This window comes from Daucus carota, chromosome 4, assembly GCF_001625215.2.
Source record: "Daucus carota subsp. sativus chromosome 4, DH1 v3.0, whole genome shotgun sequence".
NCBI classification, from domain to species: domain Eukaryota; kingdom Viridiplantae; phylum Streptophyta; class Magnoliopsida; order Apiales; family Apiaceae; genus Daucus; species Daucus carota.
This window is the reverse complement of record NC_030384.2, coordinates 13,869,135-13,941,223: the sequence shown is the minus strand read 5'-3', so window position 1 is coordinate 13,941,223 and position 72,089 is coordinate 13,869,135. Positions and strand designations below refer to the sequence as shown.

At 37.4% G+C, this 72,089-nt stretch overlaps 1 protein-coding gene across 1 annotated transcript; it reads right to left on the bottom strand.

The window, feature by feature from the left end:
* Positions 1-43,486: 43,486 nt before the first annotated feature.
* Positions 43,487-44,476, bottom strand: LOC135152201 (uncharacterized). The gene has a single exon (XM_064092038.1). It carries the CDS (start codon positions 44,474-44,476, stop codon positions 43,487-43,489), a length of 990 nt encoding a protein of 329 aa, XP_063948108.1.
* Between the last annotated feature and the right edge of the window lie 27,613 nt (positions 44,477-72,089).

Sequence of the window (72,089 nt, the reverse complement as noted above, 5' to 3'; positions counted from 1 at the left end):
TGACTATCACATCGATAATCTATTCGGAAACCTTCGTGCTTACGAGGAAGATAATGTTCCGGATATTGTTGTTCCCAAAGTGGAAGACAAGAAGAAAAATATGGCATTAAAATCCATATTAATCGATGAAGATGAAAATGACGAAGATTTAAACGAGGAAATTCAAAATCTCGATGAAAGCGAAATTGCTTTACTAACGAGACAACTTCGTCGAGTGCTTCAAAGCAAAGCTCAAAGGTACGGAAAAGGCTTCCTTAAATCGAATAATCAACAAAGAGTTTTTAACTCTAATGGAAGGCCTAATTACTCTCAAAATTATTCTCCTAACTATAAGAGTAATTTTCCTACCAACTCGGGCTATAAAGGCAAAAATAATCAAAGTCCGAATGGCTATAATAATGCCAACACGAGCAACAATAATATTTACACTCCTCCAAAACCAAAAGAACAAAATCCGGAGGAAACACAAGATGTGTGTTTTGAGTGTAAACAACCGGGTCACTATAAACGAGAATGTCCTAAACTCTCTAAAGGTCGAATTCTCGTGGCCGAAAACGGTTGGGATTTAAGTGAAGATGAGGAATCTCCCGAAGCAAGTGAAGAAGTGGTTAATCTATGTTTGATGGCGATCGAGGATGCTTCTACATCAACTAATATCTCCACTACTAACCAAGAGGAATGCCTTGTTGCTAAGAAAAACATGTGGTACCTCGATAGTGGTTGTTCAAGGCACATGACGGGAAATAAATCTCTTTTGAACGACATTAAAAAGGTAACCGCTGGAGTTGTCACTTTTGGAGATAGCAGCAAAGGTAATATTATTGGCATTGGGGATATTGGAAATGAACATTTTAAGATTGCCAATGTGCAACTAGTTACGGGACTCAAGTATAACCTACTTTCGATAAGTCAATTGTGCGATAATGGTTATAAGGTAATTTTCTATCCAACTCATTGTTCAATTCTTAATAAGGATGGAAAATTAGTCCTTACTTGTCCTCGTAGTAAAAATGTGTATACTTGTGATATAAGCAAGCACAATAATGTATGTCTAATCACTACTCAAGATGACCCATGGCTATGGCATCGAAGATTAGGACATGCTAATATGAAGTTGATTAAGAATATATCAACAAATGATCATGTTTGAGGTATACCAAAGTTGAATTATCAAAAAGATCATACTTGTGAGGCTTGTGAAATTGGCAAGCAAATAAGGTCATCTCACAAATCTAAATTCATGGTATCTACCTCTAGACCTCTCGAGCTATTACATATGGACTTAGTTGGTCCGGTACCCGTACAAAGTCTCGGAGGATGTTCTTATACTTTGGTTATTGTTGATGATTTTTCACGATATACGTGGACAGAATTTCTCAAAGCCAAAAGTGATGCTTTCGAGTCTTTCTCGTCCTTGTGCAAAAAGATTCAAAATCAGCAAAACAGTACCATAGTCTATATAAGAACTGATCATGGTAAAGAATTTGAAAATTCTAGCTTCACTGAATTCTGTGAAGAAAATGGAATTACTCATAATTTTTCCGCTCCATATACTCCTCAATCAAATGGAGTTGTTGAAAGGAAAAATAGAACATTACAAGAAATGGCAAGTACTATGCTTAATGAATATCGTCGTCCTAAATATTTTTGGGCCGAAGCTATGTCTACTGCTTGTCATATACTAAATAGAGTTTTGTTACGCCCTATAACTCAAAAGACTCCATATGAGCTTTATTTTGGCAAAACTCCTAAACTTAGTTATTTTAGAGTTTTTGGATGTAAATGCTTTATTCTAAACTCTAAAGATTACCTTACAAAGTTTGATCCTAAATCAAGCGAAGGTATATTTCTCGGTTATTCAACTAACAGTAAAGCATACCGAGTATTCAATCTCAAAACTCTTGTGGTGGAAGAATCTATGAATGTTGCTTTCGATGAAGCAAAACCACCCTCGAAGTATATTGATCTTGTTGATAAAGAAGATGCACAACAAGATGGGATTGAAGATGTTATTCGACAATTCAAAAATTTGGATGTTGGGATTTCCCCTCCTAATAATCCATTAGAATTGTTAAATCAAGATGAAGAACTCCCTAAAGAAATTCCTATAATAAGGAGTCATCCATTAGATAACGCATTGGGTGATTTAAGCAAAGGAGTTCAAACGCGTTCACAAGTCCAAAACGTTGTGAATCATCTTAGTTTTCTATCTCAAATAGAACCTAAGACTGCTAAAGAGGCTTTACTTGACGAGGATTGGATTTCTGCAATGCAAGATGAATTAAACCAATTTACTCGAAGTAAAGTGTGGGAACTCGTTCCAAAACCCGAAGATACTTCCATAATTGGAACGAAATGGGTATTTAGAAATAAACTTGATGAAAATGGAACGGTAGTTCGTAATAAAGCGAGATTAGTCGCTCAAGGATATACTCAAATGGAAGGTATAGACTTCGATGAAACCTATGCCCCAGTGGCACGAATAGAATCAATTCGAATGCTTTTAGCATTTGCGTGTCATAAAGGGTTCAAAGTATATCAAATGGATGTTAAATCCGCCTTCTTAAACGGGATTCTTGAAGAAGAAGTTTATGTAAAACAACCTCCCGGTTTTGAAGATTCTGTTAATCCAGAGTATGTATATAAATTATACAAGGCTCTATATGGATTAAAACAAGCTCCAAGAGCTTGGTATGAAAGGTTAAGCAAATTCCTATTAGAAAATAATTTTAAGATGGGAACTGCCGATAAAACCTTATTTACGAGACAAGAAAAAGATGATATATTACTTGTTCAAATATACGTAGACGATATCATTTTTGGATCAACAAATGATAATCTCTGCAAGGAATTCTCTGAAAATATGAGTAAGGAATTCGAAATGAGTATGATGGGAGAATTAAATTTCTTTTTGGGTTTGCAAATTAAGCAATCCAATGAGGGCATTCATATTTCACAATCAAAGTATTGTAAAGAAATGCTCAAGAAATTTGAAATGGAAAATGCTAAACCCATTTCTACTCCTATGTCTTTATCGGATAAATTAACGGAAGATCCTAAAGGAATACCCGTTGACACTAAGAAATATCGTGGAATGATCGGAAGTTTACTATATATAACTGCTAGCCGACCCGATATTCAATATAGTGTTTGTAAATGTGCAAGATTCCAAGTTGCCCCTAAGGAATCTCATCTATCCGCCGTAAAAAGAATTTTGCGATATTTAAAAGGTACTGTTGACCTTGGCCTTTGGTATCCAAAAGGTGTACCATTTAACCTAGTATGTTTTTCTGATTTAGATTATGCCGGACATTTGGTAGACAGAAAAAGTACTAGTGGTACGTGTCAGTTCCTTGGTGGATGTTTAGTTTCGTGGTTTTCAAAGAAACAAAATTCCGTATCTATATCCACTACGGAAGCTGAATATATTGCTGCCGCAAAGTGTTGTGCTCAAATATTATGGATGAAACAAACTTTGGCAGATTATAATATTAAATTTGATGTTGTGTCAATTCTATGTGACAATACAAGTGCTATTGATTTAAGTAAAAATCCTGTACTACACTCAAGGTCAAAGCACATAGATATCCGACATCACTTTTTACGTGATCATGTCAATAAAGGCGACATAAAAATGACTCATGTTGAAACTGAGTTTAATATCGCTGACATTTTCACTAAGCCATTAAGTTCCGAAAGATTCGCTAAATTACGATTGGATTTAGGAATGTTGGAACCGGCTAAATAATATTTTGGCAAAATTTATTATAAAATGATAAATGAGTAATGCTCATTATTTCAGATATTTCATGTACTTTAAATATGGTTATTAATTCGGATCTTTCAAGTATACTCTAAAAGTTCAGATTTGTCAATAAAGAAATTTATTGATCGGATTTTTCTGAGTCAAAATTTGGGAGTTCATAATTATAATTATATTCATTGTACAAGCAAATAGTAATATTTGTGAGATATCTAAGTATGAGAATTATTCATGAAATATTATGCCAAAATTAATTGTATTTATAACATTAATATTTTGTCCATCAAAACTACTATAAATTTCATTTATGTGGACAAAATCTCTTTAAAAGAGAAAATATATTTCTGTGTGAATATGAATATACTTTTGTCCTCACACTCCAATAATATATTATCCACGGACAAACTTATATCTAAGTCAATAAATTTTATTCACATATATGATTTAGTGAAAATAAATCTAAATCAAATATTTGTTTATATATTGTCCAATTTATTCAAGTAATCAAATCTTGAGGACAATTTATGATTTATTAATATTCAAATATTTCGAGAATTTAATTTAAGAGAATTAATCTCAAATCTCGAATATTTGTGAATCTATCACTTGTCCATTTATTCTCACAACTTTTACACCTTGTAATGGACAAAATAATATTAAAATATTCAAAGAAATTTTTGAATTAATATTTTCATATTTAAGCTATTTCGAAAGTCTAACTGAAATAGTCTCAAAAATATGAAATATTGTCCAACTCACTAAAATATTCAATTTTGGGCAATATCTTTTATTTTTTAAATTCCTGTAAAATAATCCAGTTATTTTCTCAAATATTTTTATAAATGCTGGATAAATTATTTTCAGTTTTAAAATTGTTTTTGAAAATTATATAAAATTTTCGAAAAAGTTTTTAATTCAAAAATCTGTTTTAAATCGGGTTTAAACCGACCCAACTGCATCAGACCCGACCCAACCTCACAGCTTTTAATCTGAGCCATTCATCAGTTTTAGGGATTTAATCACAGCCATTGCTTTCATAAATATATAAACCGAAAAATCGGCTGCTTACCTCATTTTCTTCGACTCTCTCGCGCAGCTTCTCTCGAGACTCTCTCGCTCTCTCGATTCTTCTCGAAACCCTACCTTTTCTCCGACCAAATCGCCTGATTTCTTGATCGAAATCTCAGTTTTAAGCTCGGATACTATACTTTCATGGATCATCTCATCGATTTTGAGATCGATTCTCTCTGCATGTCGGGTTTGAGAAATCAATGTTCGATTTCGTATCCACACACTCGATATCGATTAAATGATATTGAGATTAAGGTCGAAATCTACATTTGTTGCCTAAATCGATTTAAAAACTCGTGATTTCGTGTTTGAAATTCTTGAAATCGCAAAAATATTTTAGTTCGATTTAAACCCTAGTTTGAAAATCTTTTGTTTTGGGTTCAAATCGACTTAAATCAGTGTTTTTGGGCATGATTCTTACAAATATCAAGCTATTCTTGAAAAACCCCAAATGTTTTGTGTTCGATTTTAAAACCCTAGTTTCGAATTAGTGTGGTTTTGTGATGAATCGACTCGGAAATGGCTTGATATGCTTTTGTTGATGATTCTGAGTTGATTTGTGTAAAAAGCCCCAATTTCGATTCGTGTTTTTGAAACCCTAGCTATAATCGATTATATTTTGAATTGCTCTTACTGGATTTCGAGTGTTTATTGCAGGAATGTGACAAATCGGAGTCGATCAAGTCACTTCGGAGGTATAATGAAAGCCGAAGCTCTCAAATGCATGGCTTTTATAAGTGTTTGTTCGAGGCTCTATTTGTATTTAAAGTAAGTCTCGAGTGTATTTCGACCTCGAGCTCTGGTATGATCTAAAACCCTAATCTTTTCTAATTTGTTTATTCGATTTTTCGCCCCACTGACACTTTTATTTAGACTCTCTGCAGGTGTGGTGTTGAAATTGGTTCAATTAAAGATAAAGATTGGTTTTTGGCTCTCGAAAATTCAAACTGAAATGGTTTGCTAGGCGCTTGAAATTTGTATTTTTGGTTGTGGATTTAGGTAAGTCCCAAGTACACTTCTAAGCCTTGGGCACAGGTATGATTTCAAGATCCCTTGTAGTTTTAAATTAAAATTGGCTGCTGGATGTTGAATTTGATATTGGATGTTTGTGGTGACTTTTGCCAGTTGGATTATATGGATATATGGATGATGTATGTGCATATATATGTACTTGTTTGAGTTGCTTATTTTAATTACTCGATATTTGTGTTGTCTGGTATGTGTGAATATTTGATACATCTTGGTGACGTGGCCTTTATGTGTACAATTCATATCCTTTAGTTGCCTTATATATGTATACATGTGTATCATCTGAAGCTTATCACTTAATATATAATTCATGCCTAAATAAGACACATACACACACTATGCCCTCATGCAAAGACCTGGCCCGGGAGTCCATTGAGCTCCTTGGTATCTGGCTCCCTGGCATGAAACGACCACATAGATTTTAGGATATAAAATGCTTATTTTGAGAAATTGGTGCTTGAATTAAATGGTGTTATTTGATTGATGTGGCTTGTGATGCTTAATTGAGTCCATTAGACTGTTTAGAACCCTTTCAATCAGTCATTTGTGTTGAATTTCAGCCCCTGTATGCAAAAGTTGTAATTTTATATTAGGAAAGTGACTTAAGTGTCTTGGAACTTGTATTCTTACTACTTTTGTGTGCTCCTTGTCCCCCCTGCATTTTTAGAAACTAGACCCCAGCTTTAGAACATTAAATGCTTCTTTTGGCTTTACTTGCACACACTCACACACTCACTTTTCAAAAATCTGTGCATATCTCATTTAATTTATACTCAAGGCATATTGTTACTTCTTTTTAAACCAAACAGCCCTTATTCCTATTACTATAAATAGCACACACATGCACTGCAGTCTTATAACTTCACTTTATTTTAAAACTCTTCTGCATACACCTTTCTGCATGGATTTTCAACAACTTCCAAACCCTAGTTTCAAACCCTTGCACACACTTCCACTCATCAACACTATAGACAGGAAATACTACAACAATGCTTTATCCTCTCCTGTCCATAGAAACCAGGTGCACAACAACAACAAGTTCTTCCACAAGAAACCAAAATTTGCACATCAAAATCAGCAATCTTTTCACAAGCAACCCATTGGCAGAAACCCTAACCCTAACCAAAACACTCAAAATGGTGGCCCTTATGCTACTCAGAGTGCTCCCATAGCCAAACCTTCTGTACAAACTCCTAAGAGTATTCTAGTAAACTCTGCCAACTTAGGAAAACTTGATAGGATGCAACACAACATCCAACCTGGGATGATGGTGTCCATTCCACAGAAAGGGGTAGTACATGGTATGCTTATTGCTGGGCAGTGGGATAATTTAATCTTTTATAGGGGTCAAAACTATCATGTTCATCTTATGGGTGAGTTCTATGCTAACATGATCATACAAAAGGGTTTTGATGATATGTATCTTTTTAATACTGTGGTTCATGGGAAAAATATGCTTGTTGATGTTAACACATTTGCTAGGGCACTTAAGCTAGGATTGCACACACCTTCTCAGCCCTGTGTTAACATTTATGAAAAGTTTTCTTTTCAAAAGAAAGAATATGAGTTGTTTGTTGGATTCTTTTGCAACTCTGATGTGCCTGCTGGTTTGTTTGAGGAAGAATGTGCTATAGATTTTAGGCATTTCACCCCCATTTATCAACAACTTGCCATAATCATAAGGTCCAATCTTTTGCCAAAACCTAAGCAAGCAAACTTCTTTGACTTTGTTGATCTTAAAGTGATGTTTCAACTAGTTACTAATCAAGTTGAGTTCAATATCTGCTATGTGATGCTTCTAAATATGGTTTATGCATTTCAAGAAGATTATATGCCTTATGGATTAATGCTAACTGCCATGTTTGAGCTCTATCACATCCCTACACCTAGGATATTAGCAAACAAAGTTGAACTTTGCAATGTTGCTGGCTTGGTTAGAAATCAGATTCCCTTAAGTGAATGCAATCCTATCCCTGCTGTTAAGATAGTTCTAGCTCCTGTTGTCTTGATTCAAGCCACTGAACCTCTGACTAATATGGATAATAGTCTAGAAATTAAGACTTTGCAATTTGAGGTTAAAGTGCTTAAAGAAAATCAAGAGAAAATGATTGCTAGACTCAATGAATTAGAGCACAAGGATAATGATTCTACTGTTGGGAAAAATGAAGGGATTAGTGATAAAATTAACTTGATGTTTGAGGATAATGTGGTTGAAAATATGATTGATGCTGGTATTAAAGATGATCCTCTTCCTAATCTCACTGATCTGTCTGATGAACTTGGTTTTGTGGCTGTTGATGGACCTGCTATGACTTGATCTGTGGTTGTTAGTTTGGTGATCATGTTGTGTTTATGCTTCAATCTGATTCTGGATTTTGGTACTGGTATTTGGTGAATTCAGTTGGTTTTGGTGGTTCTTGGAACTCCTTGTTGGAGTTGGCTGTTCTGTAGCTTAATACTGCTATGTATTTGGCTATTTTAATGTTTTGTACTCTGTTTTTTATTCATGTACTTCAGTTCTGTTTGTTTGGAACAGCTTGTGTAAAAGCTGTTAGTTGCTGGTGATGCTATTTCTGGTGTTTAGCATTTCAGTAGCAGGATTCAAGTTCTGGTGTAATCAGTATATAGTGAACTGATTGTATTGGAACTAATTTTGATATAATACAATGAATTCTGCTTTAACTTGTCGTCTCTTTTCTTATTTCTAATGTTTATTCTAACACACTTTAGACTTATTTTGCAGGATAAGAAGTCACTAACCATTTTGTTCTATTACTTTCTCAAGTTTTAAGTTCGAAATTAATTTTGTAATTGAAAAACTTGATTGTGAAAAACAATCACATTCGAACTATTCTGACTTAAAATTCTTGTCCACTGTTGACATTATCAAGTATATATTTTATGCAGAAAATAATCTTGATATTTACTTTGCAAATAAAATTTGCAGGACTTTCTGATTCGAATCAATCAGTTACTTAACTCATGTTCATTTGAGACATTATTCGACTTAAGATTATTTACAATACTGTAAATTATGCAGTCGATCATTTGCAAAATATTACAAGTCTAATTCAATAAAATTCGATCAGCAAATTCGAAAAGAAAACATGATTCTTTGACGAAATAATCTATATTCTTGAAAGTATATATCATATGAATAAGCCCAAAGAACAAAAGAGCTAATCGGCTAAATACAAACTCAAAAATACAAGCTCGATACCTAAGAATCGAGACAATGAAGATTCACAAACAAAAAGTCTTGTTAATATCATGACAAAGTTAGTCAAAAATGACTTTGAAGCAAAGATCATATCTTTGTAAATAGAATCTATTATACATTATTTTTTAAAAGAAACGAATCATAAATTCTCAACAAATATATCCCTCAGTTATAAAACGGGAATGCACTATTGGTATTAATGTATATATGTAAATTCTCAAGAAAAGAATATTATTGCAATACTAAGGGGAAGCCCTTTCTTTTTAAATTGTTTTTGGTTTTTATCAACCAAAAGGGGAAGAAGACGTGCAAAATGCAAGCAAGTAATGCAAGCAAGTACCAAATTAATTTTGCACGATCTAAAATTAAAATTTTCCCTTTATAATAATGAAAAGGAAAGAAATGTGCATATCAAAATTTTAAATGCACAATCAAATTCAAAAATAAGAGAAACATCAAAAATTTTAAATTCTACTAATCATTTTATTTCAGGGAATGATCAAAGGACTTCTCGATACGCTTATTGCGAGGATTACAAGTATACTTCCTAAACTCTTTATATGTTATGTGAAAATATTTTTTTAAATTCATGCATACATCAAGGGGAAGCACACACTTGAAATTTAAATTTTAGGTTTGTTTGGTAAAATACCAAAAAGGGGAAGATTGAAAGGATATCTTCGATATTGATTTATTTTGGTATTTATTAAATAAACGTAAAATTTAAATCACTTAGATCCTCCCAATAGGACATTTAATTTAAATGATCATTTCTAAGTGAAAGGTTAATTTTAGCAAGTGATTTGAAAAATGATTTCCGTATCAAAATGTTTTTCCAAAGATTTTCTGTGCAATATACATGCTGAGGAATATCGCCATTCTACGACTTTCTCTCTCTTACTATTGCAAGATCAAATTGACATGAAGATGGAAAAAGGATTTTCACATGTTGATATTCTTTAAAAGCTTCATGTAACATTATTTTCAAAATCTAGTATTTAAAGTGATTTATTCCCTATTTTATCAATTTCTTATTTTAAGGGATAAATTGACTTTAATTACTTAAAAATAAATCTTTCTTTTCAAAAATCATTTTCTATCCAAAAGAAAGATTTACTCTCTTATCTCATTAATATTTGGCCTTACAAATATTAATATCAGTTTTTATAACCTTGCGAAATATTTTCTCTTCGGTCTCTCAAATTACCCATTTTTCGGAGAAAAATATTTTAATACTTAGAATGCTTTCCAAAATTATCAAAATCATGATTTATCATGAATTTCAATATTCTAAGTAGTTTGGTTTCAAAAATTAGTCAAGCGTCTACTCGTTTTGACCAAATACTAATTTTTCCGGTTTTCATATATTTCCTTATTTATCGAAGGAAATTAATTTAAATACTCAAATATACTTCCCACCACTCCAAACTATTTTATCTTTGAGGGAATATATTTATAGTATTTATTCAAGTCAAAACTTTTGTCTAAATTCTTTTACAAATCGTCTAAAGAATTTTCGTATTTTATTGTATTCCGAAAAGCGGTTTTTATCGTTTTAAATCCGGATAAAATACTTCCACTTGCTAGAATGACTTGAAACTATGGGGATGTCATTTTTGTATGTATAGTCATGTTAGGTAAAAGTTTCGTAATTTTTCGAGAACTTTCATTTCGTAGCGTTTTTCTATCTGTCGTCTCGAACTTCGAGTGAGCGTTTGACCAAGTTAGAGTTGACCAAAAATCACCAAACTTCACATAATTTCATTTTCCAATATTTGGAGATTTATCATATTTTTGGTTGGATTTATTGAAGACTTTCGGAAATTCGTCATATTTATGATACGTGATACGCATTTATTCGCTAAAACCGAAGCGTTTCTTGTAACGCCTGTAATATTTGACTTATATATATTACAGTATTTCATTTTGGTGATATATAAAATTTCGTGTTTTAATTGCCAAACTATGTGAATTTGACTCGTTTATCGTTACATGACTTTCATATGTCGTTATAATGTACTTATATGACTTTTGACGAATAATTCTCGCTACGCGATTAAATAATATTACTAGTTGCGACGGTTTTGGCTTTACATTAATAAATGTGATCGTTGCCGTTACCCGATTAAATAATAGTTGAGATATATGCGATTTAGTGATATTTGATAAATTGCGAATGGCCGATAAACTTTAACTTGTAAAATAGCGTTTCATTGTATATATTCTTCTCGAGGTTTTACGTGTATTATATTCGTGTTTTATATTTATGTGAAATGTGACTATTAGAGCCCTACTTGTAATATTTCTTTTAAAATTCATTTCTTGTCCAAAATTTGTGAAAACTATTTTATTAAACTTCTAAAATCTCATATTATTTGTGATATTAATTTCATGATTTATCGATTTGTACTTTAATTATCAAAACTCATTCTTTTAATACTCTTTTAATCACACTTTTATTAATTATCAAAAGACTACATTACCCTTGCATGCAAATTCTCTAACACTTGAAGAGAGGACAAGCAAGTCATTCTACACTCCACTACCATTAGTTGGTCAAGTCAAAACACTAGAAAACAAATAATCACATGCTTCCACACCTCACATATTCATTTACACCAACAACAAGCAAACCCACTCCTCTCATCTCTCTCTTCTCTCTCCCTCACCCTCTCTCTCGGCTGAATCTCTAAACCCTCCCCTCTCTCCACCATTTTCTTCCATTCTTTTTCATTTCAAGCTTTTGGAGGCCAAGACTTTCACTCTCTAAGCTTGCATCTTCACTTGAGGTTAGAAACTTGTAATGCATGTTGATTTGGAGCCGAAATGGGGCTTTGATCCTTGTGGATTTAGAGTCACCATTTTGGAGGTTCCTATATGATGATCTTGTTGTGTTTTTGGTGAGGTTTTACATCTCATTTTAGCCAAAAAGCACTTGTTCATCACCCTCGGCAATGAACTTAAAGAGAGCCGAGGGAATGGTTTGGTTTTTGGAGTTTTTGATGGTTTTTGAGTTTGGTTTCTTGTATATTCGAAGGGTGTGATGCTTTGGTAAGAATTTGGTGTGATTTCAGCCCTTGCATGTTAGTATTTTGATGTTATAAGATGAGTTAAAGCTATGTATAAGAAACTCTAGTGATGCATGTTGCTTTAAGTGAAAACCGTATGCAATATCATGAAATTGAACTTTGTATGTGATTTTTGAGTAATGCATGCCATGATTCTTGTGAGATATGATTAGTTCTTAACATATATGATAGTTTAAAATAATGAATGATAGTTATTTGTGAGAATTACCATGTGTTATAGTCGAAATTATGCATATATATATGCCCCTGAAATTCTGCTCTGTTTTACCTCTATATATGCCTCGGTTTTGTGCTCTTGGATGGTTAAATTTTGTAATATCTTGCTTTGTGTGACTAGTCAGTAGGTGTATGAGTATTGTAGCATAAGATTTGAGGCTTGGTTTGTTGGTTTGTGGTGTTTGGAGGGTGTTAAGGTGGAAGGAGACACACACACACACCATGGCAGATTTTTACACCTTAGAAACCATGAGAAATAGATGTGTCATGCTTAGGCCCTCATAGGCCCAAGTCTCCTGGAGTTGGGAATTGATGTATACAAGTCTCCAGTAGCTTTAGAAGTCATAAAAACAATCATTACATAGATGCACACACACATCTTTGAGTATAGGGCAGAACAGGGCACTTTGGGATTTATTGTGTCCTTAAGTGGTTAACACCTTGTCAATGATGAGGCCCTCATGGGGACTTGATTTAGATGATCTTAGGAGAGTATTAGGAAGCTATTTGAGCCACTGGATTGGTGTAGTGAGTGAGTTTAGTGAGTCTCAAGTTGTTAAGTTCATGGCAGTCCCCACAGCAGGGCAGGGTGCTCTGTGCCAACTTTGTTTAGAGGCCCAAGGAGGCCTGAGCAAGGCCTTAGTGTCATTACAAGTGCACAACTTAGATTTAAGTCTTAAGTACCCATTAGAGTCACAATTTCACCAAGGCACATAGTGGAAACACTTGTTTTTGCCAAAACCCCCAAGAGGTGCCAAACTGCCAAGGCAGAATGGTCACTTTGGTACACTAGTTTTTAAGGACCTATATAGGCAAGGCCTTTGAGTCATACCACTTCATAATGTTAGTTTAAGATTGTGTCAACCTTTAGAAATTGGTTTGGAGTCAATACCCTAAGTGGAGATGCCTCATTTCCACTAAAGAACACAAGTGTCACACATGGAGTCACATTCTAGTACCAACTTAGGATGCATTGCATTTGAGTGTGTCATCAGTGAGGCCTTGACCTCATATTGAGTCCATGAGTTAGTTTTAAGTCATATTAGAGAGTGCAAGTTAGTTTAAGTCAATTCACTTAGTGTAGATGCATTCTTTTACCAAGGCACACAAGTGTCGCCAAGGTAAGCATACTAGTGAGTCACTTAGGTTGCACTTCACTTGTGAGTCTTGGGTAGTGGGGCACAAGAGTGCCTTACTATTAATTGGTTAAGTTGAGGTCAGTAGAGTATAATTAGGAGGTATTGGTCTTAGACCTTATGTGCTACTTGATTAAATGCTTAATTGACTTAGGAATATTTAGAGATTATTAAGTGATATAAGTTAAGTAACTAAGTGCCATGCTTTACTTGTTATGTGCATTACTTGATGATTATGTTACTTGTTTTAATTAATCTTAAGTGTATAATTTTATATATATGTATATATCTATTTATATATATATATATTTATACACGAAAGGGTAGTTAGTGACGAGGCTACTACTTATTATAGGTGCAAGTAGGAGGCCAGGCAAGGAACCCCATGATTATACTCCAATAGTCCCTTGATGAATAATGAGAACTTGATACCCCACATTAAACTGAATTATCTCATTTGGAACCCTGATCTTAATAACATCCTTTACTTTTGAAAGATCGCTTGTATTTTGAAAACACCCTTGCTTATAACTTGTCTTTGATCAAGACCCCTTTTTGAAAATGATTTGATTTGAAATGACCTTAAAAGGAATTGGTTAATATTTTACTTAAGACTGAGGCGCCAGTCAATTATTGCAGCATCAGTAGCGGGGAGCCTGATGTCTGTTTATGGCCAATGTGTGCCGAGGATCCTCCCTGGTTGAATCACTTTATGTGGTTCGGAGCTTGGTGTGGGCTGATCACCCCTCAATGCTCGTAGCGCTGTGTGTTTCCAATTCCAATAAATTGATATCCCACATTGCACCTTTACTTGTGTTTATACCTTGTGATAACTGTTGTTGTTTTTGCACTTGTTATATTACATATTGTGAACTGTCATATATACTGCTTTCACTTGCTGAGCTTTATGCTCATATATATATTACTGTTGTTATTACCCTTCAGTGAAACCCGAGAATGGCCCGATTCAAGCAGACCGCACGTAAATCCACCTCAGGGAATGAGATTGTTTACCGCCGTATGATGGAGCAGGTTGGGAACTCGTAGTTCCCTAGTTAATTTCTTCTAATCTTTTGGGATTTAAAAACTGTAGTATGACTTAGACTTGATTTGGATTTCTATTTGGGTTGTAATAACTTTAGATGTTGTTCATACTCATTCCTGGTGATCCGGGGATTGTGGATTTAGATTTTAGTTCTAATATTTCATAACTCTATAATTCTAGTTTATTTATCGTTTATGCATGCTTTAGTCGGTTAATTATGTTGGGTCCGTCACAGTTGGTATCAGAGTGACAGGTTTGAGTCACTGAACAACATAGGATAAATGAATATAAGATAGGATTTAGAGGTTAAGATGAACTTAGATCATGTGGGACTTGGGGCGTTAGAATCTTTTAAGTTTCTCACCCTTTTGACTATAACCGCGTATATATATATATAACTGTTGGCAGGCATCGTCATCTTCTAGTCCCGGATTTCCGACTACTGTTCCGTTCCTGCTTTACGAGCAGATGGTGAGGCTTACCGACCGACTCGAGGGCCAGAACACGATTCTCCAGCACCGGATTGACCAGCTGTACCGTGAGGACTTTGATGATGAAGGCAACCGTCCCCGTTTGATTGCTAGGGTCGAGGAGATCATTCTCATGGCCGAGGACCGTTTGGCAGCTATTCCACCCTACCGCGAGCGTGAGAGCCGTATCACTTTGACCGCCATTACTGACGAGCTCCGCCGTGTGATTAGCAGTCTCCGTGAGCCAGTTGCCAGTCCATCAGCTTCACCAGCATCATCACCATCCCCCTAGACTATTCCTTAGTCTATTTTATTTCCGTTATCATGATTATCCGTACTTTGACCTTCCATTTCGTACTTGTACCCCGGATTGTTTCGGGAAGACTTTTATTTGCACTTTATTTCCGTCCGTACTGTTCCGTACCTATCATTTGAACTAATGTTTAATCTCGCACTTTGACTATTTATCTCATTTTGTCATTACATGTGTACCATGCTTAGATAGAAATTGCCATGTTAAACCTTTAGAACTTGATCATTTTTAAACTTTTCCAATATACCATGATATGACTTTGACCGAATAATTGTACCTTTGCAATATGATACCTTAGACTCTAATAATACACACACATACCAAGATGCCATAATAATTACCATAGACCGTTACCATGTGAATAACTCTTGAATAATACCTTTGTACCCAATATTCCCTTTGATATAACTTGTATGCATATATTGAACTGTGAATAAGCTTTTCTTGTCTACATTCAGAATCATGCCTCCTCGAAGAGCCCGCAACACCACCAATGAAAATACCGAAGAACCACCACCAACCATGGCTCAACTTATGCAACTTCTTCACCAACAATCTTTTACCCTTGCTCAAAAACAACAACTACTCCAACAACAACAACAAGCACCACCACCACCTACTACTTTCAAATCTTTTCAAGCTGTGAAACCACCCGAGTTCCGAGGAACTCAAGACCCTGTTGAAGCTCAATCCTGGCTAAAGGAGATGGAGAAGGCTTTCACCATGGCTGTTGTAACTGATAATAAGAAAGTTGAATATGCCTCCTATTTTCTGAAAGATGAAGCAAACTATTGGTGGGAGTCAGCCCGTGCTTTAGAAGAAGGTGAGGTTATTGCTTGGGATAGATTCAAGAGGATATTTCTAGACAAGTACTTTCCAAGGTATATGCAAACTCAGATGGAGTTGAAGTTCTTTGAATTGAAGCAAGAGGGAATGACTGTTGGGGAATATGAGAAGAAATTTACAGAATTGGCAAGGTTCGTGGGAGATTATGTGGACACGGACGAGAAAAGAGCGAAGAGATTTCAACAAGGATTGAAGCCTTGGCTACGAAGCAGAGTGGCTGCTTTTGAATTGGCCACATATGCTGAAGTGGTCCAGAAGGCAATGGTAATTGAAGGAGAAAGTGATCAGAACCAGAAGGAGAAGGATAGTAAGAAGAGAAAGTTTGGGAATAATGGTGAAGGTTCGGCTCAAGGGAGCCAAAAAGGGAAGAATTTCAAGAAGTTTGGAGTTCAGAATCAAGGAGGTCCCCGAGGTTTCAAGAAGGGAGATAATAGGAATGTGAAGAAGATTCAAGGACCGAGTGGTCAAAGGAGTCAACAAGCAAATTCAGAATGCAAGTTCTGCAACAAGAAACACACGGGAAGTTGTAATAAGGCTGATATTGTCTGTTTCAAGTGCAACTCGAAAGGTCATTATGCAAACGAGTGCCAGAACCCGAAGCCTTCTGTTACATGTTTCAAGTGTGGAAAGACCGGTCACATGTCAAGAGATTGTAAAGCTCCTGGAACTAACAAGTTGATGCAATTGGCAGCTACCCCTTACAATCAAGGAATGACATCTTCAGCTCCGATTCTGCAACTACCTTCTACTCAAGTTTTTGAGTCCGCAACTCCTGTTTTCCATCCCTCTTATCCGGCTCAAGCAAGGACATTCAACATGAATATCAAGGATGCCGTTCAGAGTTCTGAGGTTGTGGCAGGTACGCTTTCTGTCAACAACAACCATGCTAAAGTGCTATTTGATTCTGGAGCTACTAAATTTTTCATATCTGAATCTTTTGTTGGCAAGTTGAATTGTGCAATTGAACCGTTAGTTGAACCCTTATCTATCATTGTTGCTAATCAAGAACAAGTATCTGTTAGAAGTATTTGCCCCCGATGTACTATAGAGATTTCTGGCTTTAGTTTTCCTGCTTCCCTTATACCTTTTCGATTAGGAGAGTTTGATGTTATATTAGGTATGGATTGGTTAGCAGAAAATGGTGCTCAAATAGATTGTAAGAAGAAGAAGATAATCCTTAAGTCTCCTCAAGGCAAGAAAGTAGAGTTTAAAGGGCAGAAACAAGCTAAGACATTCTTGACAATAATTGAAGCTAAGAAGTTGTTAAGGCAAGGTTGTGAAGGTTATTTGGCTCATGTGATTGATAGATCTAAAGAGACGCCGAATATAGAAAGCATTCCGATAGTTAATGAATTTCTCGATGTTTTTCCTGACGATCTTCCTGGATTGCCTCCCGACCGTCAAATTGAGTTTTCTATTGACTTAGCACCCGGCACGGAACCAGTTTCAAAGCAACCGTATCGAATGGCGCCGGCAGAAATGAAGGAGTTGGCCAAGCAATTGCAAGAATTGTTAGACAAAGGAGTTATAAGGCCGAGTGTATCCCCGTGGGGAGCTCCAGTTCTTTTTGTGAAGAAAAAGGACGGAAGTATGAGATTGTGCATCGACTATAGAGAATTGAACAAGTTGACAATCAAGAATAGGTATCCTTTGCCTCGAATCGACGACTTATTTGATCAACTCAAAGGAGCAACTCACTTTTCGAAGACTGACTTGCGTTCGGGATATCATCAATTGAAGATTAAACCGGAAGACATTCCAAAGACCGCTTTTAGAACTCGGTACGGGCATTACGAGTTTCTAGTTATGGCATTTGGATTGACAAACGCACCAGCCGCCTTCATGGATTTGATGAAACGTGTATTCAAGAAGTATTTAGACAAGTTCGTTATTGTATTCATCGACGATATTCTCATATACTCGAAATCTGAAGAAGAACGTGCTGAACATCTGAGGATAGCTTTGGAAACATTAAGAAAGGAGAAGTTGTATGCAAAGTTCTCAAAATGTGAATTTTGGCTACGAGAAGTGCAGTTCTTAGGGCATATTGTTGGAAGTGAAGGTATCTGAGTGGATCCAGCAAAGATAGAAGCTGTGATGAATTGGGAGAGGCCGAAGACCCCAACTGAAGTGAGAAGTTTCATGGGATTGGCCGGCTATTATCGAAGGTTTGTGAAGGATTTCTCGAAGATTGCAGTACCGTTGACAAGATTGACTCGGAAGAATGAGAAGTTTGAATGGACCGACAAATGTGAAAAGAGCTTTCAAGAGTTGAAACAGAAGTTAGTCACCGCTCCAGTTCTAGCTTTGCCAGATGATCAAGGAGATTTTGTTATCTACAGTGATGCGTCGTACAAAGGATTAGGTTGTGTCTTAATGCAACACGGGAAAGTAATAGCCTACGCGTCAAGACAACTCAAGCCACACGAACAAAGATATCCGACTCATGACTTGGAATTGGCAGCAATTGTGTTTGCTTTGAAGCTTTGGAGACACTATCTTTATGGCGAGAAGTGTGAAATATTCACGGATCACAAAAGCTTGAAGTACATTTTCACGCAAAAAGAGTTGAACATGAGGCAGCGAAGATGGTTGGAATTGATTAAAGACTACGACTGCACGATTAACTATCATCCCGGAAAGGCGAACGTAGTAGCAGATGCGTTAAGTCGCAAAGAAAGGTTGAATATGTTGACCATGGCTCAAGAACTATCACAGGAATTTGAGAAGATGGGAATTGAAATTCGAGCTCCTAGTGCACCTACAGAAATGATTCATACCATGACCTTTCAGCCTGAATTGATAGAGAAGATAAAGAAGTGCCAAGAAGAAGTGATGAATAAAAAGATGAATGAGTTGACCGGAGAAGAAATCTGCACACAGAAGGACAACCAAGGAATCTTGAGGTTTGCATCAAGAATTTGGATACCAAATGTGGAGGAATTGAAGAATGAAATCTTGAAGGATGCTCACAATTCAGAGTTTTCTATTCACCCCGGAAGCACAAAAATGTACCAAGATTTGAAGCAAAACTTTTGGTGGCCAGACATGAAGAAGGAAATTGCTCAGTGGATAGGTAAATGCTACACTTGTCAAAGGGTAAAAGCTGAACATCAGAAGCCAAGTGGATTGATACAGCCGTTAGAGATACCAGAATGGAAGTGGGAGCACATTGCAATGGACTTTATAGTTGGATTGCCAAGGACGAAATCTAACCATGATGCTATTTGGGTAATCATTGATCGATTGACCAAGTCGGCTCATTTTCTGCCAATTAACGAGAGATTTTCAATGGACAAGCTAATTCACATGTATTTGAAAGAGATTGTTACTCGTCATGGAGTTCCAGTATCTATTGTGTCAGATCGAGACCCTCGTTTTAACTCGAGATTTTGGAAGCAATTTCAAGAACATTTGGGAACCCGACTCAAGATGAGTACTGCCTATCATCCACAAACGGACGGACAAAGCGAGCGTACAATTCAAAGTATCGAAGACATGTTAAGGTCTTGTGCTTTGGACTACAAAGGAAATTGGGACGAGCATTTGCCTTTGGTTGAGTTTTCGTATAATAACAGTTATCATGCCAGCATTGGAATGCCCCCGTACGAAGCTCTTTATGGAAGGAAGTGTAGATCTCCGATATATTGGAATGAAGTTGGAGAAAGAAAAGTAATTGGTCCAGAATTGATCCAGCAAACAAAAGAAGCAGTAGATGTGATTCGAAGCAGATTGATTGCAGCTCAAGATAGACAATGAAAGTATGCTGACCCGCACAGAAAAGATGTTGAGTTTGAAATTGGAGAAGCCGTTCTGTTGAAAGTGTCACCATGGAAAGGAATAGCAAGATTCGGAAAGAAAGGGAAACTGAGTCCAAGATTCATTGGTCCTTTTGAGATTCTAAGAAGAATTGGGAAAGTGGCGTACGAACTAGCCTTACCGCCTCAAATGCAGCACGTTCACAATGTTTTCCATGTCTCGTTGCTTAAGAAGTTCAACCCCGACACCAAGTGCATCATAGAGAATGAACCAGTTGAGATAGAGCCCGATTTGTCTTATATCGAGCAACCGGTTAGCATTCTAGATAGAAAGGATAAGGTGTTAAGGAATAAGACAGTTCCTTTAGTTAGAGTTTTGTGGAGGAATCCCAAAGTTTAAGAATCAACGTGGGAATTAGAAAGTGATATGTTAGATAAGTATCCTCATTTGTTTACTTAGATTCTGGGGTCAGAATCCTTTTAAGGGGGGAAGGATGTAACGCCTGTAATATTTGACTTATATATATTACAGTATTTCATTTTGGTGATATATAAAATTTCGTGTTTTAATTGCCAAACTATGTGAATTTGACTCGTTTATCGTTACATGACTTTCGTATGTCGTTATAATGTACTTCTATGACTTTTGACGAATAATTCTCGCTACGCGATTAAATAATATTACTAGTTGCGACGGTTTTGGCTTTACATTAATAAATGTGATCGTTGCCGTTACCCGATTAAATAATAGTTGAGATATATGCGATTTAGTGATATTTGATAAATTGCGAGTAGCCGATAAACTTTAACTTGTAAAATAGCGTTTCATTGTATATATTCTTCTCGAGGTTTTACGTGTATTATATTCGTGTTTTATATTTATGTGAAATGTGACTATTAGAGCCCTACTTGTAATATTTCTTTTAAAATTCATTTCTTGTCCAAAATTTGTGAAAACTATTTTATTAAACTTCTAAAATCTCATATTATTTGTGATATTAATTTCATGATTTATCGATTTGTACTTTAATTATCAAAACTCATTCTTTTAATACTCTTTTAATCACACTTTTATTAATTATCAAAAGACTACATTACCCTTGCATGCAAATTCTCTAACACTTGAAGAGAGGACAAGCAAGTCATTCTACACTCCACTACCATTAGTTGGTCAAGTCAAAACACTAGAAAACAAATAATCACATGCTTCCACACCTCACATATTCATTTACACCAACAACAAGCAAACCCACTCCTCTCATCTCTCTCTTCTCTCTCCCTCACCCTCTCTCTCGGCTGAATCTCTAAACCCTCCCCTCTCTCCACCATTTTCTTCCATTCTTTTTCATTTCAAGCTTTTGGAGGCCAAGACTTTCACTCTCTAAGCTTGCATCTTCACTTGAGGTTAGAAACTTGTAATGCATGTTGATTTGGAGCCGAAATGGGGCTTTGATCCTTGTGGATTTAGAGTCACCATTTTGGAGGTTCCTATATGATGATCTTGTTGTGTTTTTGGTGAGGTTTTACATCTCATTTTAGCCAAAAAGCACTTGTTCATCACCCTCGGCAATGAACTTAAAGAGAGCCGAGGGAATGGTTTGGTTTTTGGAGTTTTTGATGGTTTTTGAGTTTGGTTTCTTGTATATTCGAAGGGTGTGATGCTTTGGTAAGAATTTGGTGTGATTTCAGCCCTTGCATGTTAGTATTTTGATGTTATAAGATGAGTTAAAGCTATGTATAAGAAACTCTAGTGATGCATGTTGCTTTAAGTGAAAACCGTATGCAATATCATGAAATTGAACTTTGTATGTGATTTTTGAGTAATGCATGCCATGATTCTTGTGAGATATGGTTAGTTCTTAACATATATGATAGTTTAAAATGATGAATGATAGTTATTTGTGAGAATTACCATGTGTTATAGTCGAAATTATGCATATATATATGCCCCTGAAATTCTGCTCTGTTTTACCTCTATATATGCCTCGGTTTTGTGCTCTTGGATGGTTAAATTTTGTAATATCTTGCTTTGTGTGACTAGTCAGTAGGTGTATGAGTATTGTAGCATAAGATTTGAGGCTTGGTTTGTTGGTTTGTGGTGTTTGGAGGGTGTTAAGGTGGAAGGAGACACACACACACACCATGGCAGATTTTTGCACCTTAGAAACCATGAGAAATAGATGTGTCATGCTTAGGCCCTCATAGGCCCAAGTCTCCTGGAGTTGGGAATTGATGTATACAAGTCTCCAGTAGCTTTAGAAGTCATAAAAACAATCATTACATAGATGCACACACACATCTTTGAGTATAGGGCAGAACAGGGCACTTTGGGATTTATTGTGTCCTTAAGTGGTTAACACCTTGTCAATGATGAGGCCCTCATGGGGCCTTGATTTAGATGAGCTTAGGAGAGTATTAGGAAGCTATTTGAGCCACTGGATTGGTGTAGTGAGTGAGTTTACTGAGTCTCAAGTTGTTAAGTTCATGGCAGTCCCCACAGCAGGGCAGGGTGCTCTGTGCCAACTTTGTTTAGAGGCCCAAGGAGGCCTGAGCAAGGCCTTAGTGTCATTCCAAGTGCACAACTTAGATTTAAGTCTTAAGTACCCAGTAGAGTCACAATTTCACCAAGGCACATAGTGGAAACACTTGTTTTTGCCAAAACCCCCAAGAGGTGCCAAACTGCCAAGGCAGAATGGTCACTTTGGTACACTAGTTTTTAAGGACCTATATAGGCAAGGCCTTTGAGTCATACCACTTCATAATGTTAGTTTAAGATTGTGTCAACCTTTAGAAATTGGTTTGGAGTCAATACCCTAAGTGGAGATGCCTCATTTCCACTAAAGAACACAAGTGTCACACATGGAGTCACATTCTAGTACCAACTTAGGATGCATTGCATTTGAGTGTGTCATCAGTGAGGCCTTGACCTCATATTGAGTCCATGAGTTAGTTTTAAGTCATATTAGAGAGTGCAAGTTAGTTTAAGTCAATTCACTTAGTGTAGATGCATTCTTTTACCAAGGCACACAAGTGTCGCCAAGGTAAGCATACTAGTGAGTCACTTAGGTTGCACTTCACTTGTGAGTCTTGGGTAGTGGGGCACAAGAGTGCCTTACTATTAATTGGTTAAGTTGAGGTCAGTAGAGTATAATTAGGAGGTATTGGTCTTAGACCTTATGTGCTACTTGATTAAATGCTTAATTGACTTAGGAATAATTAGAGATTATTAAGTGATATAAGTTAAGTAACTAAGTGCCATGCTTTACTTGTTATGTGCATTACTTGATGATTATGTTACTTGTTTTAATTAATCTTAAGTGTATAATTTTATATATATGTATATATCTATTTATATATATATATATATATATTTATACACGAAAGGGTAGTTAGTGACGAGGCTACTACTTATTATAGGTGCAAGTAGGAGGCCAGGCAAGGAACCCCTAGAAGCATCTATACAGGAGTTTAGTAAGCTTTATCCAGGCAAGTGAAACTCTTCCTTTATACTTGCTTTGTAACTGTATACCCTGTGAACGTTGAATTACTGTTTATTTAGGACTGAATTACCTTATCACCCCTTGTGATCATGACTTTGGATTCCAATAATACCCTTAACACTTGAATTACCTTTTTCATGTAATATCACCTTACAACCACATGATTATACTCCAATAGTCCCTTGATGAATAATGAGAACTTGATACCCCACATTAAACTGAATTATCTCATTTGGAACCCTGATCTTAATAACATCCTTTACTTTTGAAAGATCGCTTGTATTTTGAAAACACCCTTGCTTATAACTTGTCTTTGATCAAGACCCCTTTTTGAAAATGATTTGATTTGAAATGACCTTAAAAGGAATTGGTTAATATTTTACTTAAGACTGAGGCGCCAGTCAATTATTGCAGCATCAGTAGCGGGGAGCCTGATGTCTGTTTATGGCCAATGTGTGCCGAGGATCCTCCCTGGTTGAATCACTTTATGTGGTTCGGAGCTTGGTGTGGGCTGATCACCCCTCAATGCTCGTAGCGCTGTGTGTTTCCAATTCCAATAAATTGATATCCCACATTGCACCTTTACTTGTGTTTATACCTTGTGATAACTGTTGTTGTTTTTGCACTTGTTATATTACATATTGTGAACTGTCATATATACTGCTTTCACTTGCTGAGCTTTATGCTCATATATATATTGCTGTTGTTATTACCCTTCAGTGAAACCCGAGAATGGCCCGATTCAAGCAGACCGCACGTAAATCCACCTCAGGGAATGGGATTGCTTACCGCCGTATGATGGAGCAGGTTGGGAACTCGTAGTTCCCTAGTTAATTTCTTCTAATCTTTTGGGATTTAAAAACTGTAGTATGACTTAGACTTGATTTGGATTTCTATTTGGGTTGTAATAACTTTAGATGTTGTTCATACTCATTCCTGGTGATCCGGGGATTGTGGATTTAGATTTTAGTTCTAATATTTCATAACTCTATAATTCTAGTTTATTTATCGTTTATGCATGCTTTAGTCGGTTAATTATGTTGGGTCCGTCACATTTCTATTGTTTAATATTAATTCAAATCTGATGAGAATAGTGGCACATGCTTGAATTCCCCACCAACCAACAAACTTGGCTCACAATTGGCCACATCTCTCTCAATCTCACCATACACTTACATTTAATCCTAACCCTCCATTCTACCTAACCCCTCCTATAAATAAACCCCCACCCCCACCCATTTCTCTCAAGCTAAAAGCCATAGAAGTGCTGAGATTTTTGAAGTATACACTCTCTCTTTCATCTACAAACACTCTCTACAAATACTTCTTCTCTAAAACCTCCATTCTTATATATATATATACATATATACACAAGGTTTTAGTTATACAAGCTTTTGTTCAACCAACCAAGCTTTGTCTCACCACTTTAGCTCTTTAACCACTACCATCTTGCCTCCCGAAGGGCTGCCCAAATTCGTCCGTGTGCTTATAGTCCTACCGAACCTCCGGCGAATTTTTCCGGCGAACTTTCCGATCGTTCTCGTAAGTGGTTATATTTTTAGCTTCATAAATCCGTGTCTTAACCGACCATTTTATTTATACAAGAGCTCGTTATTATCATCGATCTACTCTCTACAAAAGCTCTTCATCTCGTATCTCTAATAAAAGAGATTTCTTGTTTCGAATAAATTAATTACACGAACCAAAGATTCGTGATATTCGAAATATACCAACACGAACTAAAGTTTCATGAAACATTCTAACGAACTAAAGATTCGTTATATTTGAGTTTTATTATAAAAGAATAACCTTTATATCATACGATCTAATATTCTCAAATATATATTATACAAACGAACATTGATTCGTAATATTTTGTATACGAACTAAAAATCGTATATATCTCGAAAAAGAGATTTGTATTTGACGACGGTCAAATCGATTACATCAAGCTTGATCAAATTCCCTACTAGCACCTTGTGTTCCGTTGGGAAGGAAACGATCTAAAAAGCTATTTATTTTCTTTAACGTTTATTTAGCACTTATCTCGCCAACTTATTTAATCTAACTTTCCGCGATTAACTTAACTTGTTATTGTTGCCTGGTTAACATCCTACTAGCCCCTTTAGCGCTCTGTGGGAACAATAACCGGATAGGCCTACTATACGTATTTATATACTTTCTGCACTTTATAGTTGTTATTATTATTAGTGTATAAATATTGTATTGTTGGTTTTGCGGAAATATTATTGGCTTGTGCTAAAGTTAAAGAAAATCTCAACTCTCTCTCTACGAACTTCATTGATTTAATTTAGTCTCCAAAGACTATATAAAAGAGAAGAGTTATATTGAAAAGAAGCAAAGACTTCTCGATTATATTACTTCGAAAATAGACGTATTTTCACATAAAGAAGTAATTATATAAGTCTTGTGCCGTCGAGCCTAAATAGACTTAAAACTCCGAATATTATTTATTCGATATACACGGAGTTTATAAATACAAGTATTCCTTGATTCTTCAAGATCGTATATTTATCAAAGAAAGAATACTTTTACTCCACTCATATATTATCTTTTATTTGGAGTAAGGTATAACGTATACTTCGATTTAATATTTATTATTCGAAAAGTATACAAGTTATAAATATTCTTTATTGAATATTACTACACTCGGCCTAGACATTTCTAGTCCAAAACCCTTTTTATAAAACCCAAGTTATTTGTCGTAGATATTGTTTTCTGAATTTTGTAGTGAGGAGAAGTGAAGTGAGGTGATCTTCGTTTCAAGACCCAAGTCCTAGGCGTGCTAACGGGGAGTTAGTCGTCTTCGCACCGTGAGGAAGAGGAAAGACCCAAGACCTAAGACCTTTGTCCAAGACCCGCAAAAGTTTAGAAGTTCAAAGACTACACCCAGGGTACAACGACTTTGAGGAGGTAACGGGGAGTTACGCTCCAAGACGAGTCTTGTAAGTTTACATTTATAGTGAGGAGGTAACGGGAAGTTACGCTCCAAGATATATATTTGTAAAGGCTTCTCCGCCTACTGTAAAGGAGTATCTTTATAGTAGAGAAAATCTCGAGTCCGGGGAGGAGCTCGGGGACTGGAGTAGGGGTGAGTGGACTCCAACGGTTGAGTTAGCCACCGCGAACCAGGATAAATCCTTGTGTGTGGTACTTTACTTTCTTTGCTCTTTGCATCCGCACATATATACTGCTCATCTCTCGATACAAGTTTTAAAAAGGGGATAAACTTTTTATTACACCGCATAAATTTTTAAATTGGTGATTAAGCTATTCAACCCCCCCTTCTAGCTTAATTAACCTCGTATCGGACCTAACAAGCATGATTGCTCCGGATTCGGTTGTATAGCTTTGCTTTTGCCATATAAAAATTTTCTAAGAATGATTGCTCCAGATGAGGTTGTACAGCTTTTCTTTTGCCTTAGAAAAAATTTCTGAGTATGATTGATCCGGATTGGATTGTATAGTTTTGTTTTTGCCTTAGAAAAATTTTCTAAGCATGATTGCTCCAGATTCGGTTGTATTGCTTTGCTTTTGCCTTAGAAAAATTTTCTAAGCATGATTGATCCGGATTGGATTGAATAGCTTTGCTTTGCCTTAGAAAAATTTTCTAAGAATGATTGATCCGGATTGGATTGAATAGCTTTGTTTTTGCCTTAAAAAAAATTTCTAAGGATGATTGATCTGGATTGGATTGTATAGATTTGTTTTTGCCTTAGAAAAATTTTCTAAGTATGATTGATCCGGATTGGATTGTATAGCTTTGTTTTTGCCTTAGAAAATTTTTCCAAGCATGATTGCTCCGGATTCGGTTGTGTAGCTTTGCTTTTGCCTTAGAAAAATTTTCTAAGCATGATTGCTCCGGATTCAGTTGTGTAGCTTTGCTTTTGCCTTAGAAAAATTTTCTAAGCATGATTGATCCGGATTGGATTGTATAGCTTTGCTTTGCCTTAGAAAAATTTTCTAAGCATCATTGATCCGGATTGGATTGTATAGCTTTGCTTTTGCCTTAGAAAAATTTTCTAAGTATGATTGATCCGGATTGGATTGTATAGCTTTGTTTTTGCCTTAGAAAAATTTTCTAAGGATGATTGATCCGGATTGGATTGTATAGCTTTGTTTTTGCCTTAGAAAAATTAGCTAAGCATGATTGCTCTGGATTCGGTTGTATAGCTTTGCTTTTGCCATATAAAAATTTTCTAAGCATGATTGCTCCAGATGAGGTTGTGTAGCTTTGCTTTTGCCTTAGAAAAATTTTCCAAGTATGATTGATCCGGATTGGATTGTATAGCTTTGTTTTTGCCTTAGAAAAATTTTCTAAGCATGATTGATCCGGATTGCATTGTCTAGCTTTGCTTTGCCTTAGAAAAATTTTCTACGCATGATTTATCAGGATTGGATTGTATAGCTTTGTTTTTGCCTTAGAAAAATTTTCTAAGAATGATTGATCCGGATTGGATTGTATAGCTTTGTTTTTGCCTTAGAAATTTCTAAGTATGATTGCTCCGGATTCGGTTGTGTAGCTTTGCTTTTGCCTTAGAAAAATTTTCTAAGCATGATTGATCCGGATTGGATTGTATAGCTTTGCTTTGCCTTAGAAAAATTTTCTAAGTATGATTGATCCGGATTGGATTGTATAGCTTTGCTTTTGCCTTGGAAAAATTTTCTAAGCATGATTGCTCTGGATTCGGTTGTGTAGCTTTGCTTTTGCCTTAGAAAAATTTTCTAAGCATGATTGATCCGGATTGGATTGTATAGCTTTGCTTTGCCTTAGAAAAATTTTCTAAGCATAATTGATCCGGATTGGATTCTTTAGCTTTGCTTTTGCCTTAGAAAAATTTTCTAAGCATGATTGATCCGGATTGGATTGTCTAGCTTTGCTTTGCCTTAGAAAAATTTTCTACGCATGATTTATCAGGATTGGATTGTATAGCTTTGTTTTTGCCTTAGAAATTTTTTTTAAGAATGATTGATCCGGATTGGATTGTATAGCTTTGTTTTTGCCTTAGAAAAATTTTCTAAGTATGATTGATCCGGATTGGATTGTATAGCTTTGTTTTTGGCTTAGAAAATTTTTCCAAGCATGATTGCTCCGGATTCTGTTGTCTAGCTTTGCTTTTGCCTTAGAAAAATTTTCTAAGCATGATTGCTCCGGATTCGGTTGTGTAGCTTTGCTTTTGCCTTAGAAAAATTTTCTAAGCATGATTGATCCGGATTGGATTGTATAGCTTTGCTTTGCCTTAGAAAAATTTTCTAAGCATGATTGATCCGGATTGGATTGTATAGCTTTGTTTTTGCCTTAGAAAAATTTTCTAAGTATGATTGATCCGGATTGGATTGTATAGCTTTGTTTTTGGCTTAGAAAATTTTTCCAAGCATGATTGCTCCGGATTCTGTTGTCTAGCTTTGCTTTTGCCTTAGAAAAATTTTCTAAGCATGATTGCTCCGGATTCGGTTGTGTAGCTTTGCTTTTGCCTTAGAAAAATTTTCTAAGCATGATTGATCCGGATTGGATTGTATAGCTTTGCTTTGCCTTAGAAAAATTTTCTAAGCATGATTGATCCGGATTGGATTGTATAGCTTTGTTTTTGCCTTAGAAAAATTTTCTAAGTATGATTGATCCGGATTGGATTGTATAGCTTTGTTTTTGGCTTAGAAAATTTTTCCAAGCATGATTGCTCCGGATTCTGTTGTCTAGCTTTGCTTTTGCCTTAGAAAAATTTTCTAAGCATGATTGCTCCGGATTCGGTTGTGTAGCTTTGCTTTTGCCTTAGAAAAATTTTCTAAGCATGATTGATCCGGATTGGATTGTATAGCTTTGCTTTGCCTTAGAAAAATTTTCTAAGCATGATTGATCCGGATTGGATTGTATAGTTTTGCTTTTGCCTTTGAAATTTTTTCTAAGTATGATTGATCCGAATTGGATTGTATAGCTTTGTTTTTGCCTTAGAAAATTTTTTAAGCATGATTGCTCCGGGATCCGTTGTATAGCTTTGCTTTTGCCTTAGAAAAATTTTCTATGCATGATTGCTCCAGATTAGGTTGTATAACTTTGCTTTTGCCTTAGAAAAAATTTCTAAGTATGATTGATCCGGATTGGATTGTATAGTTTTGTTTTTGCCTTAGAAAAATTTTCTAAGCATGATTGCTCCGGATTTGGTTGTATAGCTTTGTTTTTGCCTTAGAAAAATTTTCTAAGTATGATTGATCCGGATTGGATTGTATACTTTGTTTTTGCCTTAGAAAAATTTTCCAAGCATGATTGCTCCGGATTCGGTTGTATAGCTTTGCTTTTGCCATATAAAAATTTTCTAAGCACGATTGCTCTAGATGAGGTTGTATAGCTTTGCTTTTGCCTTAGAAAAAATTTCTAAGTATGATTGATCCGGATTGGATTGTATAGTTTTGTTTTTGCCTTAGAAAAATTTTCTAAGCATGATTGCTCCGGATTCGGTTGTATAGCTTTGCTTTGTGTTGTAGAACTAAAAACGGGGGTGAGCGATTCGTGCTTCGGACTGGTCTCGATGTGAGATGCCTACGTATCTTCTGCGTGGAGAAGAATCAAGTCCAAAACGTAGTTCTAGTTGTGAGGGGTAGAGCCCTTTATATAGGCGCTTCGGAGTTAGAAGTGGGACGGAAGTATGATTCCGTGTATCAGACTTCTTATCGAAGTATGCCTCGAAGCAAGAGATAAGATAGAACTCTTATTCTCTTGTTGTTGACGTTTATCCGAACTTCTGAATATTTATCTGCTAGAGTCAGATGTATCATAGAATTCAGACTTGTTACTGGTCCTCTGACTGGGCCTTTATTAATTAATCACGAAATTATCTAATAAATAGAGACTCAGGCCCCTTTTTAACTGGGCTTTAGTGTTCTTGGGCTTTTAATATCTAACAATAATTAAATATCACTTCTGACCCATATCATTTGCCCCCCAACTTTCGACAAGTTTTGTAAAAACTTTTCAAAAGTTGCTGAGTCCTCATCGGCTTTCTGAGCTCCCGATTCATATATCATGCGAGAAAGCTAACTTCTGCAAATTCCCATCGTCCAAGGTCTGAAGTTCCATAAATAGCGCAAGGATCTCAACGATCTTGACTACTTTGAAACAATTTGAGAGATGACTTGAATTGACTGTAGAGTAAAGATAGCTCTGTTTCGTATCCTTCGGGATCGTACTTCATTTTCGATTGGAGTACCGGAAGACATGAATCTTTCTTTTGACTTCTCGAGTTGTTTTCATGACACTTACGAGTCTTTTTATTGGTATAACAAGCGTCCTTCAAAATTACGTTCGTAATGGTACTTTCGAGCACTTTCGTATTTTTCCAGGGCTTAATTCAATTAAATTGGAATTTCTGCGATTAAATTCCAATTTTCTAGAATTTTTTGAGCCTTTAAAGAATTTTCAGAATATTTTTCGAAATTAAAATCCCAATTTTCCTGATTTTTCAGGAATTTTTCTTGTATTTTTCCAATGTTTAGGAATTCCCAGAATTTAATTAAAGAATTGAATAATTCTTTAATTTGATCAATCAGCGCTAGAATGGAATGTGTCTCCTGGGCGTGCCTTGCCACGCCAAGGAGACATATTCACTGCCACGCCTAGGAGACATGTCTCCTGGGCGTGGTTGCTCTAAGCCAGCCAAGGCTGGTTCGTGTGTTGCTTCCTTGGCGTGTCTTGCCACGCCAAGGAGGCATGTCACCTGCCACGCCAAGGAGGAATGCTTCCTTGGCGTGGATGAGTTAGCCACCCGTGACTGAGGGCTATGCTGCTTTCTTGGCGTGCTTAGCAACGCCAAGGAGGCATGATATACACGACGCCTAGGAGACGTGTCTCCTGGACGTTTGTGGTTAATGCCTGCTTTGCCCGTCAAATTGATGCTTCCTTGGCGTGCGTGGGCACGCCAAGGAGACATGTTTGCTCTGGGTGTCTCCTGGGCGTTGATGGATGAGTGTAACTTGCCACAGATTGAAGAAATAGTTGTCTCCTAGGCGTGCTATGCCGCGCCTAAAAAGCATAGTTTTGAACCCACTCTAAGAATACATAGTCACTTTATGGCCTTAATGAAATTGCCATTTATTTTTCATGTAAACGATGTTTTTGCTCAACAAGTGAATGTGCCCTAGGCGTTGCATGCCCCGCCAAGGAGACATGTTGGGTGCCACGCGTAGAAGATGTGTTTTGGGAGCCAAGTAGTGTTATATGTTGTGGGCCTTAGTCTACAACTTGTCAGGCCTATATAGCTTATTTTTCTTTTAATTTTTGTGGGTGTCCCCCAGAATTCTCGAGATCCTTCTAGAATAGGTTCGATCTTTTCAAATTCGTGGGCTTCCCGCCCTCGACACGGCCTAATGACCGGCCCAAAGCCCACTCTACCGGTAGTAACCTGTTCATTTTAGGGTTTACCGGCAAGTGAACGGGTTGAGCTCTTCCTATATAATGTGTGACTTGGGAGTTCATTTTTCATTTCACCCAAAATTTCCAAGTTTAAGAGCTAAAAACCCTCCCAAACACTCTCAAAATTTCTCTCGTTTCTCGGCGAATTTTTAGGCGTATCCTCGGCAATCTTCAACTTTTTTCCAGTATTCCGGCCGATATTCAAGGCGTTTTCCAGTTTCCGGGCGATCTTCAAAGATTTTCCCAGATTCCGACCAATCTTCATCTTTTCTTCATCCATTTCTGGGTTTCAAACCTTCATCGCAAGGATACCAATGGCGGATTCTTCATCTTCGCAACAATCTCAGCTATCTCAGCCTCCTGCGGCCAAGGTCAAGGCCAATCGAGGTAAAAAATCCCTCGTACATGCCAGTGTTTTTTCTCTTCGTGACTTGCTTTCTGAATTCGGCCAAGCTTTCCCAAATTTACTCCATTTAGATGCATATAAATTTCCTTCCAAGTATGATCAAAAGGACGTTGATGCCATAGCCTATCTTTTTGGCATCAATGGGCCTTATAGTGCCGTGGCCCCAGGCCCAAATGACCGAGCCTGCTATCCCAAACCCGGGGCCCTTAGAATTTACAAAGAAACTTTCTATGCGGGCTTCAGATTGCCTCCCCCAGAATTCGTTTTTAGACTTCTGGCCGAGGCCCGCATTTGTCCGACCCAACTCCAGCCCAACGGCTGGAAATTTATCTATTGCTTTTTAGTCCAGTGCAAAAAGCACGGCATCGAGCCCAGTGTCTCGGTGTTTAGATACCTTTTTAAGTTCGTTAATGCGCCCAACGATGAGGGTTGGGTCAAGATCCAATATAGGACCTTGGCCCGTAGCATCTTTGTTTCGGGCACCGCCCCTGACTCACTTCCCCACTGGAAGAAACAGTGGTTTTATTTATATTTGAACGAGGGGAATTGGGCCGACTATTTTTACTCGGACTTTAGCAGAGCCGAAGATGGGCCTGTTAGGTCCCTAAAGTTGGGGGTGGAGGAAGAGGCCGCAATAAAAATCTTGACCGGGGACTGCCTCCACCATTGCTCCGTTCTTGTTTCTGAGGCCTCGCTCCAGGAACATGGGTTTAGCGATTTGGGCCCAGAGGGTATTTTACTTTTACCCCTTTCTTTTTTGGGCCATATCTATTTATCACGTGTTCTAATTATTTCTCGTTTTTGCGTTCGCAGCCCAGGAAAGATTGAACACTATATTCGCCAAGAGGGAGAAGGCTGCGGCGAAGGTTGAGCCCACCCAGGTTCAACGGGTGAAGAGGCCCAGAAAGAGCGGGGCCGAAGAAGTGGTGGAGAGGATCCCGGCCTTCCTGGCCCCGAGGCCCAAGACAGTAGACGAGGATCCAAGTCCTTATGTGGTCCAGTGGGGCCTTCTGAACAAGGACACCGTGGTGGGGGATGCTAGGGCCGCCGCTGAGTGGTCCAAGAATGTCGTGACCCCTCGCGACAGGGCTCACGTGGTCGAGTCCTCCGAGGACCTCCAAATAGAGATGTTGGGGGCCCAGGCTGTAGCAACAGTAAGGCCCACTTCTTTTCCTATGTCATTTCTTTACTTAGAAATATTTCTTCCGTTATGTTTTACTTAGTCTTTTTTTGCTTGCTTTCTCGCAGATGAACACCTATCTCCAGGCAGCCGTCCACAACCTGAAAACGGTGAGGGCTGAGAAGGCGATCGCGGAACGCGACCGCGATCGTTATTTCGAAACCTCAACTGCCAACTTTGAGCAGTTCAGGAAGGTGGAGGCCGAGCTAGTGGCCGAACAAGAGAAGGTGCGGTCGTTGGAGGCGGAGCTGGAGAGGGTGCGCCGGGAGGCGATTGCCGATTTTAAGGCATCGCCGGAGTTTGATGACCTTGTCGCGGCGGAGTATGACGCCTCCTTCCCTGAGACCTTCAAGTCCTGTTGGGAGAGGATTATCGATGAGGTGGGGGCCCAAATCGAGGGGGTCACCTTGGAGCGTTTTCCGGTTCCCACACTTCCCGGAGAGGAAACTCCCTCTCCGATGGCGGTGGAAGACCTCGGAGAATCGCACCCAATTGATTCCCAGGATGGGGAAGTCCCCACTGAGACCCTCATGATCGAAGATCCCAAACGGGCCGAGGAGGATCTAGTGGAGGAGGTTGAGGCCCAAGATGAGGTCAAAGCGAAGGAGGCCCAGGAAGCAGCCCAGGACCAGGAAGACGTCTTTGACGACGGCCTTCCTTAGATTAGGTCTATTTACGGCCCTGCGCGGCTTTTGTTTGTAAAATATCTATTTAAACATTTATGTCAACCCTTCGGGGCTTAACTTATTTATCTAAGTCATATTTGCATATCGCGCATTTAACATTCCTTACTTAGAATATTCAAATCGCTGGAACTTAAACTTTCGCGAGTCAAAGTAATTTTTACTTAGAATTTCAAACTCCAAGTTGCCTTCTAATTAAGATGACCCTTCAGGCTAGTTGACTTTTAATCGTCATATTTTAACTTGGACTTCACTTTAGAGTCTTTTCTTAGCTTCAGGCCTTTCTGACTTCTCCATGTTTAGGATGTTATATTTGAATATAAATAAGTCGAAATCATTTGGGAGAATCAAGGCCAAAGATCCTTGGAACTTTTATTAATATCATAGTATAAGAGATAAACTATTCTCGGAATCAACTACATGGCAGTGGTCAACATGACCTTATTCTTGTGGTAACTACTAACTTCTGTCATTATAGAATAAATATCAAGTGTAATATGTCTTCAAGTTGGTTGCATGCCAACTCCTAGGAACTTCAACTCCTTCCAGGGTCTGGAGCTTGTATGAGCCATGGCCTGTGACAGCCTTAACCTGGTATGGGCCTTCCCAATTTGGAGCCATCTTGCCTTTGGGACCCACTCCAGAAGCTTCAATTTTTCTAAGTACCAGATCTCCTTCCCGGAAGTATCGCTCCTTAACCCGTAGGTTATAGTAATAGGAAGCTCGTTTCTGGTTTTCCACAATCTTAGCATGAGCTTCGTCACGAATCTCATCAATCATATCAAGTGCAAGTCTCATACCTTCTTCATTGGCTTCTGGCTCATACTGCTGGACCCTGGAGGATGTATGAGTGATTTCAAGTGGCACCACTGCCTCGGCTCCATAAGCCAGCTGAAAGGGGGTTGCCCCAGTTGAAACCTTGCAAGTGGTTCGATACGCCCATAGTATAGGAAGTATGTCGTCGGCCCATGATCCCTGGGCCTTCTCGACTCTTTTCTTCAGCCCATCGAGGATTATTCTATTGGCCACCTCAGCTTGTCCATTAGCTTGAGGGTGAGCAACTGAAGTAAAGCGCAACTCAATCGAGTAGTCCTCACAATAACTTTTAAACTCAGCGTTATTGAACTGAGTCCCATTGTCTGTAACCATGACTCGAGGTATTCCGTACCTGCAAATAATGTTTTCCCACACAAACTGGGCAACCTGCTTGGTGGTTATCTTGGCCAGTGGTTTGGCTTCAATCCACTTAGTAAAATAGTCAATAGCTACCAACAGAAACTTCCTTTGCGCGCTAGCAAGAGGGAAAGGTCCAAGAATATCCATCCCCCACATTGCGAAGGGGATAGGAGTATTGATGGATGTCAACATCTCAGGTGGTTGTCGTACAACTGGGGCAAACCTTTGACAACGATCACACCTTTTCACATAGTCTTGAGCGTGCTTTAGCATATCTGGCCAATAGAATCCAAGGCGAGTTACTTTATGAGCCAATGCTCTTCCACCGAGGTGTTGGCCACATACCCCTTCATGAACTTCTCTAAGGGCTTCCCGAGCCTCATCCGGCCTCAAACATCTTAAATAAGGGATCACATACGATATTCTATATAAGATCCCCTCAATGAGTACATACTTAAGGGCCCTTACCTGTAACTTTCGTGCTTCATCAGCATTAGGCGGCAGATGACCACTTTGTAAATATAACTTAATCTCATCCATCCAAGTGGACCCTGTGTCAATGGGAGCAACTAACTTTGCTTCAATGCTAGGGGTTCTTAAAACCTGATAATAAACACTTCCTGAGCATACCTCATCATCGGAGGATGCAAATTGTGATAAGGCATCAGCCTTGGTGTTCTCCTCCCTTGGCACATATTCTACCAAGCATTCTTCGAATAGTGCCATCTGGGTCTTTACAATCCTTAGATATTTTAGCATAGTCCCTTCACGGGCTTCAAACTCACCATTCACTTGGAAGACTACAAGCTTTGAGTCACCACAGACCTTCAAATTCTTTACCCTCAAGGTTCTAGCTAGGCCAAGTCCAGCTATCAATGCTTCATACTCTGCTTCATTATTGGTGGTTGGAAAGTCTAGCTTAATAGCATATTCCACAGTAAAGCCATCAGGGCTTTGGAGTACAAGTCCTGCACCACTACCTTTTGTTTTTGAGGCCCCGTCAAAAAATAGTAGCCAATATTCTTTAGGTTTTTCTTCCTTAGTAGGCTCTTCTACCTTGTCTCCTTGCCCCCCGACTTCCTGGTTGCTAATGGTGCATTCAACTAGGAAGTCAGCTAAGGCCTGAGCTTTAATCGCCGTTCGAGGTTTGTATCGGATATCAAATTCTCCAAGCTCAATGGCCCACTTGATCAATCTTCCACTGGCCTTAGGGCTATGTATAACATTTCGGAGAGGTTGGTCTGTCAAGACTTCTATCTTATGAGACTGAAAGTAAGGTCTCAACTTCCTCGAGGCCGTAATCATGGCCAAAGCAAACTTTTCGATCACTGAGTAATTGAGCTCCGCTCCATGCAGAACCTTGCTCACATAGTACACTGGTTTCTGGACTTTGGATTCCTCCCGAACCAAGACGGCACTTAGCGCTTGTTCCGAGACAGCTAAATATACATACAGGGTTTCGCCCTCTACGGGTTTTGATAAGAGTGGTGGCTCTGCCATATATTTCTTTAGATGTTCGAAGGCCACTTGGCTCTCATCCGTCCATTCAAAGTTCTTAACCTTCTTTAATGCTTTGAAGAAAGGCAAGCACTTATCTCCTGACTTGGATACAAACCTTCCCAAGGCTGCAATTCTTCCTGTCAGTTTCTGAACATCCCTTACACTCTTTGGGGGCTCCATATCTAGGATAGCTTTTATCTTGTCGGGGTTGGCTTCAATACCACGCTTTGAGACCATTAGACCGAGGAACTTCCCAGAACCGACCCCAAAGGCACACTTAGCTGGGTTTAACATCATCTTATGCGTCCTCAGGACTTCAAAGGCCTCTCTAAGGTGTTCAAGCTGATCCGCTTTGTTCAAGCTTTTCACCAACATATCGTCTACATATACCTCCATAGTCTTTCCAATCAGATGTTTAAACATCTTGTTCGCAAGGCGTTGGTATGTTGCTCCTGCATTCTTAAGTCCAAAGGCCATAACCAAATAACAAAATACACCAAAGTCAGTGATAAACGATACCTTGGGTACATCGTCCTTGTCCATCCGGATCTGATTATATCCGCTGAAGCCATCCATGAAGCTCAGCATCTCATGGCCAGCGGTGGCATCTATTAACATGTCTATCCTTGGAAGAGGGAAACAATCCTTCGGACAAGCATCATTCAGATCAGTGAAGTCTACACACATCCTCCACTTTCCATTGGCCTTCTTGACCATAACAGGGTTCGCCAACCATTCTGGGAATTGTATCTCTTCGATAAAACCTGCTTCCAACAACTTATCGACCTCCTGTTTAATGGCTTCTTGCCTTTCAGGGGCGAAGTTCCTTTTCTTCTGCTTAATAGGTTTCCTCGCGGGGTTTACATTCAACTTATGAGTCATGAATGAGGGATCGATACCTGGCATATCAGCCGCTGTCCAAGCGAAAACATCACGGTTGTTCCTCAAGAACCTCACAAGCTCTAGTTTCAAACTTTCCTGGAGCAATGCTCCAACATAAGTGACCTTTTCGGGTTCTTCTGTATACAATTGGATTGGAACCAAATCTTCGGCAGGCTTGCCTCTCCTTTCCTTTTCTTCTCGGACATCAAGGTCCTCTATAGGTAATACTTGCCCCCCGGCTCCTCCGGATCTTAATGCCCCGATGTAACAGCTTCGGGCCATTTTCTGATCTCCTAATTCTTCTCCAATTCCGTTCCTGGTCGGGAACTTAATCTTCATGTGGTAAGTAGACGGGATTGCCTTAAAAGCATGTATCCAGGTCCTTCCAAGGATGGCATTATAGGTAGACGAAGCTTTAACAACCAAGAAATTTATCATGCATGTGGCTTGTCTGGGTTCGGTACCCATAGTTACAGGGAGTTGGATCATGCCTTCAATCTTGGTTTCCACATTGTTGAAGCCATATATAGGCATATCCGAGAGTGTGAGTTGATTATCGGAGTATCCCATCTTTTCATAGGCATCATAGAACAAAATATCCACTGAGGCTCCATTATCAATGAGCACTCTTTTTACGGACGAATTTCCGATCACTGGTGTAATTACTAAAGGGTCATCATGGGGGAATTTTACCTTTTCGAGGTCGACGTTATCGAATGCCATTGCGTAGTCAATTTTTGCTCGCTTCGGGGGTTCTCCAACTATACTCATTACTTCCCTCGCATAAGCTTTCCGTGAATTACTTGAAGTACCAGCAGCTGTAGGTCCTCCGGAAATCACGTTAATCACAGGCCCTCGAGGCTGGGTTCTCTTATCATCATTGTCTCTCCCACGGTTATCATTGTCTCGATAACTTTTGTCTCCATCCTTGGTGAATTTGGACAACTTGCCTCTTCGGATCAAGAATTCAATTTCATCCTTCAACTGCCGACAATCATCGGTCTTATGTCCTGTGTCTTTGGGGAAGCGACAATATAAATCTTTGTTACGTTTCTCCGGATCTGTCCTTATAGGCTTCGGCCATCTAACACTTTCATCCTTCTCAATTTCCAACAGGATTTGACTCCTCGGGGCGTTAAGCCTGGCGTACTCAGTAAACCTCGGCCCCAGCTTCTTTTTAGCGGGCGATTTTTCCTCATCTTCCTTCCGGGAGTACTTATTCTCAGCATTATACTCCGTGTCATTCCCACGTTTCTTGAAGTTGGTATTCGGTCCCTGATTGTTCTGGGATTTTCTCAAGCTTTCCTCCGCCTTTATATACTTTCCGGCTCTCTCTTGTAGATCGTTCATATTGTCCGGAGCCCTCTTGGCTAGAGATCGACGAAAATTGTCATCGGTGGTGCCTTGTTGGAGTGCAATCATGGCTACCTTCTGATCAAGGTCTGGGACCTTCAAGGCTTCTTTGGTAAAACGATTCATATATTCCCTGAGTGATTCGTTCTTTCCTTGATGCAAATTCATTAGAGAGGCAGAGCTCTTGGCATGTGTTTTGCTTCCAACAAATTGCCCTATGAAAGCCCTGCTCAGGTCAGCAAAACAAGAGATAGAATTAGGGGGTAGGCGACTATACCAATGTTGGGCCATCCCACTCAAGGTTTGGGGAAAAGCGCGGCACTTGATTGCTTCGGTGACGGGTTGGAGCAAAAGAGCGTTCATGAAGGTCCGAACATGATTAGCGGGATCACCCGTACCATCATAAGCTTTAATGGTTGGGAGCTTGAATTTTCGGGAAATTCTTGCACCCATGATTTCTTGCGTAAAAGGGGGAACCGGGTTATCAGGATCGCCTGCTGGTAACAAGTGAATCTGATTCATCACGGTTTGACGAGGGGCTTCATCCCTAGATTCTGGGGGTTGCATCCTTGCCTGGTCTCTTTTTAACCGTGCGATTTCCTCTTCATGGGCCCGGATCCTTTCCTCATAAGTTATTGGCCCCCGGGGCTCATTAGTTTCTTGCCTGTGGCGGCGTCGACGGTGCCGAGTATGATCGGTTTCTCTCCTTCTTCGAGGGGGGGTGTCACGCTCTTGCTCCGATTCCGAGGAGTCGTAATCAGTTACGTGTACATAGTCGTCACCCGTGCCTCCACGAGTGGTTGTCGTGACGGTTGAGTAATGCGTGCCGGTGTCGGTGACGGTTGCAATTACTCGAGTCAGAGGGGGCAGCGAGCCAAAAGTCAGAGGAGTAGTAGTCTGAGCAACGGTCGCACTCAGCGGAAGGGTGGTAGTTACGGGGGTCGATTCAGTCGAGACTCCGGTGGTGGCTCGATTGCGTGGATCATGGATTTCAGAACGTGGTCCGGTCATGGTTGTTGTTGTCTTCCCACAGACGGCGCCAAATGTTGTAGAACTAAAAACGGGGGTGAGCGATTCGTGCTTCGGACTGGTCTCGATGTGAGATGCCTACGTATCTTCTGCGTGGATAAGAATCAAGTCCAAAACGTAGTTCTAGTTGTGAGGGGTAGAGCCCTTTATATAGGCGCTTCGGAGTTAGAAGTGGGACGGAAGTATGATTCCGTGTATCAGACTTCTTATCGAAGTATGCCTCGAAGCAAGAGATAAGATAGAACTCTTATTCTCTTGTTGTTGACGTTTATCCGAACTTCTGAATATTTATCTGCTAGAGTCAGATGTATCATAGAATTCAGACTTGTTACTGGTCCTCTGACTGGGCCTTTATTAATTAATCACGAAATTATCTAATAAATAGAGACTCAGGCCCCTTTTTAACTGGGCTTTAGTGTTCTTGGGCTTTTAATATCTAACAATAATTAAATATCACTTCTGACCCATATCACTTTGCCTTAGAAAAATTTTCTAAGAATGATTGATCCGGATTGGATTGTATAGCTTTGTTTTTGCCTTAGAAAAATTTTCTAAGTATGATTGATCCGGATTGGAATGTATAGCTTTGTTTTTGCCTTAAAAAATTTTCTAAGCATGATTGGTCCGGATTCGGTTGTATAGCTTTGCTTTTGCCTTAGAAAAATTTTCTATGAATGATTGCTCCAGATTAGGTTGTATAGCTTTGCTTTTGCCATAGAAAAATTTTATAAGCATGATTGCTCCAGATTAGGTTGTATAGCTTTGCTTTGGCCTTAGAAAAAATTTCTAAGTATGATTGATCCGGATTGGATTGTATAGCTTTGTATTTGCCTTAGAAAAATTTGCTAAGCATGATTGCTCCGGATTCGGTTGTATAGCTTTGCTTTTGCCATATAAAAATTTTCTAAGCATGATTGCTCTAGATGAGGTTGTATAGCTTTGCTTTTGCCTTAGAAAAAATTTCTCAGTATGATTGATCCGGATTGGATTGTATAGTTTTGTTTTTGCCTTAGAAAAATTTGCTAAGCATGATTGCTCCGGATTCGGTTGTATAGCTTTGCTTTTGCCATAGAAAAATTTTCTAAGCATGATTGCTCCGGATTGGATTGTGGCCGATTGCTTCTTTCGAAATTTTTTTGTAATAATGTTTTGATCCGGATTGATTGCTTGTTTTATGGCTTTGAATAGTTTCTAAATTTGGTTGATCCGGATTAAGTTCTATAAATGGATGCTTAGAAAAATTTTCTAAGCATGATTGCTCCGGATTGGATTGTATAGCTTTGCTTTGCCTTAGAAAAAATTTCTAAGCATGATTGATCCGGATTGGATTGTCTAGCTTTGCTTTGCCTTAGAAAAATTTTCTACGCATGATTTATCAGGATTGGATTGTATAGCTTTGTTTTTGCCTTAGAAATTTTTTTTAAGAATGATTGATCCGGATTGGATTGTATAGCTTTGTTTTTGCCTTAGAAATATTATCTAAGTATGATTGATCCGGATTGGATTGTATAGCTTTGTTTTTGCCTTAGAAAAATTTTCTAAGTATGATTGATCCGGATTGGATTGTATAGCTTTGTTTTTGGCTTAGAAAATTTTTCCAAGCATGATTGCTCCGGATTCTGTTGTCTAGCTTTGCTTTTGCCTTAGAAAAATTTTCTAAGCATGATTGCTCCGGATTCGGTTGTGTAGCTTTGCTTTTGCCTTAGAAAAATTTTCTAAGCATGATTGATCCGGATTGGATTGTATAGCTTTGCTTTGCCTTAGAAAAATTTTCTAAGCATGATTGATCCGGATTGGATTGTATAGTTTTGCTTTTGCCTTAGAAAAATTTTCCAAGCATGATTGCTCCGGATTCGGTTGTATAGCTTTGCTTTTGCCATATAAAACTTTTCTAAGCATGATTGCTCTAGATGAGGTTGTATAGCTTTGCTTTTGCCTTAGAAAAAATTTCTAAGTATGATTGATCCGGATTGGATTGTATAGTTTTGTTTTTGCCTTAGAAAAATTTTCTAAGCATGATTGCTCCGGATTCGGTTGTATAGCTTTGCTTTGCCTTAGAAAAATTTTCTAAGAATGATTGATCCGGATTGGATTGTATAGCTTTGTTTTTGCCTTAGAAAAATTTTCTAAGTATGATTGATCCGGATTGGAATGTATAGCTTTGTTTTTGCCTTAAAAAATTTTCTAAGCATGATTGGTCCGGATTCGGTTGTATAGCTTTGCTTTTGCCTTAGAAAAATTTTCTATGCATGATTGCTCCAGATTAGGTTGTATAGCTTTGCTTTTGCCATAGAAAAATTTTATAAGCATGATTGCTCCAGATTAGGTTGTATAGCTTTGCTTTGGCCTTAGAAAAAATTTCTAAGTATGATTGATCCGGATTGGATTGTATAGCTTTGTATTTGCCTTAGAAAAATTTGCTAAGCATGATTGCTCCGGATTCGGTTGTATAGCTTTGCTTTTGCCATATAAAAATTTTCTAAGCATGATTGCTCTAGATGAGGTTGTATAGCTTTGCTTTTGCCTTAGAAAAAATTTCTAAGTATGATTGATCCGGATTGGATTGTATAGTTTTGTTTTTGCCTTAGAAAAATTTGCTAAGCATGATTGCTCCGGATTCGGTTGTATAGCTTTGCTTTTGCCATAGAAAAATTTTCTAAGCATGATTGCTCCGGATTGGATTGTGGCCGATTGCTTCTTTCGAAATTTTTTTGTAATAATGTTTTGATCCGGATTGATTGCTTGTTTTATGGCTTTGAATAGTTTCTAAATTTGGTTGATCCGGATTAAGTTCTATAAATGGATGCTTAGAAAAATTTTCTAAGCATGATTGCTCCGGATTGGATTGTATAGCTTTGCTTTGCCTTAGAAAAAATTTCTAAGCATGATTGATCCGGATTGGATTGTATAGCTTTGTTTTTGCCTTAGAAAAATTTTCTAAGTATGATTGATCCGGATTGGATTGTGGCCGATTGCTTCTTTCGAATTTTTTTTGTAATAATGTTTTGATCCGGATTGATTGCTTGTTTTATGGCTTTGAATAGTTTCTAAATTTGGTTGATCCGGATTAAGTTGTATAAATGGATGCTGGATATTTGTGCAAAATAACAGATTGCTTGACTTCATTGCTATAGAATGGATTTCCATACATGTCAAGGATCAAAAAACGTGATTGCTTCTTATTGACATAGCTATTTAGAATTTCGGATCTCTTTCAGAATTTCGGCCCGGGGCCGATTGAGGGGAGTCCATTCGGGTTTGAATTTTTTTATCTTGGTGATATTCTTTCCTTGGTCTCTCTTCTTTTGAGCTACCCTGCCGGGTCATCCTCATAGCTTGAAGGACATCGGTTTCCTTAATAAAATTTGCAGCCATGGCATAAGCAGCTGCCAGGCTCTAGGGTTCCTTGTTGATTAATTCAACAACATATCTTTCGTTGTGTTCTTGGTCCAGGTTCCTTCTGAAGATGCTTAGAGCTTCGCGCTCGTCCAGGTTAGAAATTTTGTTGATTGCCTCCTGGAAACGCCTCATGTAGTCCGCGAGTGCCTCGTTGTCATACTGACGAACTGTTTCTAAGTGACACATGTGGAGTTCATGCTTCCTGTTGGCCCGGAACCTTCTGAGGAAGGCTTCCCTGAAGTGTTTCCAGGACCCGATGCTCCGGGAGGGAATCCTGCTGAACCATCTTTGAGCCCCTCCCTTGAATGTGGATGCGAAGAAGCGGCACTTGGTCAGGTCATTGTAGTAATAGATCTGGGCTATCTGTTCAAAATAGTGCAAATGCTCTTCCGGGTCTCCTAGTCCGTCGAAGGACTCGAAATTATAATGCTTCATATTTTTTTGCCGAGGAATGGACTCGAGGGAATGACTGAAGGGGGTCAGGGTTCCCCCTATTTCCAATCCGGAGTCATTCCCCATCTTTCGGTTGAGCTCGTTTATCATGTCTCTTAGGTTAGTCTGTCCGGGTCCCTCATTTTCATCATGTGATATGGGCTCAGGGGTCATCTCCGTTCGGTATTGTTTGGACCGGGACCCTTTTGTCAGCTTTTCCTCTTCTAGTTGGAGTCGTAGAGCAATTTTTTGTTCTAGCTTTTCTTCTTCTTCTTTCCGGATTTGCACTCTTTTTTCGGCTAGGATCCTCTGCTTGGTTGCATCGCTTTCTTTTTGTTTCTTTTTCTTGGTTCTTTCTCCGACTCGGTCAAAGACTGAGCCCCGGGATTGATGGCTGTTCCCGGAATCTTCGGACTCGTTAATGATTTCAATTTCTCTACGGATCCCGCCCTGGTGCTCTTGGTACAGTTGCATAGCATCTACAAACTCTTTGCTAGTTAAGTGAATGGTCTGGTTGGGAGCGACCGGGACATCAATGTACTTATATTGGTTCATTTCGATCATGACCCGGGCATCATCAGGATTGATTGTTTGGTTCTCGTCCGGGTGAAGAGGGGTTCTGAGGCGAGATCCGGGTTTGGATTGTCCTGGTCCCCCGGAGGGACTATGTCGGACCTGGTCGACTGGGTTTGATTCTTTTTTACCATGATTATAGCACAGGGTATATGGTTGCTTTTTTGGTAGGAGTGCACGTGTCTGGTGACAAGGGTTAAGAGTCAACTTTACTATTTTGGGTTTGTGCTAGAAGTAGTTAGGAGACAAAAGTATAATGGCTATGGGACAAGCTTTTTGATGTGCAACAGACAAATTTAGGGTTTTTCTTGGTCAGGGTTTGCTAACATGAAGGAAGTGGGGGGCAAATGATAGGATATAATCCATTCCAGCCAAAATTACACTGATCCAGCTACAAAACCACCTTTGGGATCATTCCCCTCACATCAACTCGGATACAAGTGTGATCCCGCTACGACAATCCGCACAAGGTCACCCGGTCCCGCTACCCCAATCCAAGAAGCAAACAAAGTCCCTTCTGAGATGTCCCAGACACATAACAAACATGACCCCACATGTCTGTTACAACAGCTGGTAATGGTCGGAGGAATGGATGCATCCAAATGTACGAATCAGTACATTCTTAGAGTCATCCTCAGCCTCAACGCCCGGGACACGTGTAAGGCGCTGGTAAACAGAAGATGTCCTTCTTGGACCACCACAGCAGTCAGGACACGCGTCAAGCGATCAGGACCTACAGTCGTTCCCAGATGAACGGTCAGGATCAAAGGTACCAACCCTTAAACCCTAGTCCTTCACCCATAAATAGGGAAAGGAACAAAGGTTTAAGGGTTACGAAATACATACACTCAAAAGCTCAAACACTCACCCTCTACATTTTATGATATCTTCTACTTTCCATATTCCCCTTCCAAAGCCACCAACTTACTCTCACGCCGGAGGCGCCGCGGGGCCACAACCCCCCTCCGGTGTTGTTTTGCAGAATCCCACCAGCAGCCACACCACGACGAAACCATGCACGGCGGAGGAAGGACCGGAACGGAAAATGGAGTTATCCATTCCAGCCAAAATTACACTGATCCCGCTACAAAACCAACTTTGAGATCATTTCCTTCACATCAACTCGGATACAAGACCAGTCCCGCTACGACAATCCGGACAAGGTCGCCTAATCCTGCTACCCCAATCCAAGAAGCAAACAAAGTCCCTTCTGAGACATCCCAGACACATAACAAACATGACCCCACATGTCTGCTACAACAGCTGGTAACGGTCGGAGGAATGGATGCAGCCAAACGTACGAATCAGTACATTCTTGGAGTCATCCTCAGCCTCAACGACCGGGACACGTGTAAGGCGCTGGTAAATGGAAGATTTCCTTCTTGGACCACCACAGCAGTCAGGACACGCGTCAAGCGATCAGGACCTACAGTCGTTCCCAGATGAACGGTCAGGATCAAAGGTACCAACCCTTAAACCCTAGTCCTTCACCTATAAATAGGGAAAGGAACAAAGGTTTAAGGGTTACAAAATACATACACACAGAAATGGGTTTGGTTCGGGCAGCTGGAGAAAAGCTCACACACTCACCCTCTACATTTTCTGATATCTTCTACTTTCCATATTCCCCTTCCAAAGCCATCAACTTACTCTCACGCCAGAGGCGCCGCGGGGCCACAACCCCCCTCCGGTGTTGCTTTGCAGAATCCCGCCAGCAGCCACACCACGACGAAACCATGCACGGCGGAGGAAGGACCGGAACGGAAAATAGAGTTATCAGTAACCAATGCATATGGAACCACTTTATAAGCTGAGTCTGCGACTGACTGCAAGGTTTCTTGATCTACCTGGTTGCATGCTCACTTTTTAATGGCAATGACTGAGTCCTGGGAGTGACAACAACAGAAGGCTACATGGAGTAGTGCCATGGGGTTGTAAAAGGAACTGCTTTAACTTTAGCCAAAGCTGCAGTAGCTGCAATAAGAGACTCTTGAGAGCCTTTTCAAAGGTAAATAAAGTCTCCTTAAATAACAAACAGCTGTAGCACAATACAGTTATTTAACAGAAATTGTAGCAATTCATATTCATGTAAAACTTGATTAGGTTCAAATATATTGCTGTAGATAATTTTCAGAAATTTATAAATGTCAGTACCATGAAAATCATGCAGATTCCTAGAGTTGGACTATGTTACCAACCAACGGTTTCGAGGACATATCAGAGAGGGTTGCCGTGAATATAGTAGTGTTATCTGAACATCTCAAAATCTTGCTTGCTTGTATACTCAACACAGGCAAGGCGAGGCGTGAAATTATTAATATGCAAATAAAAAGAATTAAATAAAATAAATTACAACTATAACCTAAAACCTTGTATAGAGTTCTGCAAATAAGTTCAACAGAAAATCAGATTAGGTTGTGCTTAAATTGCCAAGAGCTCTGTTTGTATCCAAAGTTCCCTAAAATCAATTAAGAAGACAAAATCAATCATGCATTATAATCGATGACTTGCAATATTAATTATTTATGTTAGGTGTATGACAACTTAACAAATAAACGATATTGATTTCATTAATGCCTGGTTGCGTCTGCCAAAAGATTGTTAGTGCAGGACATTGATCCTACCTATTGTAGTGTCAAAAATATTAAAAACCAGATATATTCAGCCATTATATTCAAACTTGATATCAATCATTTATTGGGCATGAATGAAATAACAATTTTGTTACAGGAGATAACGAAGAAAGATTGTTAGTGGAATTTATTTACATTGAAGGACCAATGACATATGACTTTGATAGTGAATACCTGAAAAAATAACATTTTCACATGGCTCAAAATAGGTCAATGATACATAATATGAAATACAATAAGCTGAAATAGTATGTGCAAGAAAACAATCAACAAAGCAGTAAAAATATAAATGTCTTAAAACAGGGTTAGAATGAGGAACGTAACGGAAATGAAGGTGGATCCAGGTTCCAGGCAGGAAATTGTGTCCACCCCCATGCTAAATGTAGAACTTTCCAGACCTCTTCTCCCTTCTAATCTTGAAGAAATGCCACCAGGTTGCTCTAAAATTTTAATATTCAGAGCAAAAAATGAAGATGCCTGATGAAAATGAAAATGAGCTGTGCTATAATCTAAGGCACAAATGTCAGTCTCCAAATTTAGTAGATTCTTATAAATGCTTGAAGGTCACTGAATTTCAGAATCTCAGATGCAATCCCCAGCTAAAAGTTGAAACCTAATAAAGATTGAAACCGAATCTGTTTAAAAGCACAAAGACACCGAGTACTAATTGCTTAGAGTATTTTCCCATTATGACTTCCTATTAATCAGATTGCTTAGATAGTTAGATGTGTAGTTTCACAGATTGCATGAGTACCAAGCCAGTAAGGCACCATTGTCACTAACTTGTGTAGTTTAAAAGTTAATAGTTAAATTAAGATCTAAATTAGTAGTACCAAATGAACTACAATGAATAACAGAATTATTTGTTTCCGGGTAGACATAACAGGAAGATATTTCTTGAGTCGAAATGCATTAGAAAACAATGCCTATATTATGGTGAGTACCTAGTGTTTTTCTAAAGAGGTCCCAATCTAGATTTCTTGAGCATCTCAAGAGAACAATACCTGGTGCTTCAGTTGATGTATGGACTCCATGGCTTGGATGAGTGGTTGGATCATTCCGACTACCAAGTGGTAAACGGGAACCTAGCTAGCTTGTAATTGAAAAAGAAAAAAATAATTTACGCTTGTACATATATAAAAATTCTGGGATTGATAAATACCAAAAACTACATTGAGACGAATGAGCACCTTTATCTCTTAATTGAAATAACAGCGGTAAAACACACCCTGGTCAAACAAAACAATCCATCTGCCGGCAATACCATTTGATATAAAACACAGAACATAATGAGTAATTATATCCTGTAATAAAAATTGAAAAAATCTTGCTTTTGAAGCTAGTGTCCACTTATTAAGAAACTGGAAAAATGTACATGTTATTGGTCAAGAAATATGTAGTTGAATGCAAAAGCTTGATGGTTCAAGTATAACAATTACTGTTGTAAATAAAGAAGAGAAATTACATCATCCCAAAAGTCTGCAAGATCCTCAGGTGACTGAAGCACTGCCTTTCTAATGTCAATGATTTCTCCCAAAGGTTTTTGTATCAGTGGTTCATACCCAGAAGCAAAACTCGATCTCCATATATAACTTAGTGAACCCCACTTCATGAAATCACCTCCAACATCATTGCTTTTCTGAAGATCCACAGGCCGGAAAAAGCAAGTGAGACGTCCCTTGGTAAGAGTTAAAGAACATGAAGAACTGTTAGAGAAACTCCCCACTGCAGAATTTACAACCCTCGAGACTCTTTTCACCCTTCGGTACATATTGTGCAGCACTGTAGCTGTAACTGCAATGTATGCTGTATACAGAAAATATATAATCTTGATCAAATACAACAAAATTAACACAGTAATATCATTTCTTATTATCGGTTCAAGTATGCAACAAAAATATAACGAAAGCAACACAGTAATATCATTAAACACTTTACATGCACCGTCAATTGCTAACTCAAATCCCAAATCCCAGAACATATGACTGTCTAATTTTACGACCTATTTGTGATTTAGCCAGATTGTACATTCAATATTACTAAAGAATAAAACATTGACAAAGAAGAAACAGACACAATACACACTACACACCTTTTTACTTGGTAATGAATTGCTGGTTAATGTTTGCTGCTAAAATTGGCGATACAAAAATATTGACAAAATAGGGTAAAAATATCACAATCAAACACATAAACAACCATAATTTGGAGAGATTTAGCATCAAAAATGAACATTACTTGTGAAACTGGTGGGATACTACTGGGAGGACAAAGAGCTACTTTTTATATTTGAATTTATGCAAAAAGGGAGCTTGGAGAACCACCTTTTCGGAAGTAAGTATTAAGGTGCACAACAGCTTGGAGAACCACCTGAACGGAAGTAAGTATTAAGGTGCATTAAAGAAAATCTTTAGTATACTCTCAAACAAACCTGGTTTAGAAATAACAAAGGGGGAAAACCTGAATAAGAATGTTTTTTTTTATCTTATTTACAGGTTCTATTAGCATTCTAGTTGCATACTCTAATATTACAACCTAACAATCATGAGCATACAATCATCCTACTGCTAAGATATGCTATTGTCGCACACTGATCTTATGCATCAAAAGTGGTATGTTGCACCCGAATAAATGAGGACTGTTAGAATAAATGAGGATAAATTTCAGTTACTGAATTGACCAAAACTCCAAAAGTGCATAAAAAAGATATAATTCTAAGTAGTTAAGAAATAGGAAGCTTAACAAAAATATAGTAGCTCCAATCTATGAAATTCTAAGTAGATAAGAAATAATAATATAAATAAGAATAATGCCCGCGCCACATATAAAGGATTTGTAGAATAACAAAAAATGAATAGCCTTCCAAGTGAAAGCTCTAAGCTACTTTGTCATTGTTCACTAATATAATCTCTACAAATCCTTTATATGTAGCCTTTACGATGGATGTATACAAATTCTTGACACCAACATGGGTACCTGTATCATTGTTTGTCCTTGTACAGTTCGTAACTGCAAGGGGAATTTACACATTTATTGGAACTACTTAGATAATGAATCACGCTGTAAACACTACAACAAAACTGGCATCAGACAACACTAGTCAGACAACGGACGCTGGAAAAAGTGTTGGCCGAAATAAAGACACAACACTTTATTTTCGTTCTCGAAAAACTATTGTCTAACACCTACGACCTACAACGGTTAAAAAACTGTTGTCTAGTAAATTTAATCAGACAACGGTATCTTAACTGTGGTATTGTGTAATGATGCATGTTAGACAACTGTTTTTAGAGCCGATGTGCGAAGAAACTTCAGACAATATTTCAAGAAACCGTTGTTGTAATTAGACAAGTGTTTTATTTGTTGTGTTGTTTACAAGCAGTTCAAACGAGGGTTCCATAAAGTGTTGTGTGACTGGAAAATCTAACATACAAGTGTTTTTGTTAGCATCGTATCATGACCTTATAGACAAGCCTTTAACTAGTAAAACATTGTCTGACTGAATGACTTTTAAGAAAATAAATGTGCATAAATGAGTGCAAACATTCAAAAGTCCTAACCAAAGTTATAAAAAAATATTCAGTTTCTTAGTAGTCGTAGGCTTTTCTTGCATTAGATCAAGTATTGATCAAGGAAATGCGAATTTTTAACTCATAAAAATGAAAGTTCATTATACAACGGTTTTCTTCCCATAAATCATTGTCTATACTACTTTTATACAACGTATTTTCCCTAAACGTTATTTGAGCTTAATTTAAACAATGGATACTCCAACAAGGGTATAACTTCCGTAACAGGTGTGTCATTTTCAATGATAGAACATAGATGCGTATAAAAACCGTTGTCTATTAGACACTACATGACAAAAAACACATTTTTACAATAAGACAAATTTTGCGATTAACTAGTAATGTTAAAAAAACATACAAAATAAAAATAAAAAATTTTGATTTTTTTTATACATGACTAAATTGTAAGTTCTCGACATCCGTACGGTTAGATTATCAAAATAAATATTTATAAATTAATATAGATCTAATCGTATACATAACAAAGATTTGATCTAGTACTTTCTAAATGTAAACATAAAACACATACTAATATTTCCGTCCGAAGTACAAAATTGTCTTGGTATTACAAATGAACAATACATATTTGCATATATGCATAATAGATATATATTTTTTCAAACAAAGAGTACAAAAATAAGAATTGATCGAAGAAATGCGAATTTTTAACTCATAAAAAAAGAAAATTTATTATACAACGGTTTCCTTCTCATAAACCGTTGTCTCCACTACTTTTATACAACGGATTTTCCCTGAAGCGTTGTTTGAGCCTATTTTAAGTAATGGATTATCTTACAACGGTATAACTTCCGTAACAGTTGTGTCATTTTCAATGAAACAACATAGGTGCGTATAAAAACCGTTGTCTATTAGACACTAGAGGACAAAAAACACCTTTTTACAATAAGACAAGATTTACGTTTGACTACTATTGTTAAAAAACATACAAAAATAAACAATAATTTTTTTTTATTTTTTTTATACATGATTAATATTGTTAGTTCTCGACATCCGTACGGTTAGATCATCAAAAATAAATATTTATAAATTAATACAGAGCTAATTGTATTCATAGCACAGATTCTATCCAGTACTTTCTAAATTGTAAACATAAAACACATACTAATACTTACGTCCGAAGTATAAAATTGTCTTGTTATTACAAATGAACAATACATATTTGCATATATATATATGCATAATATAAATATATTTTTAATACAAAGAGTACAAAAACAAGAATTGATTGAGGAAATGCGAATTTTTAACTCATAAAAATGAAAATTTATTATACAACGGTTTCTTTCCCATAAACCGTTGTCTACACTACTTTTGTACAACGGATTTTTCGTGAAGCGTTGTTTGAACCTAATTTAGACAATCGATTCTCTTACAACGATATAACTTCCGTAACCGTTGTGTCATTTTTAATCATACAACATATGTGCATATAAAAACCGTTGTCTATTAGACACTACAGGACAAAAAATACTTTTTTTGTATTGTTACATTTGACTAGTATTGTTAAAAAAACATACAAAATAAACTTAAAATATTATGACTTTTTTTATACATGACTAAAATTGTTAGTTCTTGACATCCGTACGGTTAGATCATCGAAAAAAATATTTATAAATTAATACAAAGCTAATCTTATACATAACAAAGATTCTATCCAGTACTTTCTAAATTTTAAACATAAAAACACATACTAATACTTACGTCCGAAGTACCAAATTGTCTTGGTGTTACAAGTGAACAATACATATTTGCATATATGCATAATATAAATATAATTTTTCAGATAAAAAATATAAAAATAAGAATTTTTAACTCTTCAAAAAATAATATTTAACAATTACCTTTTTATTGTTAAAAAAATTATAGGATTATTGTTAAAAAAATACAAGATTATTTTTCTAATTTTGTTAAATTTATACATAATAAATTACTAGGATCAATTATTTTGTTTACTAGACACAATAATCCTACTATATTTTTATTAAAAGTTCTTATAAGATAAATATAAAATATTTATTTTTTATATCACTAAATTATTATATATTTAAAATTTTATTTTTTATGATATTTTGATAATCGACTATAAATAAATACTTAACAATTTCATTTATTTTCAAAATTCAACTACACAATATATTAAAATATAATATTTTTATTATTTATAATACAATATTGTATTTCAACTTTCCAGATAAACCATTTCACTTCCCCCACATAGTTTTTCGTTTCCCCCCTTTGCCATTAATCCAAATTTTCGGTTCCCCCTTCCGCATCTTTCTTTGTATCTTTCTCCTTCTGTATCTTCCGTTTTTCTTCTCTCTTCTCTTCTCTCTCTGGCCATCTAGATCTATTCTCTTCTCTCTCTCTCTCCAATAATCTCTCTCGCTGTCTCTCTTCTTTGTCCGGCTCTCTTTTCTTTTCTCTCTCACAGTCTCTCTTCTCTTTATCCTCTTTTTGTTTGTGATTATGATGTTTTTAATATACTAAGAGTTGTTTTTGGATTGCTTTGTAAGTGCAGTGTGTTGATTCCCTGAAGCACTTAAAGGAGAATTAGGATTTGATTGGCATCTTCATTCCGCTTTTGTAGGTCCAAACCCTAGATTCTCAATTTATATTTTTTAATCAATTGAATATTGAGTATGAATGTGTCACTAATTGATAAATATTTCACTTTGTTGTTTATAGGAATGATATTGAAGCAGAAGCACTAGTGTGGCAAATTCATTGGATTGTGTTAATTTTTTGTTACTTGATTAAGTGGTGTGGCTCTTGTTTTGTATGCTGTGAAATGAAATTACATGTGTAGAAGTGGGAATTCTGTAACTAGTAAAATGTTGATTATTTGGTTAGTAGTAATTTCTCGGTTGGAGTTTTTGTCAATTTAAAGAGATGGCCAGAGATGTGATTCATTCTAGAGGAGATTTTAGTTAAGACTCTAGAAATAGATGATAGTCCCTTAACCTCGAGGATCATTCAATTGATAAAAACAGAGTAAATAGGTGTTATTGTTAAAAATTTGTAGTGTTAACACTTAAACAGCCCTACTTGTGTATATTAATTTGTTTTAATACCAATAAGATGAATTTGTGCTTACAGGGGCGTATGTAAACTTAGTGCCCCCTGCAACCTGGATATTTATATTTTATTCCTAGAGAACCATCTGCCTTTAATATTGTGGTTGGATACATTGTTCTAGATTAAAAACTCATGTCTTGATATATTGTGTTCATTGTTTCTTGCAAATTGCATTGGCTCTGCATTTAACGTGAAGGGGGCTTCTACTGTGCATTTTGGGTTGGCTGAAGGTGTAGATCAACACAACTTTAGAAGTGCCTGCTGTACATACAAATGCTGTAAAAGTTATTTTAAACACACTCAGAAAGCACACACATAAAGAGAATCATAAAGCACACACATAAAGAGAATCAGAAAGCACACACATGTGGGAGGCTTTACAATTAAATATATTTTATGTTAATTATATATTACAGGAATGATCAGGAGAGCATGCACAATCGTTATCTTCTACGTCCACAACCGAGAAATTTGGAAGCAGCATCTTAGAACAGTCATTAACTACAGGATGCCCTAGACAAGTACCAGCTTGTTTCAGAGAAGGTTATTAGCATGCCCGCTCTTTGTGTTTATTATGTTTTCACCAGATGGTTAATTTTCATCACTTTTAACTTTTATAGTGTGTTGCCCCAGCATGAGCTTAGCTTAGCTATCTGCTTGTTTAAGTAGTTATGCTCTTTTATTTTAAGTCATTCTTGTTTTATTCTAAACTATGGATTTCTGCTTATTTGATATGAAAATGGAATACATTTTCTTGACTATTTACAGTATTGTTGCAAGAGAGCGTTACAAGGGGTGGTCCTGTATTTCTATTAGGTATAAAGTTCATAGTCCATATTGATTGGCGACATAAATATATAGCATTGAGACTAAAGCTATCTATTTTCAGCTTTGTATCTTATTAAGAGCTTTAATTGTAAGTGTTTATCAATTACAGGGAATGCATACTTGCGAGCACTGCAAGGAATAGAATATCGTGTAATATGGGAAGAGTCAATGGATGAACGACCATGGGAAAAGGCACGATCAATGTATAATGATGAGTTAGAAGCAGGGTATAAATCCGTATCTTTGTTGGATGGAATTGTTGGATGAAAGGTGAATATTAGTTGGTGAATATAATTAGTTGGTGGATATTTACTTGGTGGATATATATTGGTGATTGATATTTGGTTTGTACATGGTTGGTTGTTATGTTGGTAATGAAAACTTTTGTTTATCAATTTTTGGCTTTGTTAATTATATTTTCTAGTCTAGTTTATTTGATTCGTGGTTTTACTTTTAGCTAATGGGACATGTAAAGGGCCATTGTTACAAGTTACATAATACAATGGTCACTGTGATAAAACTATTGTCTATGATATTTTTAACTAATAATACATGTAAATGACAATTGTTATAAACAACATTATACAAGGTCACTGTGATAAAAAGTATTGTCTCAAGATCTACAAACAACACAATTTTAAGAATAAAATCGTTGTCTAAGACATATACAAATAATTATATAGTAGTAACAAACCATTGTCTGAATCAATATTATTCGAGCATTTGGAACAAAAACCGTTGTAGAAGAGCTCTCACACAATTGTTTCATTATATAAACTATTGTTATAAGGAGCCTTATAAAGCGATCATTGCTCTAAGACCGTTGTACAAGGTAGTAAAACACGAGCCTCTATAACGCAAACAATCTTGTCTGATACTCTTATTAACAAGAAAATATATCTACAAACCGTTGTGGATACTCCTAATAACAACACGAATTGAAAACATGTCTGTTGTTGTTAATTGTTTATAACAACACCCTGTAAAATGATTCCGTTGTTGTTTCTGGGTTTAACACAACACACATTTAAACATAAACCGATGTGTTTCTTCATCTTACACAACGGTTGGTACCGTTGTCTGAGGCGCGTATCAGACGGCATCGCAATAGACCATGGTTTTTCATGGTATCAGACAACGGGCAAAAACGCTTGTCTGATGCTGTTTTTGTTGTAGTGAAATATTATTGAAAGGCAATTGAAACTTGTACAGTTAAAATCAGTATAATATGGAGATCCTATAAGAACTGTGGAACTCATGTTATTATGTGGTATTTCTTCTGGAAAGATACAAACCAAAACATCAGTTAAAACATTAGAAAGGCTAAAACAATTAAATACAGAAAATCTTTTTATGTGGTGCCCCTTACCATAGTGTCCTGAACTTGATTGCCTTCCAGTAAGCGAAACACCATGTTCAGCTGTGGCAGCCATCTGAATCTGTTTCTTAATACTGAAGCCCTGGCCTTTGCGCTTGGATACTTCATGAATAAAAAAATAATGAGTTTACCACAAATAGTTCCTACATTCGTCAACATGTGTTGAAATGGTTGCAAATATTTTCACTATGAAACCATACTAGTCCCATTATCAGTGGAGACACATGATTCTTAATGGACAGCAGAAGAATGAGGCTGGCTTTCTAGTGGAGTGTTCGAAATATCTTTCATTGCCGTGCGATTAGATGCCTTAAGCGTACCTATACATAGTCATTGTGGCACGTCACAATTGGTCAAGCATAAATGTTAACGTTATTATGATTGTCGTGTTGTGCCTGAGCTAATCCCAAAAACCCGCAAAAACAAAAAACGATATACTTTTTTGAATAAAAACAGTAGACTCATACAGGGCATGATGTCTAACCTCCCTGCAAATCATGTTCCGATGTCTTTGTTCCTCGTTTCCAAACTATAGACCAAATATTCAAAAACATTAGCATCGGTCATATACATAAGAGACGTATGAATTGTATCCGATGGATTGTGAATTGTTATGGAAAATACGATACATACTATGAGATAGAGCGCCTGCACTTGTCCGATGGCAGCTGTCCCCCATCGTTGTTGTTACTAATCGATAAGAAGCGTAGAAACTAATTATGTATTGGTTATATCTAATACAACCTCCATGTTAAACCTCTGAGTTTATTGCCGATATCATTGTCTGGGTTACTCAACTCTGCTGTCCATGCTGCGTACGGCTGTGATATTCAGAGACTCACGCACGTTTTCCGTGATCAGTGCTCATCTGTTGCCGTGTTCGACAAATCAGTGGGAGATTATGTATCTTCTACTATTCAAATCTATCTATAAACTAAATTCATGCTAGTGAAGCTTCAGCTGGAAATTCTACAAATGTCCCACTATTAAGGTTACGAAGGTAATTTCCCACGTCTATTTGGGTTAGTGGATGATCCATTGTCAGACCCGCTTGCATTTTACAGTGTACTTCTTCCTAAACTTCGTGCTCCAAGGGTGGGCTTCAACATATCCAGTGACAACAGGTGAACAGCGCTTCTTTCAAATTCAAATGTCCCACTTTTCATGCCTTGATTCGTTCTCCTGTTAATTTGTGAAGCTCTGATCTGTACATGCGGTGTCGTATTGGAATCTGACGATAAACATGAATGGAGACGCCTAGAAATCCTCGAATTCTGGTATTTTGCTATATATTGTGTGTGGTGGGTTTTCATACAGTGTTTTCTTGAGCGTGCTTTTGATCTTTATTGTGAACTGCAGGCTCCAAACGTTCTGCGTCGGCTACTTCTGGGTCGCCGACTAGGCTTCTACCGGGTATTGTATCTCTTGGTTTTTACTTTCAAATGGGTTTATCATGTTGCGGGTTTGCAAGACACTTTCAAACGTACATTTAATCACATGTACCCATTTCCAAAATGCACGTGATGGGATTATTGGGTGATCCAATAATCCATCTTCTCATATCATTGAATATATTCTTAAAACACAAGTCTCTTGCTGCATTGACGCACACCCCGTTACTTGCATATTTAAATTTTAAAGATGCATTTTTTCAGCCTTGAGTTAATACTGTTTTGCTTGATTTGTTCTTGCGTATTCATCTCAAGATCATGTTATGGTTCACTTCTATGCCATTTATTCAATTTTTTTTTCTAATCATGTTTCAGTATTATTTTTACAGAATGATCAAAGTGATTTACAGAAGAAGAGTTTTAAACTTAAATAAGGTACAAACATGATCCAAATATATTTTAATTACTTTATTGTGGCCTCATCTTTCTTTTTTGCCCTTATACCATGATTGATAAACATGTGCAATCAGGTTAATATCTTTTCTTTTTAGTTGTATGTTGCAATTTAGTGATTGGTAGCATGTTGGATACTTGCAAGGTTAATGTTTTAAGATGAGGTAATTGGCAAAATGCTCCAGGAAATTACAAGGTGGAAGCGCGGATAGTATTGCAAGGTTAGTGTTTTTACTTTTTTAATGTTATTTGCCACACGATCTTATACAAGCCACTATTTTTTATTATTTAATTGATACGAGTTGGTTATTATCAAATTTATTTACATACTAATAGTAAGGATCAAATCGGGGAAACCATGATGTAGATAAATGTGTAGTTGACTGTTACGTTGGCATTGTAATTTTGCTTGATTTAAAGTAGATGTGATTTTTGTAGTCTCTATTCGTTTTTAAATACTTAGCCAAGATCTACTAGAAAAATTAAGATTTTGTTAAGATACAAAAAAATTAAGAAATTTCAATGATAGATTAGTTGGTTACATAGTGGGAAATAGTTCCCATAAAAGCCATTTAGATAACGCTCAAGATCCTGAAATTGCCTGAAAATTCAGGATCCCGATGCCCATCAAGGTTCATTGCCCTCTGTTTTGCAGCCGCAACTTCTACTTCACTAGCAGACAATTTATATGCTCCCCCAGCAATGGAACACTTGAAAAAAAACTATATGATTCAAAGTTCCATTTTTATCAGAGAGAATTGTATCAACCTGACTTAACTACTCATTCACATTTGATGTTTGTGCTTGAGCAGGAATTGCTAATTCTTGGGCAGATGAAAGTGGAACCTATTACAAAATATATTAGAAGTGGAAAGCCTAAAAGACATTTAGCTTTGGATTTTAATAGTCTTTAACATAATTTGTAGCTCCGAATCGAATATGAATGAATTACCTATATGAATTAATTCATATTTCTGAAATTTATAGGTTTGAAGAGAATATCGCTTGGACCTCATACTTCTCATTCACCTAAAACAGGTATTTTTAATCTATTTATATTTTTTCGTATTTAGATGAATATGTGTGTATCAAAATTATACTTTGAAATGTTGGAGATCAATCAATGGTTAAGAAAGAGTGAATTCATATTCCTCCTTTTCGTTAACAGCAGATACATACATATGATCAAGGCCTGACAAGTCACAAGCATTAGCATATTCTTCTGTTTGACACTTTTTTAGATTTGATGGATTTCATTTGGCTTGCGGTCCTTATTGATAAAGAATTATTGCACTTTGAATGGTAAATATGCACAAGCTACATACTTGCATTCGTTCTTTCTGAGGTTTAAATTTAGTGCCACTTGAAAGTATACTTTGTAGTTTGTGTGATTTGCGCAGAGGTTAACTTTTTTTTTCTTTCTGAAGTTCTGTTCCAGTGAGTAATTGTATTAGTAACGATATGGGAGCAGAGAATACACAGAACTCAAGTTTGCATTCATTACCTCATATACTAGAGGTAATAACCGTATATTCACTAGGTGGGAGTGCCTCCAAAACCGAGATTGTTGAAGGAAATAACAGATACAATTGTTCAACAGTCAGTGCTGTTTTTACCCGAAGAATACCACCGTGAGATCATTTGATCTTGATTGTATCATGCTTATGTTCCTTTTGTTTATCGGTGATCAATATTTATACATCCTGATCATTTGTCAGGTTCATGCAGATATGCCTCTCGATGACATACTAAACCAATTTCAAAAGGGTAGCAGTCATATGACAGCTTTGTTAAAATCCAAAAATAATATGAAACCTCCATCAGTGGATGAAGATAAAATTATGGATGGAACAATAAGCAAAGAGAGTTATCGGTTAAGTTTCTTGCTCTCTAGCACATGAAAATATGATTTCTGTTTTAGCACAGTCTTCTGTAAAAAGAATGGTTGATGGTCAGTGCATAGGTAATAAGGTGCTATATACTCAAATTTCTACAGGGTGAACTTGAGATTTCAGATTTTGGGTGGTTGGTGCACACATTCACATTTAACAGAAGGCAGACCATGTGCGGAACATTAATTTATCTACCACCTGAGATAGGTATGTCCATTACATGTGTATTTCATGAGCATTTCATCCTCTAAAAGTGTCAATAGGTTTGAAACATATGTTTGTTACATATTTGATGATGTCACAGATATCTAACTTGATTAGTGTGCAGAAGCAAATATCAGAGTTTAACTGGAAATCAGAGTTTAACGACTGCCAGCTGGATCAGAGTTTAGCGAAAATCAGATTTTGCAGGCGGCTGATTTTCAGGAGCAGATCTGGATAAATAAGGAAGATAAAGATCAAGGGAGATTGTGCAGATCAGGATAGCAGAAGGATAGCTACTGATTAGATTATTTTAGGAAGCAGATAATTATAAATCAATCAGTAGATATCATGTAACTGTGTATATAAACACAGATTAGGGTTTACTCTAGATGAGTTAGAACGTGGAGTATATTGTTCTTATAACCCAACAGCTCTTAGTGATAAGATATAAATCACTAAGAGAGTATTTGTAACCTACTGAGTTTTGTGAATAAGAGTTTACTTTGTTAATTCTCTTGTTTGAGTATTTTGTTATTGATTGTGTTCACTATATTAATTCATATAGTGAGTTAATTCGGCCTAACAAGTGGTATCAGAGCGAGCTCTGTTGATATACCTACAGTGAGATTTTAATCACACAATCATGTCTGAAAAATCACAAACTTCAAACAGTAGATATGAATCACTTAGGGTTCCGGTCCTCAGGGCATTCGAATATCCTGTCTGGAAAGTTAGGATGATTATGTTTCTGGAGTCCACAGATCCAGAATACCTGGATAGGATTTATGATGGTCCACACATGCCAACAAAGCTCTCGGTTGCAGTTGGAGATGAATCCCAGAAGATGATTCCCAAAGAAAAGAAAGACTATACTCCTGAGGACATCTCATCAATCAGTAAGGATGCAAAAGTGAAACACTTGTTGCACAGTGCTCTGGACAATGCTATGTCTAATATGGTGATTGGGTGTAAAACTGCAAAAGAAATATGGGATGCTTTGGAAATCAGATGTCAAGGAACCAAATCCATCAAGAAGAACAGAAAGACCATACTCACTCAAGAGTATGAACACTTTGATTCAAAAACTGGTGAATCATTGACTGATCTTTATGACAGGTTTGTCAAGCTGCTGAATGACTTATCTCTAGTAGATAAAGAATATGATTTGGAAGACTCGAATCTCAAATTCCTACTTGCTCTTCCTTAAAAGTGGGATTTGAAGGTAACCACTATAAGAGATAATCATGATCTTGAAGAGATGTCTCTGGATGATATCTTTGGAAGATTGAAAACCTATGAACTTGAGATGGAGCAAAGGAGCAAACGACATGGAGGGAAACCCAAACCAGTTGCTCTAAAAGTTCAAGGAGAAACAACAGTGAAAAACAAAGGAAAAGCACATGTCACAAAGTCTGATACTGAGTCATCAAACTCTGATAATGACTCAGACAATGATATGCCTTCAGACTCTGATGACAGTGATACTGAAATGATGCAGCTGGCAGCATTGATGGTGAAAAGCTTCAAGAAGATGGCTTACAAGAACTTCAATAAAGGGAAGAAGTTCTCAAGGAAAGACAGAAACTCTGATAAGAAGGTCTTCAAAAGGAATGAAGTCAAAGAAGAAAAATCTGGAAAAACTGATAAGTCTAAATACACCTGCTTCAATTGTGGTGAGAAAGGTCATTTTGCAACTGAGTGCAAGAAAGCCAAGAAAGAAAAGGAACAAGCCTTTATCACTAAGAAAGGAAGCTGGGCAGACTCATCAGAATCAGAGGAAGAAGTCAACTATGCCTTGATGGCAAACATGGACAACAGCACTGAGGCTGTTGAATCTAAGGTACCTCATTCCACTCTTGCTTTTGACATTGAAGATATAACTGAGTTAAGATTGTTTCTCAAAAATATGCATGTTAGTTATAGAGATCAGACTTTAGAAAATGAGAGACTAAAATCTGAAATCTTGGATGTTAAGAAAAGGAATGATCATCTTGAGAAAGAACTAGTTCAGATGCTAGAAGTTCAGAAGGAAAGAGATGATTTTGTTTTCATTAAAAATGAGCTATTAAAGAAAACTGCATCTCTTGAATCAGAACTTTCTAAGGAAAGAGAGATAATCAGAACTTGGACTAACTCAGGTAAAACCACTCAGAATATCTTAGAAAGTGGAAACTGGACTAAAATTGAAAGACCTAAGGTTGTTCCAGTAAGATTTGTTGCTGAATCAAAAGATCATGACAAAACAAAGACTGATAAACCTAAACAGGTCAACATAGGTTTAATGACTCAGAAACAGCTTAAGCATAACGTCAAGGAGGTTAAACAAGAAAACAGGATTAAGGAACCTAGGAAAAACAAAAATGGGAAGGTAGGAGTAAACAAAAGCAATAATTATATGCCTATTCCTAATGCTCCTAGGAAAACTTGTCATAACTGTGGTAATCCTAATCATCTTGCTTCTTTTTGCAGGAAGAATAAGGACATAAATACTATGTCTCCCAAATCAGAAGTTAAGACTAGGAATATTAGATTTAGACCAGAAAATCCTTGTTTTCATTGTGGTAGTTTATGGCATTCCATCTACACTTGTAAGGAATACCATAGTTTATACTATGATTATTATGAATTGAAACCTTCTTTGAAGAAAAAGATTGTTTCTCCTGGTTTAAACTCTGTTAAAAAGTCTGTTAGCATGAACTCTGATTTAAACTCTGATAAATCTTCCGCTGCTAGTGTTAACAAACTTAACAAGAACAAAGGATCCAAGCAAGTCTGGGTCTTTAAAACTAATCATTAGTTGTGAATGTGATTGCAGGGCAACAGGAAAAACATCCTAGTTCTGGACAGAGGAAATAAAGCCATGCTATCAGACTTTGTGGAGAAGGCTGGCCCAAATGTTTCTTTTGGAGATGGCAACATAGGGAAAACTTTGGGATATGGCAATATCAATCTTGGAAATGTCATCATTCAATCTGTAGCTCTGGTCTCAGGACTTAAGCACAATCTGCTAAGCATAAGTCAAATCTGTGACAGAGGATATCATGTTGATTTCCTTGAAGAACACTGTGAGGTCATTAGCAAAAATACTGGGAAAGTTGTTCTGAAGGGATATAGACATGGAAATATCTATGAAGCCAAGCTCTCACTAAACTCTGAAAGCTCTGCAATCTGTCTACTTGGCAGAGCTAGTTTTGAAGAAAGCTGGAACTGGCACAAGAAACTCTCTCACCTGAACTTCAACAACATAAATGGTGAAGAAAGATCTTGTCAGAGGACTGCCTAAATCAGTTTTTACACCAGATGGTCTTTGTGACTCCTGTCAGAAGGCAAAACAGAGAAAATCCTCATTCAAAAGTAAAACTGAGTCCTCAATTCTTGAGCCTTATCATCTGCTTCATGTTGATCTTTTTGGACCAGTAAATATAATGTCCATTGCGAAGAAAAGGTATACTCTGGTCATTGTTGATGAGTTTACCAGATATACATGGATATATTTTCTACGCAGCAAGGATGAGACATCTTTTCTACTAATTGAGCATGTCAAGCAACTGGACAAAATTTCTAAAGATGTGGTAAAGATCATCAGGAGTGATAATGGCACCGAGTTCAAGAATTCTAAGATGGAAGAGTTCTGTAAAGAAAATGGAATTAAGCGAGAATTTTCAGCACCTGGAACACCTCATCAAAATGGTGTTGTAGAACGAAAGAACAGAACTCTGATTGAAGCTACTAGAACCATGCTGGAGGAAGCAAAATTGCCAACTTACTTCTGGGCTAAAGCTGTGCAAACTGCTTGCTTCACACAGAATGCAACTCTGATAAATAAGCATGGGAAAACACCATTTGAGATGGTCAAAGGCAGGAAACCAAATCTCAAATACTTCCACATATTTGGGTGCAAATGCTTTGTTCTGAAAAGTCATCCTGAACAGTTGACCAAATTTGATTTAAAAGCTGATGAAGGAATCTTTGTTGGCTATCCTCTGTCAACAAAAGCCTTCAGAGTTTACAATCTGAGAACAAGAGTAGTCATGGAATCCATCCATGTCTCCTTTGATGATAAGAAAATTACTGGGATGGAAGATTTTAATGACCATGAGCAACTGAGATTTGAAGATGAAGATGCATTCTCTGATTCAATAAACTCTGATTCAATAAACTCTGATTCTGAGATCATATCAGAGTATGTCACTCCAACTCACCATCCTCAAGCACATGTTGAGGGGGAGCACTTTCACAATGAAAATCTGGATGAAAATGTTGGTGACTCAACAGAAAACACAAACTCTGATACTGACTCATCAAACTCTGATCATTCTACATCAGAGAATCATGAGACTACATCTTCAGGGGGAGCATCAGAAACTCAGAACGCTCATGAAGATAGCATGAATCATGGGGGAGAGGCATCAGAAAATCAGAATGACACTGGAAATAGCATGGATTATGGGGGAGGATCAAATTCCAGAAGTCAACTGCCACATGAAAGGAAATGGACAAAGTCTCACACACCAGATCTAATAATTGGAGATCCAGATGCAGGAGTACAAACCAGAACTGCAACAGCAAATGAATGTCTCTTTCATTCATTTTTGTCTCAGACAGAACCTAAGAAAGTGGAAGAGGCTTTACAGGATGCTGATTGGGTAACAGCAATGCAGGAGGAGTTAAATGAATTTGAGAGAAACAAAGTGTTGTTAGGTCCAGATATGATTGTAGAAGGGGGGGGTTGAATACAATCAGTACCAAATCGTCGCGGAAGTTAATCTGATTGAATATGATTTGTTAATCAGATTATAATTAATTAATATAACAATGTTTGAAGTCGTTATATAATTAAGATGGTTCAGTTTTAATGTCCACTAAAGTTCGTAGAATAAATTCGACAGGGTATATTCTAGATTTAGTGATTAAAACAACCGGGTTATCAAAGCACAGAAAACTGTGGATATAACGATCAAGCAAGTTACGAACAACTTGAAAGCTTTACAAATGCTTTGATTACAAAGTGAATGAACACTTGAAAATGAAGGATGCAATGCCATATTTATAGGCAAAGCATTTGTACTTGTAAGACAATTGAAAGACAAGACAATTCAAAGTTGCAAAGACAAAGTAGCAAGGGCAAGACAATTTTACATTGCCTTGCAAGCACAAGACACTGCAGAAAGACAATTTCAAGGCCCGTAAGACAATTATGAGCTCGGTCAGACAATTTACAATCGGTCAGACAATCATATTGTCTTGGCAGAGTGGTTCTCTCGGCCAGACAATCCAATTGTCTTGGCAGAGCACCTTTGGTCAGACAATCTTGGATTGTCTGGGAAGTCACAGAATGTCTTGCAGACAATTCATCTCGGTCAGACAATTCCTGATTGTCTTGGCAAAGCATTCTCGGGCAGACAATTCCTTATTGTCTTGGCAGTTGATCTCGGGCAGACAATTCCTTATTGTCTTGTCAGTTGATCTCGGGCAGACAATTCCTTATTGTCTTGGCAGATGGAAATTCGGTAAGACAATCTCAGATTGTCTTGCTGAGCTTGAGTGGATGATTGAATGTGATTTGTAGATTATATTTAAATAGAAAATTATCCACTTAATTAATTTAATCATATAAATTCATAAATTAAATTAATTCGAGAGTGAATTAATTTAACAAATAAATTACATAATTAATTTAATTATTTGAGAAGTGAAATAATAATCTATTAAATATTTAATCACCCATTCAACAGTAGAACTGCTTCCCGTCTTCTTTAAACATTAAAAACTCCGTCTTGATCAGTCGAGCGAACGAACCATCAACTTTGCTTGACTTCAAATATTCAATTTGAATAACTGATACACAGATGCACTGTCTGGTTCATCTGTATCTAGTTAAATCAAATATTCTTTGTCAAATAAACATTAAGAATTTGATTTGTTCGTCGAGTCTTCGTCTTGTAAGTATCTCTTCATTAAATGGAATCTTCTGATAAAATAAAGTATAGAAACTTTATATCTTCTGAACTCCTGGACGTGCTACAAAAGATTATTTGTGCACTGAGGCTTGAACATATTAATGAACTTCTTTCAGTGGTGTGCAGCAGCATCCTGGAATTTATCTGACATATAATTCCCATAAATCATTTGACGTTCTTCGTACGGATTCCGATGACTTGCTATTTACTGAGCTTTCTTATCTGAATTGAGTTGTACCTCTTTAAATACAAATAGGCTGAACATATGCCTTTCAATCTCCCCCTATTTGTTTGTTAACATAACATGCAAATTTCCTAGAGGATAACTCAACTAACAGATAAGACAAAGATTTAAACAATGGAATGTAAATAGCAAAAGTTTATGGCTTGCATTGAACATTAAACCATATTCATAATAGATTACAAAAGGATGTTCCTTGAACATATCTAACAAAATATCCTAATCAATCTATTCACTCAGAACGAGTGACTTCTCCTTCTTCAGCATCTGAACAGTGAATAATTGGAGTAGAAGGCTCATTCTGAGTAGGCTCATCAGCTGCAGTGGATTCTCCACGCTTCTTCCTTTCACGAGCCAAAGAGAGATAATATTGAACCTCAATATCCACAGGGTCTTCGATGAAATCTGCTGGCTGAGATTGGTTGATATACTTCATCTTCCTGAAGTATTGCTGAATATTTCTTCTTGTGCAGTAGTTCACAATCTCAGTATCAGCATCAGCTTTGGCCTTAGTAGCGAAGCCCTTGGTACGTAGGATAGTGGATACAAGAACCAACTGACTCACATCATACTTGAGAAGATGTTGGTGATCCAGGTAGAAGGTTCCAAATTTTCTCTCGTGAATGAACTTGACACAGTAAGGCTTTCTGACAACTTGTGGACTGTTATGAATAGCACAATCCATAAGTTTGTCGCGTAGGAGTTCATTCAAATTCGAGCTGCGTCTAATCTTGTTACGAATCACCCAGATTTCAGTTAGAGATAGAAACTTGAATAGATCAATTGAAACCCTGAATGTTCCGTTTCTCTGAGTAGAAATAATGATCTCCCATTCATTGAGAAGATTCTTGACACCAATAGTTATATATTCTAACTCAAGAGCAAGAGCACGCATAAACATATCTTCATTAGGGTTAGCCTCTCTCAGGTCATAAATGAAGGATTTGAATTTACCATCATTGAAAGGTTCCCTTTGAGGTCCAGAGAGGATTTGCCTTGCAATATCCCAGCTTTCACCAACTTTCCTGGAGATATCCTCTCTCTTTTCCTTGCACTTAGCATCCCACAATTTCTGTTTCTCCAGCTTGACCAACTCATCAGTTGTCCTCTTTTCATCTACCAGTTTCTGCAATTCCTGAAGCTTTGCTTTGCTAGCTTCATGTTGAGCTTTGAACATCTTGACCTTTTCCATGTGCTCAGGATCTACAGACTGATCTTCATTGAAAAGAAAGCCTTCCTCGAAACGACCTTCTTCCTCAGCTTCAAAGTAAGCAGAATCAAATGCATCATCATCATCAACATCTTCAGGAATGTTATCATAATCCTGATTAGTGAAGATGTTCTCAGTTTCAGGCATTTTGCCTTTAGATTTGCCAGCTGCAGAAGAATCCTTTTCACTTGCTCCTTCTTCACCCTTATCACCCCTATCAGTATCTCCACCATTGCCACCACCACCAGCATCACCACCATTGCCACCACCACCAGCATTGCTGTCATCCTTATCTTTGTCATCCTTATCCTTCTCCCCCTTAGTTGAGGGATCCTCTGGAGTAGACTGAGATGTTGACGGATTGATCTTTAAGTGTTGAACAACTTGAGCCATAGTTTGCTCCAAGTTGTCAAGCTTCGTCAGACAGAGCTCCTGAGATTTATCAAACTTGTCCATCCTAGAGTGAATACCCTTGACATGAGCATCTAGTTCCTGTTTGAGGGAAGAGAATGAAGGATCAACAACCTTTTCTTGTAGAGTCACCAACTCTCCACTTCTGAATCTTGCGTTCTCAGCATTCAACCTTTCTATTTCAGCCCTGAGAGCAGCCATTTGTTCCTGTAACAGATCTGTGTTGGTGTGTGCACTCACCTCACGAACACTCAAAGATTTGTCACTATCCTCTCGTGCATGTGTTTCGCTCGGTGTTTGCCTGATTTCACTCGTAGTTATCACACCGTCACCAGTACCTGTATAGACAACCATAGTTCCCTGAGATGGAACTATAGGTTGTGAAGGAACAAATTGTCCTTCAGATGCCTGTGAGGGCGGATGTACTTGCAGGTTGCCAAGTAGATCCTGATCCAAAAAGAAAGAGTGATCAGAAAGATTTTCATATAACATGTTTTGAAATTCTGTGCTCTCTCTAAGTGAAGAATCAAAAGACATAGGTTCAGTGTTTACTAGCGTGAGTGCTAGTTGTGTGCTTGACTCTTTACAGGATACCGCGGTCGGACGGCCAATTTCAATAAATGCATTCTGTGGAGAGAATGAATCTAGAGACTGTATATTTACCATGTCAGAGTCCAAATCCTTTTGGGAGGAAATGGATGCGGTTGCAGTTGTCTCTGGTTCTGCCACCCTTTGCTTCTTATGAGACAGAGCTGCGGGTTCTCTCAGAATAGCACTCCCACTCCGTTTCCGGGCTACCTTTCGAACAACTGGTGTATGAGTAGTGTCGGTTGATGTGTTTGACGAAGACTCAGTTGTTGAATTGGAAACATCAGCTTGGATATGAACCTGGGTGTTTACAGGTTCAATGCTGGGAGTCTGGAAATCAAATCCAATATCACAATCAAAATCTGCAATATCAATATTAAAGGTATCAGTGAGATTAGAAAGTACCTGAGCTACCTGTAAATCAGCCCTGAAGTCCTGTAGGGCAGGATTGATAGCAGAATCAGCAGGCAGTGGCTGAGAGGTTGATTGAGGTTGAGGAAAGGTATGTGTATGTGAAGGTGTTGGTTCAGATTGAGAGGGAAGAATGGAGGCTTGTTGGTCTGGGAAGAAGTTGTATTGTGGAGGGGATTGGTGTTGAGATTGGTGAGGAGAATTGTATGATGATTGGTGAGGTGAATGTTGTGGTGAATTGTAAGGAGGGTTGTAGGGAGAGTAATGTGAGGATTGGCTGGATGATTGGTAGTCTTGTAGGAGTTGAAGTGGTTGATTGATATGTGGAGGTGATTGTTGTTGTGGTTGTTCTTGTTGTTGAGCTTGTTGTTGTTGTGGTTGATACTGTTGTTGTTGTAGTGGTTCTGGAACTTGTACAGGCTGAAAAGGAACACTGAATTGTTCGAGCATGAATGGAGTCACCACCAATGGCACATTATCATGCTTTTTCTTGTTGACCAGCCTAGTTTGGATCTTGGCACATGTCCTCTGAATAGGAACAACAGGAGAATCGTTGTACATGTGCCTATCATCAGCATTCATCTTATCATTCATAAACAACATCAGGAATCTGGGGTAGAAGCATTCAACTTTGTCATTCTTCTGAATAGATCTCTGTGAAACAGACCCCATCTTCCTTATGATCTCCCTCAGCAATATCTTCCCAAAATTGATTCGACGGTTGTAAGCTATGCTGAAGCCAAAGATCTGCAGCATTGAAGATATATTTCCAAAATTCTTCCTATTTGTGGGAGCAAACACCTTGGCAAGGGTGTCAAAGAACACATCCCATTCAGCTTTCAGATTTCCCTTTGACATCTTCGGGAGAAAAATCTGACCCTGATAGTGAATATCTTGAAAGAATTGTCTCAATTCATCCTCTGAAGGATCTGGCTCAAAATTGTCCCTTGGAAGTCCTAAGATTCGGTTCACATCATCTACAGTGATTACAATCCTCTTTCGATTAGGTAGATCCCCGATTATCTTGTAGTTTTCCAGGGTTGTAGAATTGACAGCATTTGAGTAGAAGTCAAAAAGAGGTTGCAGCTTGATCGGAATATCTGCAGTCATTGCTGTACTGACTAGACTCTGTCTCGAAAGGAATCTGACCCAAGTCCGGAATCTATCAGAACAGTCATCAGGGTTGAGGCTGGCACAGTAGTTAGTCTCAGCAACCACAAACTCTCCGGCCATTTTTAATAATTAAAAATTGAATTAAGCGAGAATTTTTCAAATTAAATGTGAATTCTCAAATGTCTCGCAAATTTCAACTATTAATTAAAGCTTGATTAATTAATTAATAATTCGAAATATTAAAATAATATCGAATTAAAAGTTAATTAATTTGAATGGCACTAATCAAATAGAACTTAACTAAATAATCACCAAACAAATCTTTAAGTCCAAATAACTCAGATTTGCCAAACAGGTCCTTAAGGCCAAAAACCCCAAATAATCAATTTCAACCAAACACGCCCTTAAATCAATAAATCCCAAACTGATCTCAAGAACCCTAATTTCAAAATCCAAGCAATCGGTTTACAGGAATCAAGAGCACACATTCACCACAACTCGATGTACCCAGATTTAAGCAAGAACACGCACAGATCACAGCAAATCAGTCCAAATTTCGGCAGAGTTTCGACTTGATCAAATTGAAAACGAGTAACCAAGCAAGCAATCGAAGCTTGAAATACGAAACCGAGCAAGTTTTTATCTCTAAAACTTGAAAAACGAGGTCGAGTGTGTGTGTATATGCAGTTGTGTGTATAGCAGTTGATGGAGAAGATGAAGTAACGGGCAAGACAAACGAGATTGTCTTGCTCGAATTGTCTTGAGACAAATATATACACGGCAGCAAGACAAACCAAGGTTAAGTCTCGGTAAGACAATTTGAAATTGTCTTGCCGAGATTCTAACGACGCAGACAAATCAAGTGTCTGTAAGACAATTATAATTGTCTTACAGATACAAAAAGGCGATAACAAAGTATGCTCGGTAAGACAATCTAATTGTCTTGCCGAGCCAATCAGTAGACAAAGTAATTGTCTAACTGAAAAACAAATAATAATAATAAAAATAATAAGATTTTGATTTATTTAAAAGATACAACTTTTTGCCATTAGAATCAAAAATCTATAATAAAAACAATACTATAACTTACACAAGTATTTTGTAAATTTCAACTTTAATTAAATATAAATACTTATGACTTTAACTTTAATTCAAAAGATGAATTAACTTAAAATCAAATATTTATGCTTAATTAATTTTGAAAAATACAAAATAATTACAAATAATTACAAATAATTATAAATAATTATCTAAATAATTATCTAAATGCTTAGGGAATAGTACAGGGGAGTGTATAAGCACTTAGAAAATTACAGACTAATATACAAACATGCATAATTACTCAGAATATTATCAGATAACATACAGAAAATCATATAAAATCTAATAAAATAGATATAATTATACAGAAAATTCACAAAAATATATAAAAACATATAATGCATATGAAAAATATATACAAGAGAACTATGTCATATTTAACATCCCTAACTCACAAACCAGCTTAGAGAAAGTGGATTCATCCAGTGGTTTAGTGAAGATGTCAGCAATTTGCTCAGTCGTGGGTACAAAATGTAACACCACTGTACCATTCATGACATGTTCTCGTATGAAATGATACCTGATATCAATGTGCTTGGTTCTTGAATGTTGAACCGGATTGTTGGAAATGGCTATGGCACTTGTATTATCACAAAATATGGGAATTTTGTTTACTACAACACCATAATCATTCAGTTGGTTCTTGATCCACAAGATCTGAGCACAGCAGCTACCAGCAGCTATATACTCAGCCTCAGCAGTAGAGGTAGACACTGAGTGCTGCTTCTTGCTATACCAGGAAACCAACCGACGTCCTAGAAATTGACAGCTTCCAGACGTACTTTTCCTATCAATCCTGCATCCTGCATAATCAGAATCTGTATAGCCGGTTAAGTCAAAACCAGTATTCTTAGGGTACCAAATACCTAAGCCAGGTGTACCCTTAAGATATCTAAAGATTCTTTTGACGGCTATAAGATGTGATTCCTTAGGATCAGCTTGGAACCTAGCACACAAACATGTTGCAAACATGATATCTGGTCTACTTGCAGTAAGATAAAGTAGAGAGCCAATCATACCTCGATAGCTTGTGATATCAACTTTCTTACCAGATTTATCCTGGTCAAGCTTTGTGGCAGTGGCCATGGGTGTCTTTGCCGGTGAAGAGTCTTCTAG

Excerpts from the sequence above, each read along its gene's own strand:
- LOC135152201 (XM_064092038.1), bottom strand. The coding sequence starts at position 44,476 with ATGAACCAATATAAGTACATTGATGTCCCGGTCGCTCCCAACCAGACC.